This window comes from Camellia sinensis, chromosome 1, assembly GCF_055761805.1.
Source record: "Camellia sinensis isolate YWXY chromosome 1, ASM5576180v1, whole genome shotgun sequence".
Taxonomy (NCBI): Eukaryota; Viridiplantae; Streptophyta; class Magnoliopsida; order Ericales; family Theaceae; genus Camellia; species Camellia sinensis.
The window spans coordinates 128,635,156-128,707,244 of record NC_138961.1 but is presented as its reverse complement, the minus strand read 5'-3'; the positions used below and the strand labels follow the sequence as shown (position 1 = coordinate 128,707,244).

General features: G+C 37.6%; 3 protein-coding genes across 3 annotated transcripts; 1 reads left to right on the top strand and 2 right to left on the bottom strand.

Annotated features, from left to right (window-relative positions):
• Window positions 1-21,602: 21,602 nt before the first annotated feature.
• Window positions 21,603-25,497, bottom strand: LOC145797284 (rust resistance kinase Lr10-like). Its single transcript, XM_082884035.1, has 3 exons — window positions 24,671-25,497; window positions 22,926-22,955; window positions 21,603-22,846 (listed from the first exon to the last, which is right to left on the bottom strand). Exons 1-3 carry the CDS (start codon window positions 25,350-25,352, stop codon window positions 21,717-21,719), a joined length of 1,842 nt encoding a protein of 613 aa, XP_082740161.1. The 5' UTR covers window positions 25,353-25,497; the 3' UTR covers window positions 21,603-21,716.
• A 1,414-nt stretch (window positions 25,498-26,911) lies between these two features.
• LOC145797286 (LEAF RUST 10 DISEASE-RESISTANCE LOCUS RECEPTOR-LIKE PROTEIN KINASE-like 2.1) lies at window positions 26,912-39,232 on the top strand. The gene is made up of 4 exons (XM_082884040.1): window positions 26,912-27,804; window positions 31,537-31,560; window positions 37,714-37,743; window positions 37,980-39,232. The coding sequence occupies exons 1-4, from the start codon at window positions 27,030-27,032 to the stop codon at window positions 39,122-39,124; spliced, it is 1,974 nt and encodes a 657-aa protein (XP_082740166.1). The 5' UTR covers window positions 26,912-27,029; the 3' UTR covers window positions 39,125-39,232.
• Window positions 29,735-30,346, bottom strand: LOC114263462 (histone H1-II-like). Its single transcript, XM_082869634.1, has 2 exons — window positions 30,228-30,346; window positions 29,735-30,127 (listed from the first exon to the last, which is right to left on the bottom strand). Exons 1-2 carry the CDS (start codon window positions 30,294-30,296, stop codon window positions 29,735-29,737), a joined length of 462 nt encoding a protein of 153 aa, XP_082725760.1. The 5' UTR covers window positions 30,297-30,346.
• Window positions 39,233-72,089: the final 32,857 nt, after the last annotated feature.

Genomic DNA, 72,089 nt, shown 5'->3' with positions numbered 1-72,089 from the left:
ATTATGAATTTAATCAGTAGAGTAGTGTTTGGTTGAATAAGTTGTAAAATAGCTTTTTGCTGTATAATGTCCTTTTTGCCCTCTTTTTTTTTTCTTTTTCTTCATTTTATTTATTTATTTTTCTCTTCTTTATTTTTTTTTCTTCTTCTTCTCTTAATAGTTTTTTATTCTCTTCTTTCTTGTTCTTCTCTTCTCATATATTAATTATATTCATGTATTTATATTAATTGTGATTTCATTAATTAGTATCAATTATTAATTAATTATAATCAAGTTTTTCTCATTAAACAATCATTTTTTTTTTCATTACAAAACCCTAGCCGCCGGCCCCTTTCTTCTCTTCCATCCGTACACCGCCGACCCTCTTTCTTCTTCTCATTCCTCTCATCTATTTCAGACCGGCGACCAGCTAGTTCTACAAAACCTTAACTACCGGTCTACAAAACCCTCATTCTCATTCTCCTCTTCATCCCAATCGCGAAGCTCTCGTTTGCGAAACCCTAGCCGCTGATCTGAAACGACGTTGATGTAAAGGCGTTGATGCGCTAGCCGTCGATGTAGGTGGCGAGAGGCAACGAAGAGAGAGCGAATGCTAGAGATGATTTCCAGTTTCAGATCGCAATGGAAAGAGAGATGGAGAGAGAGAAAGAGAGATAGAGAGAGAGAAGAGAGAGCTCTCGTTCATGAAATCCTAGCCGCCGGTCTGAAACAGCGTTGAGAGAGAGAGAGAGAGAGAGAGAGAGCTCTGGTTCGTGTCTGTGTGTATTTTTGTGTGTGTGTGTGTGTGTGTGTGTGTGAGAGAGAGAGAGAGTGCAAGCTGAGAACAGTGTTAAGGAGCCAGAAATCGCCCTCGTCAAAATTTGCCCCTCGTCGAAAATCGCCTCTATCTCTGTCTCTCTCTTAAGTGAATAGTGTTGAGAACATGGCTTACATAGTGAGTTTTTGGTAATAGTTGAAACATCTGAGAGGCATTTAAGTCATTACACGCCTTAACAAATAGCTGCGCGCATAATCAGTTTTCAAAAGCACCTGGAAACCAACTTAACAGATTATTGCTTAAATAAATTAAGTTAAGCTATAATCCATCCCTCATAATTTTTACCAAACACTTCAACATGACTTGTTTAAAGCTATAAGCTGATTTAAGCTGCAAATAAGTTTTACCAAACACCCACTATGTCTAGCTTCTAGTAGCATTCCATGAGAATTAGTGCTGCTCTTTTACTTTCCAATAATTGGAGAAGCACTTTGGTTATTTTCTTAATCCTTTTTCTTAGTTTCTTTTGCCTGGTAGCTTCTTTACTTTTATGTGGTAGCTTTATTAGCATATTTAGATTCCATCTCTCTTATCATTTTGCTTACTATTAGTTTAGATGCACATCTCTCTCTCTCTCTCTCTCTCTCTCTCTCTGTTTTATGTAGAGCTTTCAATATCTTAACATCATATTTTCTTTATTTCATTATTCTTTCATGTTTTACATCCCCTTTTCATGCATAGTACTTGGCTCATTTTATCTCTCATTTCTTTATTTCTTATGTGATTAGGTATGCTACCTCATATCTTCAGATGGTTCATATATTATATGCTAGTAGCCAAGCCTTTAGTTTCATTCTAGTGCATGTATTGCATTATTTCTTTGCATATAGGATCATGCATGTTTTTTAACAATTTTTGCTTAGCTTGGTGCAGATGAGTACTAGGTGAACTTCTTTCATCTTTGCATCCCTATTGTGCATATTTTTCTTACTATGTTTAGGATTTTATCATGAGGCTATATGCTTATTAGATATATCTCTATGATTTGATGAAAGTTATTTCGCTTAAGTTAGGATGATCTTGATTTCTATGCATGTGGACTCATCTTCAAAATCTTTTCTGAAATGCATGAGATCAAAGCATTTCAAAGTAAGTGATTTAGTCTATACTTTCTTGCTTCACATAGTAATTTTAGTATTAATAATTGAAATATGGACATATATTGATAATGAATCTTATATTTAGAATTAGTAAAGGCAGATCTTTGATCTAGTGAGCGGGGATGCACAATTCATGACATTCTCCCTTCATACCTAAGTTCTGGAGTTGAGACTCTTTGGTTGTGAATGATAGTGGTCTTTGGCACGAGTCATGGGTTTTCTAGTTTTCTCAAAAGATTAGGTAACAACTCTAAGTATGGCGATGCAGTTCATTTTCGGCATTTCTTGTGATTAGTGGATTTTCTATAGATTTGTCAGATTTGAACTCTTATTCTATTTCACATTGTACTCGTGAAACCAGACCCGAGGGTTTGAACTGTCGAGCGCACTTGGACACCCCGTCCAAGAGATCCCACAAAAATATGTTTGGTATATATGTATTTTTAAAAACAAGTGACATGATTAGCAGTAGGTGGTTGTTGATAGTCGAAGATAGTAACCAAAAGTAGTTGTAGTCCATTGGAGGTGGTTAGTACCAATAGAAATTGATTGTTAGTGGCTAAAGGTGATTGCTGACAATTAAAAAAAATGGTTTGAGATGGTTGTTGATTACTGAAGATGGTGATCGAATGTGGTGGCTGATCAACAAAGGTGATGACTGAAGGTGTTTTTTCAACAAGATGTGGCAGTTACCAATGTGAGGTGGTTGCTAGAGAAGGTCTCCGGCGATAGTGGTCGGAGGTGGTGGTAGTAATGAGTAGCGAGTGACATCCATTTTTTTTTTCCTTTTAATCTTAAATAAGTGAAATCAAATTTTTTTTTGGTGGTTATAAAATTTTAATAAATTTTGTAAGCTATTTATAATTTTTAAAAAAAATAAAAAGTAGATACTAATGAGTGTTTTATTATAATTTTCAATTTTTTTACAAGTATAAATAGTAAATGAAAAATATAAAAGGAAATTGTTGAAAAATCCACTCTAACAATTGTGTAAGGTATTAGGTCCACTGGATATTTTTTTATTGATGAGAGATCCATATTTTGTCAAATAGTTTGGTGAGAAATCCTTTTGTTTATTTTGAAAGACACTTTGTTTCCAATTTTATCTCTTAATTCATCTGTTGACTTTTGCTGACTATCTATCCAATTTTTTTTTCCTATCTGTTCAAAATATTTTCCTATATGTTCAATTTTTTTCCTATCTATTCAATTTTTACCCTATCTGTTTAATTTTTTTTTAATATTTTCAATTCAAATTTCCCTCGTCAGTTTAAATATTTAATCCAAATAAAATTCTATCTATCCAAATTTATTATCTGTTCAAATTTTTTAACTATCTATTTAATTTTTTTCCCTTTATCTGTCAAATGTCTAACCAAATTTGATTATCTGTTCAATTTTTCCCCCTATCTATTCAAATATTTATTCTCTCTCCCTATCTGTTGCAATTTCTTTTGTTATCAACAAACAACAACAACAAAGAATCAACATATTCAATATATCATGTGAAAGTGCTTTGAATTCAATTTCCTATCTGTTTACTAAACATATTTTCCTTATCTGTTTAATTTTTGCTCTCTCTATCCACTTTTTTTCTCCTCTCTTCTCAATTCTCTGTTCTTAGTGCTTTGAATTTCTAGCCACTTGTTTATGACTCATCAAAAAAGAAGAAGAAGATTATGAGAAATCCAAGAACAAGATATGAAAGTCCAGGCCAAACACGAATCTAGACCAAACATGTAGCTAGACCAAAAAAATATTTTAGTCATTTTGTTATTTTTATTTTTAGGTGCATCTATGAAGAAATCTGAAGAAAAACAATTTCTAAGAAAAAAAAATGTGTTGGTTTATATGCAAAATGATTCAACAATCATATAGACATGCAAATAGTAAATTTTAATGCTCTAAATCACCATTCAATGCCAAATAAATAATCTCTGGAATCTCTTGTAGCACCTTCAAATAGAGAGAGAGAGAGATAAAAGTGAGAGAGAGAAATCACTATTCAATCTGACCATGGACTCCGGGACTAGGTCAACGACCATGATTTCGACATCGTCGTGGTTCTCGATCTAGATCTAGATTTGGATCTCGCGGTGGAGGGTGGTGGAGCAAAGATGGAGTAGGACTGTGAGAGGGAGAGTCGGTCTCCAACACAACAACTGATGTAGGCAGCGCCTGAGTTGGATTCACCGACTACCTCAAAGCGCCGGAGAGTCTCTCTGTCACGAACAGCTTCAGAAGGTGATGACGATGCGGCGGCCCACAGCGGCGGCGATCGCATAGGCTAGCCAGACCAGTGGCACGTCAGTGTGGTGTGACATCAGGTGGAGAGGGTCGAACCAGCTTCTACATCTCCGGCAGCCATGACTTTTTGATCTCCGACGACAGTGGCCTTAGAGAAGGAGAGAGAAATCATTGTGTGAAGAGATGAAAACCCTAGAGAAAGAGAGAGACATAGAGGGATAAGGAGAGAGAGAGAGAGAGACTTGGAAAATGAGGGGTAAGAAAGTGTATATGATATATATATATATATATATATATAATGTTTGAAATCCTTTTTTATAGAAATCATAAAAAAAGTGAGTTTTAATCATTATTGTGCGTATATATATACTAGCGGCCGGACACATGCAATACGTGTGCAATTTCTTTTAGAATTATAATATAAATTTTATATTATTTTTTCTAATAATATACATTTAAAGAGAGGGTAATTTATGCATAAATTGGGCCGAGATAAGTAAGCCTGTGGGATTGAGCTGACATAGGTGTAGTCATGGGCCAAGCCATGGACCAAAGTAATTATTTCAGAAGCTTTGGTCATGGTAGCTCGGTCATGGCTTGGTTATCAGAGTCTGGTCTAGCGGTCGCGGCTAAGGTACCCGCATGAGTTAAACCGAGTTGAAGATAGCTCGGCAGAGGCAACTCCAGAGACCCAGTTGGCTGAAATTGGCCTGTTCAGCACTGAGCTGAGTGAGCACAGCTATGCTTTGCGCCAACCGGAGTAAAAGTTACAGTTATCTCATTTTGATAAAAAGTGAGTAAGGAGTTATCAGGATAAGATTTATCCTTGGGTTTGAGACTCCTAGGAGGACTCTTATAAGGAGAGTTAGAATCCTACTAGGATTGTGCCAGGCAGAATCTATAAAAGCTCATAGCAAGACCTATGTACAGGTATTACAATTCTTACTCTCGAATACACTGAGCTTTTTGTCTATTGTCTATTCGCTGACTTAGGCATCAAAGAGGTATCCGGCACACATCTGCCGGCTAGCTCACGTTTGTGTTTTCAGGAAGTAAAGCGACGACGTTTGGAGGAGTGCAAACTTGATCAACAGGGTTATACGAGAAGATTATTTCGTGCTCGTACAATTGGCACCGTCTGTGGGAATTGCACAAAGAACAAAATCTTTTGATCGAGTTTTCCTCTCTAGTTGAAATCAATGGCGCACAATAAAGACTTGCCGCAATCTGTTATTGATGGGCAAACCCCGGAGGGGGTGGGAGACGCGAAGGTTTACCTTCTATCCCACCCATGGCAGAATTAGAACCCCAGCGATGGAACTCTTGGAGGGACACACGGGAGAGACGGGGCACCAGTCCCCGTCGCTCTCAAAGTGCTGAAAGACAGAGGTGGAGGTTGGATCCTCAAGTTCTGGAAGATCGCGTGAGGGAGCAAGACGAGTTAATAAGGAGGATGACGGCAGACATGGAGACAATGAAGCGCCAGATAAAGGAAAAAAGAGTGCCAACGGAAGTGGGGCGCGAAGGCAACACGCCCTCTTACCACTCGGAAGATCGTGGCAGACATGTCACGCCATTGCGAGCAGAAAGTAGGAGCCTTAGAACTGACGACACTCAATCAAAGACTTCCAGGACTCGTTACTCCAGGTCTGAGAGAACGAGGACTGAAATGTTGTATACAGAAGGAAGCAGCTATTGGCCCTCGCACACTCACCAAACGACATCTAGGCACACGGAGTTGCCTAGGTCAGCGGACCTGTGAACAGTGCTTGAAGAGAGGGCCCGATGGAAGGAGGACACCAGGGCTCGCGACCCTCGCAGAGTTTCAGCCCTACAGCGGTTGGCCCCTAGGACGCATGGGAGTGTCGAGGTAGGGATGCCAATGCCGCGCCTTGCTTACAAACCAGCAGATAAAGTATTAGCAAGGTTACAAAGCTCGTCGTTCGTTTCGGCAATTGAGAATGTACCACTACCCTCAGGCTTCCACTAGCCCAAATTCACCACTTATAAGGGGAAGTCAGACCCCTACATGCACTTAAGCCACTTTTGCTAGGTAATGGTTGTATACCGGCGGAAAGAGGCTCTAATGGTATCCTATTTCCATCAAGCCTTGGCGACCTAGGTCTAACCTGGTTCGAAAGACTGCCAGAAGGCAGCATAGCCTCATGGGCACAGTTGTCAGAAGTGTTTGTGACTAGATTCAGAACGAATACCAAGACGCCAGTGGAGATTGACCAGCTACTCTCCTTTGACATGGGCGAAAAGGAGACATTGAGGTCTTACAACAATCGATATTGGGAGACTTTCAACCTGATTGGAGATTGCCCTACAAATCTCACCATCGCACAATACAAACGGAGTTTACCAGTCGGTAATAAGTTGAGGGACTCAATGACAATGATGCCACCCCTTACGATGGAGGCCCTAATGGAGAGAGTGCATCAACATATCCGGATAGAGGAAGATAGCGCCCCTACTAAAGCGAAATCTGGCACAACAACAATGCCAGATAAAAAGATTGTAGCAAAAATCAACGCGGTAGAATAACCAAGCAAGAATGGACGAGGTAGGCGAGCGAACAGAGAGGACCCCCAAACAAGGAAATTAAGAGTCCGCACTGCCATTACCACAGTATTCAATAAGCATATCTACCAGATTCTAAGCGAGATATGCGATGAACCCTTCGTTTGGCGGCCAGCCATGTTGGGAGAAGCACAAAGAGGTTATGATGAGAGGTACCATTGCACCTTCCATGATGAGAAGGGGCACCGCACTGAAAATTGCATACCATTGAGGCAACATCTGGAGAAGTTAGTGGCTGCTGGACACCTGGACCAGTATATAGAAGGGGGAACACAGCCAGCTCCCCAGGATCTCAACAAACCAAGCGGGATGCCGGTCGACGGTCCACCCCAAGGCATATCAACGTTATACATGGGATCGTCGAACCTGAGCGGGTATGTGAGCTCAGAGGGATGATCAAAAAGGCTGAGCACTTGAGAGAGGTATTAAGTGCATAACCTACCGTCAAAAAGGGCAGAACAGAGGCTACGAACGTCATATCCTTTTCAGACAGGGATCTAGCAAGGCTACATTGCCCTTACAATGACGTACTGGTGGTCACTTTGCGCGTCAAGAATTTCGACATCAAACGGATTCTGATTGACCAAGGAAGCTCATGCGAGATAATGTACTACGGGACCTTCAAACAACTGAAATTGGAGGACAAGGACTTGGCACCTACGACATCTCCCCTCGTCGGTTTCAACTCAATGCCAGAATGGCCAGTGGGCAAGATAATCCTCCTAGTCAAGGCAGGAACCATGACAAAACAAGTGGAATTCTGGGTATTGAAGGTCCCTTCCGCTTACAACATAATCGTGGGAAGGGCATGGCTGCATGCCATGCGATTGGTGGTGTCAACCTACCATCAGGCATTACGGTTCCCTAATGAAACCGTCATGATTAAAGAAGTCTTAGAAGACCAAATCATATCGAAGCAGTGCTTCGTCTTGGTAAACGGCAGCCTACTGCGAAAGGGTTTGTACAGATGGTGGAGGAGCCAAGAGAGCAACGAACTATTTGCAGATGTCGACAAAACAGCAGAACAGAAGGCAGTGGAAGACTTGGTTGAGATAAGGATAGATAAAAAGAACCCAGAAAAGTTCTTTTTGCTCGGCTCGTCTTTGTCCAGCACTGAGAGAATAGAGGTCATGGAATTCTTAACCTCTAATATCGAAGTGTTTGCCTGGACACCATACGACATGCCTGGCATTGACCCAAATTTCATCTGCCATCAACTTAATGTTCACCCAACTACCAGGCCAATTATTCAACGAACTCGCCGATTGGCGCTCCACCATGCAGAGATAGTGGCAGAAGAAGTAGGAAACTTGCTGGAGGCAGGAGCCATTACAGAAGTACACTATCCCAGGTGGATCTCCAACACTGTAGTAGTGTCAAAGAAGAATGGCAAGTGGCGCGTTTGTGTGGACTACAAAACAGTCAGCAAAGCATGCCCAAAAGACAGTTTCCCCTACCACGGATAGACCAACTGGTGGACCTAATAGCAGGGCATAACCGACTTAGCTTCCTTGATGCGTATCGGGGTTACCATCAGATCGCTATGCATGAGCCTGACCACGAGGTCACGTCATATACAATGCCCAGAGGACTATACTGTTACAAGGTCATGCCCTTTGGCCTAAAGAACGTAGGGGTTACATTCCAACGGATGGTCACAAAAATGTTTGAACCATTGTTAGGCAAAACGATGGAGGCTTACATAGATGACATGGTGATCAAAAGCAAGGATGAGAAGGACCACCTTAGGGACCTAGATGAAATGTTTCAAATTTTAAAGTCCCATAAGTTGCGTCTAAACGCATCTAAGTGTGCATTCGGCGTAGGATCAGGCAAATTCCTAGGCTTTCAAGTGACCAACCGGGGTATAGAAGCTGATCCCTCTCAGATCAAAGTAATCCAAGATCTTGAGAGGCCCAACACAGTCAAAGAGGTACAACATCTCACTGGCCTACCAACTACGCTCAACCGGTTCATAAGTCGGTCGTCAGACAGATGTCGACCATTCTTCCAAGCACTGAAGGCCAAATTTGAATGGGATGATGAATGTGACCGCGCCCCAGAAAGCTTGAAAGACTACATGACCTCTCCTCTGTTGTTAGTAACCCCGGTACTAGGAGAAGAGCTCTTTTTGTACTTAGCAGTTTCATAGCATGCAGTCAGTGCAGTGTTGGTCAGAGCGAAAGAAATCCAACACCTGCCTATCTTTTATGTCAGCAAGACCTTGCTGGGCGCTGAAACAAGGTACCTACCATTAGAAAAACTGGCGTTAGCTTTGATGATGGCCTCAAGAAAGTTATCACACTATTTTCATGCCCACATCGTGATTGTCCTAACAGCTTTCCCATTAAAAGCCTTGTTTGAGAGGGCAGATTTTTCTAGACGAATCTTGAAATGGGCAGTGGAGTTGGGGCAATTTGTTATCAAGTTTCAACCCAAAACTGCAATAAAAGCCCAAGCTTTAGCAGACTTTGTGGCTGAGTTCACACCAGGAAGTCACCACATCTGCCCGATCGATTTGACCAATGCAACCAAAGTGAGGGGGGAAAGTGCCGCAGGAACTGCACAACCCCCAATACAAGATGCCTAGCTACATGGCAAGTCGTACAGGCTTGAGGACCAGAAGGAAGGAACAGACCATGCTATCCCCAGTAGGGACTCATCAAACAGTAAAGACTTAAGGCAGTCAGACAGTGAAGATCAAATCCCAACAGCAGACATGGACTTGGAAGAAAACACTAGTAACACCCATGATCCCAAGATATCATCCGATCCCTTTACTTGCTGGAAGCTATTCGTCGGAGAGATATGGAAACTCTTCGTGGATGGAGCATCCAATAGGCACGGTGCAAGACTTGGCATAGTCTTCATCTCACCAGATGGCCTAACAATTGAACAGACAGTCAATCTCGGCTTCCCAACATCCAACAATGAGGCGGAGTATGAAGCACTATTAGCAGGCTTAAAATCAGCACTCTTTATGAAGGCCACTGAGCTGATGGTTTACAGTGACTCCCAATTGGTAGTAAACCAGATTTCAGGCAGCTACGAGGCAAAAGATGAGAGGATGGCTAAGTACCAAGAGTTAGTCAGAAAGGAGATCATGAAGTTTGAAGTAATCCGGATAAAACAAATCGGCCGAGAAGAAAATAGTAGAGCAGACGAGTTGGCAGGTTTTGCTTCAATGGCAGATACATCTATCCCACACCCATTATTGATCGACTTCCTACCTAGACCAAGTATTGAGGAACCCGAAGCAGCTGAGACATGTTGTGCCAAACTAGGCCCATCCTGGATGGATCCCATTATAATATTTTTAAAAGATGACATCTTGCTTGAAGAAAAGAAAGAGGCCAACAAAATTAGAGCAAAATCACAATGATTTTGGCTCTCTCCATCACTGGCATTGTACAAAAAATCTTTCACAGGACCTTACCTGAAATGTGTCCATCCCAGCAAGGTCGAGGCATTTTTGTTCGAGATACACGAAGGCGTTTACGAAAGCCACCAAGGGGGAAGATCATTGGCTTACAAAGCAATTTTACAAGGATATTGGTGGCCATACATGCAAGCAGATTCAGAAAAATATGTCAAAAGGTGCAAGAAATGTCAGAAGTTCGCACACCAAATACATCAACCAGCCAGAGAGCTTCTACCATTAACTAGCCCGTGGCCTTTCGCAATGTGGGGCCTGGACATAATGGGACCACTTCCAACTGCACCTGGCAACAGAAAGTTCTTTCTTGCAGCAATACACTACTTCACAAAGTGGGTGGAGGCAGAAGCACTCGCATCAATAAAGGAGAAAGACGTTAAGAAGGTCGTCTGGCAGAACATCATAACTCGATTCAGCATACCCAAGGCTCTAATATCTGACAATGGTACGCAGTTCGATGGAAAAAATTTTAGGGGCTTTTGCGAGGAATACAAGATAAAATTCTACAACTCTACACCAGCATACCCTCAGGCGAATGGCCAGGCAGAAGCTTCGAACAAAGTTATCTTAGATGGTTTGAAGAAAATGTTGGAGAGAGCAAAAGGCAAGTGGGCAGAGGAACTTCCTCATGTTGTATGGGCTTACCGTACCACACCTCGGCGGTCAACTGGAGAAACACCTTTTTCCTTGGCCTATGGCATAGAGGCAGTAATCCCACTGGAAGTAGGCCTCCTCACTATTAGAAGTGAAAATTTTGACCCAAATTTAAATGAAGAAGCCATAACCTTGGAACTCAACCTTGCAGAAGAGAGAAGGGAAAGAGCACTAGTTCACACTGCCTCATATCAGCAGGAGTTATCCAGAAAATATAACAAAACAGTGCATCCGAGGCAATTCAAGATTGGAGATTGGGTACTGCGCAAAGTAATGGGCAACACTTTGGTACCTGGAGATGGCAAGTTAGGACCTAACTGGGAAGGACCATACAAAGTGGTCAGTTTAGCAAGAAAATGGGCATATCATTTGGAAGATAGAGATAGCAAGGCTATTCCTAGGCTGTGGAACACTGCCAATCTCAAACTATTTTATTTTTAGCTTTTCCTTAAAATACTTGTAATTTTTCCTTTTTCAAATAAAAGAAGCAGTTTTTTCAGCATAATTTTTTCTATTGTAAAAGTTGTTCTTAGTCATTGCCAGTAAAGGGCAATCAAGAAGTTTGACAGGATTGGCCAACATTTAGTTCTCTTTTTCAGCCAAGATAAGGATCTAGGCTGAAGAATGTTGGCAGGTTTGACTAACATTTAGCTCTCTTCAGCCGAGATAAGGATCTATGCTGAAGAAGGTTGGCAGGTTTGACCAATAGTTAGCTCTCTCCAGCTGAGATAAGGATCTAGGCTGAAGAAGATTCGCAGGTATGACCAACATTTTTCTCTTCTTCAGCCGAGATAAGGATCTAGGCTGAAAAAGGTTGGCAGGTATGACCAACATTTTTCTCTTCTTCAGCCGAGATAACGATCTAGGCCGAAGAAGGCTGGCAGGTATGACCAACATTTTCTCTTCTTCAACCGAGATAAGGATCTAGGCTGAAGAAGGTTAGCAGGTTTGACCAACATTTAGCTCTCTTCAGCCGAGATAAAGATCTAGGCTGAAGACAGTTGGCAGGTATGACCAACATTATACCAAGCCCTTGGACCGGGATAACTATCTCGGCCAAAGCAGGTTGGCAGGTTTGACCAACAGGTTTTTTGGATTCTTCAGCCGAGATACGTAACTCGGGCAAAAAAGGTTGGCAGGATCAGGTAAGGCCAAGCTAATTAGTTTGGCTAGATATGGAGTCAGAATGATGCAAAACATTGAAAATTTTGAAATACAATAACCGAACAAATAGTTGGGAAAATGACAGATTTCATTCCATTTCAAAACGCTCATTACAAAGGGAGGGGCTTGAGCCCGGTTATAATACCAAAAGAAAAAACAAAATCAAGCGAAAAGATCATCCAAATCAGCATCTAGATCAACCCGAGCTTCGCCACTCGGTAGGCCGGTTTCAGCAGGTTCTTCCTTAGGTAGGTAGGTCATTGGGGGCCCCTCAACCGTACTTGGCACCGGTGGCTCCACCCGAGCTGACTGAGCAGTCTAGAGACTGTGATCATTGGTAACAGGTGGGGCATTGCTTGGCTCTGGAGATTCTTCCTCCTCCTCCCCCTCTTGGAGCAACTTTTGTTGAATGGCATTGGCGTAGTCTGCCATGTAACTTGGAATGAAGTGAGGGGGAGGGTTCTGGAAGACCTCGGTTTCTTGACCATGACCGAGCTTCGTTGCAGCTGTCTTCCATCCGCATTTGAAAAATATGTTTTTCGTAGCTTCACACTGCAAGACATAGGTGGCCTCCCCTTCTTTATAGCCACGATCTTTAGCGTCCTCCATCTTCTTTTTTAGCTCGGCGATCTCAGCATATTTCTTCTTTTCGAGCATGGCCAGTTCGCGCAAGTAGCGATCTTTTTTTTTGGCCAGCGCCTTTTACTTGTCAACATCTACTACATTGCCCAATTCGGTAAGCCGTGCATTTTCGGATTGGAGCTCAGCAATCCTCTGCTTGGCCTCATTTAGCTCGGCTAACTTAGTGTTGGCGTCTACCACGGCTGATCGTGCTGTCTTGCGAAGCTTCAGTACGCGCTTATGGGCGACATGGTTTTTTTACAAGGCCTACAGAAATGAGAGGTAGTGATTATGTTAAAACTGAGCAAATAGACAGTTACAAATGGAAATAAGCATAGGAAAGAACTTACAAGCACCATCAATTTCGTTGCCGAGCAGAAGGCCTTCAGCTCGGTCAAATGGTCGTGGTGCTCCATGTCTTGCGGTAGACAGATACTCTTTGACAGATTGATGGCAAGGGTATGGTCCTTATCAGCAACCACCGAATCCGTGGTAGATGTAGCTTGGTTCTTGTAAGACATTGATGGCGTCCATTCCGAAGGGCTTGCTCAGTCGAAGTGCTTAGGCTCTGGGCTCGGCAGCGTCGCCTCAGGGAGCGTGGTGTCTTCCTCATCGACCAGACGTTGCGATTCAAACGATGCAGTGCGTGCACGTTTGCTCGATCGAGATGTGGATGCCCTGGCAGTTGGAAGGGCAACCATGGTTTCATGACATTGTCCTGACATCTCCAGCTCGATTTGCACTTCACCGGAGGTTTGCTTGGTGATAAGTGCTCGCACTGCCCTCTTTTTCGCTATTTCTTGTTCTTCAGTTAGGAGGATTAGGTTGATTTGGAAAAGAGTGGGATCTGGCTCTGGAAAGGCTCTAGAAGGAAGTCGGTGACTCTAGTCTTCCTCCTTCCACTGTATCGGTAGGTCGGTTCGAAGTTAAGCAGCTCAGCCCAACCTCGATGACGGTATCGGAGCGCGGCACGAAGAGCATCTTGGTTGGCATATTGGTATTGTGATTTTAGCTGGTTCAAGTTGCACAAAGAGAAAGGCAACGGTTAGCACGGTGAAAAATTATAACCTGAAACAGCAAAGAAAAAACAAAAAACTAAACCAAGGTACTCATACCGGTAGTCCCTTTATTCCAGTTAATATTGTAGCCCAGTATCTGCGCTTCCTGGTCTCAAAATTGCCAGAAACCCAGAAGAAGTCGTCGTCATTTATGTCTTTATCCGGTGTATTTTTTTATAATTTTCTTTCGGTCTCTTCTTACCCTTAAATAATACACCCAACCGTCATCATTTTGGCCGAGCGAAGATTGGTGGAATAGCTCGGCCAATCCGAGGTTGAGGCCGAGTCGGCGGTTTAGCTCGGCGATGCCATTTATTATCCTATAAGTATTTGTGGAGAGTTGGGTCGGGCAGAGCCTTGTTTGCCTAGGGAATTCACATATTAGAGGTTGAACGGGAAACCGAAGGCTGGCTTCAACAATCAATATCACGGTGAAAGGAACAAAGCTCGGTTTTTCCCAGGGCGTGGTATCTAGTTCGGCCTAAGAGAGGTGGACGTCATCGGGAATTTGGTAGTCCTTTCGGAACTCGGCTATGGCCCCAGGGGAGTCAACTAAGAACCGATATTTACCCATGATTAACTTAAAAGTTGTAAATGAAGTTCACAAGTTGCCTAGCTCGGCGCGACAAAGGCTTTGGTCGGGTCGGTTGAGCAAAGCCGCCTAGGGGCAAGGTGCAAAGGTGTGCCTGACCAACCTAGTCAAGCCTGCAAAGGGGAAATAAGAAGTGTCATGCCCAGACAACTGGACCGGGCTAAGTAAATAGTCAATTTACAGAAGAATAGTAAAAGCTTAGCTTGGCTACATCTAGGTGACGGGGAGCTCTCAGTTCAGTCATAAAGAAAGGCCAACTCAAGGCCTCTAGCTCGGTTGGAGGTTTGTATGAAAGGTTATAACCGATTTCTTAGTTCGGTCGTGTTCACGTCTAAAAGTTGCCTAAACAAATACCTAGTTCGGTTACAGCACGACTCCGGATTAAACATCATGTTTTTTTTAATCCAGTTGGTGTGCTTTTGAGCTTGAGTGTAAGGTTTTGGGTTTATGGTATTTTCTTAACACTCTAGTGTATATAAACACACATATATGGAGATTAAATACCAAAAATGAAGAAATAGATAAAAAGGAACAACAGAAAGAGGCATTAGCGACTTATGAGTGTGAAGGCATGAAAACAAAAACCAACCAGCAAGAAGGCCAACGAGGATGGAGGCGTGGGTATGGAGCTTAGAATGCAGAAATTCTCTGAAGAACGAAGATGAACAGCAAAAGGGTGACTGTTCGAAATAAAGGGATGGTATTTATATGAGAGGCAAAACGGCGGGCCTTTTTTAAAAAATTTTGGGTAAATGTGAAAACGGCTGGCATAATACAAGCCAGCTATCGGTGTGTGACATGTGTCTAATTAGGGACGTGGTAATAGGCTTTTCTGAAACATCGGGTCGTGCGACTGACGCAAGATCAGGAAACCGAAACAGATTCTGGCTCGGTTAAAAACGCTAGCTCGGTCAGAAGTTCATAATCTCAATCCTGCTTCATAAGATGGAATTAAGGGGCAATTGAGAGGGTAATTTATGTATAAATTGGACCAAGATAAGTAAGCCCGTAGGATTGAGCCGAGATAGGTGTAGTCATGGGCCGAGCCATGGACCAAAGTAATTATTTCAGAAGCTTTGGTCATGGTAGCTCGGTCATGGCTTGGTTATCAGAGTCTGGTCTAGCGGTCGCGGCTAAGGTACCCGCTTGAGTTAAACTGAGCTGAAGATAGCTCGGCAGAGGCAACTCCAGAGACATAGTTGGCTGAAATTGGCTTGTTCAGCACCGAGCTGAGTGAGCATGGCTATGCTTTGCGCCAACCGGAGTAAAAGTTACAGTTATCTCATTTTGATAAACAGTGAGTAAGGAGTTATCAGGATAAGATTTATCCTTGGGTTTAAGACTCCTAGGAGGAATCTTATAAGGAGAGTTAGAATCCTACTAGGATTGTGCCAGGCAGAATCTATAAAAGCTCACAGCAGGACCTATGTACAGGTATCACAATTCTTACTCTCGAATACACTAAGCTTTTTGTCTATTGTCTATTCGCTGACTTAGGCATCGGAGAGGTATCCGGCACACACCCGCTGGCTAGCTCACGTTTGTATTTTCAGGAAGTAAAGCGACGACGTTTGGATGAGTGCAAACTTGATCAACAGGATTATACGAGAAGGTTATTTCGTGCTCGTACAAATCATATGAGTAATTATGTACAATGTAACATTTAATATTAATGTATTTGATAAATAAAATATATGTACATTAAAATATGTACAAATCTTTAAAAAAATACAATATTTACTAATGTTAACTAAAGGTGAAACATAGGAATGGCAAGCTGATAGATTTCGAACATGAGTGCAAAAATTGACCACTATATATATATGCATACATGAATTGAAAATATGGGTGTTCTCTATTTTAGCGCCATTAGTTTCTTTCTCTCTGATTTGTGTGAGAGAATTCGAAGTCTAATAATTCTTTTAGCTTTCTTAGACGGAGTTCTATTTTTTTTTTTTTAATATCAAATGTTCTTCCATTGCTGAATTGCTTTATTGCTCTGTAACTCAGTAGTTAAATGAATTACAGGGGCATAGCCCAATGGTTGTGTTGATGCTCTGGATGTGTTGATGTACATAAAGAAAACTAACAATTTTAAAATAAAATCACAGCAATTATAAACACATAAACACAAATGTTGATATAAACAAAAAAATAATAATAATAATTTTTTTTTTAACTGGATAACACAATGAAACATTTCATTTTCTATAAATTTTTATAGAAAGTATAATTAATAGTATTACAAGAAAAAAATACAACACAAAATAATTGTTGTGATTATAAATCTAACACTCATACAGAATACTTACAGTCAAAGTAGATAATTGTCGATAAAAAGAATCACTCGAGAAGTTGTTTATTCTGAACAACACAAAATCATAAAGCAACTTGCAAAAAAATTAATAGCATTACACAAATAAAATAAAATAAAATAAAATAAAAAAGTTCACAATTATGGTTGATAAGCCTACCCACCATCTGTCAATTTACAATTACAATTTTTACTACTAAAAAAAAAAACAAATATTAACTCCACACCTGGGCCAAACAAAAAAAAGTGAATAGGAGAAATAAAATAAAAAAAAAGGAAAAATACCAAACATAAATATACAAAACTGGGGAACGAAAAAACAAAAAGAAGAAAAATCCAAACTGTTTAAGTATAAGTGTAAGCAATTGCAAACATTTTATGATTCACAATTTTGGGAAAAAAATTGAACCAAACAGGAAAGTATGATTACACAAAAAATATAAAAAAAAAATTCAAGACACTCATTTTATATGATTTTTTTAAGAGCATAGAATTTTATTTTAAATAACAAACACAGAAAAATTGCAATAGTGCAAACAAAAAAACAAACAAACCATTATTTTTTTGTGTGATGCAGTAATTGGAAAGCAAACTGGGGAGAAAAAAAAAAAGAATAGAAGCACTGTTTTTTTATGCTCATTGCTTACCGTATGTAGGTATGTAGTTCTTTTTGTGTGATGCAGTAATTGGAAAGCATCGACCCGGTGCGGAAGTTCAAAAAGCATGCAAAATACAGTGAAGATACAGGGAAGTTTCTGAATTTTTGTATGAAAAATACAGTGAAGTTGTACAGTGCTTTTCAGTGAAATCAAATGCAAAATGCAATTCAAGGAAGATGTTGTAACTGCTTCAGACGTGGAGAGTGGGAAGTGAGAAGTGGAATTTGTGTTTTAATTTATCATTTTACCTCGAATTAATACTGATGTAATTGTAAGAAGTTAAGGTCATTTTAGGAAAAATTGAGAAAAGTTTTTTAGGAGTGGCTTCATGACACCAAAATTGTTGTTCCCTTTTAATAATAGAATAGATATATATAAATCATTTTGAGAGACCTTAATATTTTAGAATGTGGAATTTGACAAAGAAAATTTAAATTTGGGACACTTAATATTTTAGTAAGTCTCATATATAAAATTTTAGTAAGTCTCATATATAAAATTTAAAATCTATTTAATCCCAAAACAAAATACTTGCACCAAGCTTCGTTTGGGAACAGGCTATTTGGAATGACTTGTATCTTTGGAACGACTTGGAATAAAGTAAAAAAAAAAACTTGTATCTTTTGAATGACTTTTTACTTTTTTATGAAAAGATGTACAAAAATTGGAGAGAAAATAAAATTTTTGAATTTTTGGTATAAGTTATAGACTTTTTGATTTTTTTAGTAATTTTTTGGTTTTTAAGCTAAAACTATTACTTCCCAAACGAGGCCAGTCCTACATATTTTTAATTTTTACCAAAAAAATCTCTCTCTCTCTCTCTCTCTCTCTCTCTCTCTCTTTTTTTAATAACTTTAAAAACGTTATTATATCCCACCACCGCTAGATTTCCGTCAAACGGCCACCGAAAACTCGCCGGAATATTCAACATCATCGAGAAGTCACCGGAGTATTGTTGGAAGTTCGCCAGAGTATTTTTAGAGTGTTCTGAACGTTGCTTGAAGTCACCGGAATGTCTAGAATGTTCATTAAACGTCAAAAATATCATCGGAGACTCACCGGAATATCCAAAATATTTCAAGGGAAAAAAATAAATGGAGAAATTATAGTGAAAAAATATAGCAAAATGTGCTAAATATTGATAAACTAAAAAAAAAAAAAGAAGAAAAAGTATACATTATTTTTTAATTTTTGTAGGATTTAAGAAAATAATCTCCAATATTGATCAAACTGAAAAGTAAGTTTTGAAACTGTAAAATGTTACAGTTTCAAAGTATGATTCTATTAAGCATTTATCCTTATTAATTAAATTGGAAAATATGTTATGCAATTGTAAAATTTTACAATTTTAAAGAATGTTATGAACTGTAAAATTTTACAGTTTTAAAGTACGACGCCAAAAAAATTGAATCTATAAAATTTTAGAGTTTTCATCGCCTGTAACTAAAACTTAAAAAGAACTTGCTTAGAATTTGAAATTTTTTCCCCATTAAAATAGGAAAATAGAAGTGTATAGCAGAGAAAAGGTAGAAAAATTGAGAAATCGAAGACGAGAAACAGATATAGAGAGAATATTATATTCCGACAACTATTTTTGGTTTAGATTTAGTCGGATCTCATATAGATCTACTCAGATCTGATGTAGATCTACTCATCTTCTTCACAGGAAACTCGTCTTTTTCGTTGTCAGTGAAGGTGAAGTAAGGAGTCGATGGTCGGTGGTTACCGGTGAACCCCAAGCAATGATGGTCATTGGTCACCGATGACTATATATTAGAAAGAGAAAGAGAAGAAGGCATGGTCGCCGGTCATTGGAAATCATGAAAAGAAAGAGGTAGAGAAGAATGAAAAAGAAAAATACATAGTGGACTTTTGAGAGTATTCAAAAGGTTATATGACTAAATAGATTTATCCTCTTTTAAAGAGGACTTCCAAGTAATTTGCCCTTTAAATTTAGATTTATGGACCAAGTGTCCTAAATATAAATACTATTATTTGTTTATATTTATAAAAATTAAACATAAAAAAAAAGTAAAGAAAAAAAAAAACTCGTTTCAAGATGGAATGTCATTTCTCATTTTGATTGATTAAGGTTTTGGAGCTCATAAAATATCAAGCAATTATAAAACAGATTAGTCAGAATTAGTGGGACTGAGTATTATATCTTAAATTAAAAGAAAAAAAAAATCATATATACTTTTGTATTTGATAAATTAAAAACAACTTAAAAAAGAGAGTCTTGTATATGATAAGATTTAAACTTTAATCTTCAAAATAATAAGCTATGTTTAGTTCAATAGTTGATAAGTTTTGAATTCTTAGGTGGGCTCCACAATAGCTCCCATTTTATTATTAGACCGAAGCACCAATTACCTCTCCATGTTATTTAGGGATATATGGTTAATTGAATATTAACAAAATTCTAAATGACACAAAATTTCAGGATTGCCGAGGAGCTCTTGCTATGCCATAACCGTAGGAGCAGGAGTACCAGCATTGATGTTGACCAAGGCCGGTTTAGCCTTCACGAAGCTTAAAATAAAATTTTATTGAGAGATTTTTTATATTTTGAATTTAAATATAAATAATATTTATTATTTTTAGTAAATTACATATCATGTAAAATTCATATGTCTCTTCCATTCTTATGACTAAAATTTGAAAATTATTTAGAATATTTAGCTATGAAAAAAAAAGAAAAAGAAATAGAAATTAAAAGTGTCGAAAGCTATCAAATAAATAAAACTTATAAATTTAAAGCGAAAACTAAGAATAGTTTGTAGATCATATTTTAAATTGATAGGAGCCTCTTTTAAAGTGAGTTTTCTTAAAATTATATATTATAAACTTTTTAAAATTTATGAAACCCTTTTCAATGTGAACCTTTATTTATAAAAAAAAAAAAAAAAGGAAGAAAGAAAGAAAAAAAAGTGTGCATATGACAAACATATACAAAATTGATGGATGTTTTTTACCAAAATTTTAAAACTTGTATTATGCACATGGGAGTATATCTTTTTTTTCTTTTTCTTATGTTGGTTTTGTGGAGGCCTTCAATAAAGTAGGCTTTATGAGAAACAATTGAATTATATTTAACTTATGATAATATAAGAAAATTTTGGGGCCTTTTTGCAATTGAGGCCTAAAGCCATTGCTTCATTTGCCATAGGCTTGAGTCGGCACTGATGTTGACAGTCGGGGTGTTATGTTTCATTTGTGGCAGGGTCGTCAAGTCCTACGACAGGAGACACAGTTCCATGGCCGAATTCACCTTTGCTCTACCCAAGCCTGATTTCAACACTTGCCCAATATGCTTGTCTGAATACAGGACCATGGAAACTCTCAGGAGCATACCTGAATGCCAGCATTACTTCCATGCAGATTGCATTGATGAATGGCTTTGCTTTGAATCCTACTTGTCCAGTTTGCTAAAACTCTCCTAAGTTCTAATTTTATTTTTTTGGTTCTCCATCTTTTGTATCTTAGATAAATGCACAGGCCACATGAAAAAGAAAAAGAAAAAAAAAAAAAAAAATCATACTTTGGCTTTGCAGTCATTCCCCCTAAAATGATCAAGAGCCTCAAACATGGTACTATGCGTTGTTCATTACTGATCTTGTTCTGTGAGTTGACTTTGTTCGCCTACCCACTAATTCAAAGTTCCTCCTGATCACTTGGCAAAGAAAAAAGAAGCGACAGTACACAAAACTCCTATTAAAGCAAGGTTTAGAGAGGGCAAGATGAACGCAACCTTATCTCAATTTTGGAAAGGCTATTTCCTGATCACTTGCGGAAAAGATAACAAGATTTATTGCCAAATGGGCATTGACTATTAAAACAATGGAGCTGCAGGAAACAGTAAGATGATGAATCCTTGTTTCTTTTTAAATTCTATAATACAATGGAGCTCGGGGGAGGTATGTGTAATTTACTCATTTTAGATTGTAAGCAATAAGATAGAAATTTTGATAATACCATATGGTTTGAATTACATAATGGGGATTTAATGCAAACATACATTTCAGAGCTTGCGTTTTAAGAAAATTGTAATGATTTAAAATGACTTGTTGGAGATTATTGCATTTGATGTTGAGCATTTGATGTTGAAATGAAGCAAGAAAAGAAAGAAGGAAAAGGAATTGTTAAGTGGCCAATCTAGCAGTAATTGTTAATATAGAAAAGTAGAATCTTATGGTTGCAAGCTGAGAGCCAAGTCACCCTAAAAAAATTGACCTTGAACAATCTTAATTAATTCATGTAGTTGCTGCATAATGATATGAAGTGCTTCCTAGCTATGATAAAAACCAGATTAAATGAACTAGCTCTTTGTTAACTGACTATGCCATAACCTTCCAAATGTGTTAATCAAATACTATATTTATGCATAAAAAAGGACCAGTCATTGATCGATGACAATGGAGAGATTTCTACTCCGATGAAACTATAATAAAACTGACATAGTTTAGCTTTGTTATTCAGATTCAATACTAATTTCAGATTCAACAATAATTTCTAACTCACTATTTACAGGCCTTACATCCACAGCTGCACTAGTTGCTGTTGGATTTGTGGAAGAAAATGGATTGGCGGGCATGATCAGAGTGTCCTCATCACCTTCTAGCATTTTAACCACAACATTCATGGAGGGTCGATCTATCGGGTACCACTGAATGCACCAAAGTCCCACAATCGCTAACTTCTTTGCAATCTTGGCATCCGCATCATCCCTCAGCTGGATTCCCAGCTCCTCCCCACGATGCAAACGATTGTAAATCCATTCAGGAAAGTACACTTGGTTGGTGTTCTGCACTGTCACATTAAAATCCTTTTTCTCTCCTACCATTTCAAGCAACAACATCCCAAAGCTATAGATATCTGATTTGTATGACACATTCCCAAAGTTCCTGGAGAATACTTCAGGTGCGATATAGCCAATGGTTCCCCTAGCAGTAGTCATGGATACAATACTTTGTTCCTTTGAGCACAACTTTGCTTGACCAAAATCTGAGATCTTCGGATTTAAGTTGTGGTCCAACAAGACATTATGGGGTTTAATATCGAAGTGAAGGATTCGTTGATCACACCCTTGGTGAAGATATTCAATTCCTTTGGCTATGCCTATAGCAATATCTTGCAACTTCTTCCAACCAAGTAAACCTTTCTCGTGATCGGATGACATGAACTTTTGCAGTGAATCATTTGGTAAGAATTCATAAATAAGAGCTCTTCTAAACCCATCAGCACAATATCCAACCAGGCGAACCACATTGATGTGGTGGATTCTACCTATTATTCCCACTTCGTTGATGAAATCTTCCCCCTTTCCCTTTGAACTGTTGAGGATTTTCACTGCAACATAAACATCATTGGAAAGCTGTCCCTTGTACACTGTTCCATAACCTCCTTGACCTACTTTGTCTATGAATTGATTTGTAATTTTTTTGATGTCTGCATAAGAATATCTTGATGGCTTGAGAGCCCTGTAATCCTCCAAAAAGCTGTCAATCTTTAATTGGTCCTCTCTCTTTATTTTCTTTGCTCTGTGGACACAATACAATGCAATGACAACTACAAGAAGAAGAAAAGAGCCTACAACCGCACCTGCAATTTATAACAACCAAATTAGGAAGGAAAATTCCATCTTCACTGCAAATATGGAAAGGCAGGTGGAGAGTTTTACCTGCAATCACTAGTCGCCTTTTCAATTCACCTGTAAAATATAGAGAAGACTTGTTAGCTTCTCAAGCATTTGGAATTCCCACAATATATCATATTATCTTTTCACTTGATATTTTAAGATCTCTTAACAATTTCTTTTGTCAACCCAACTGTAGAGGGCCATAATATTTTATTTTATTTCATTTTGATCAGAAAAAATACAAGCTTCAAAATTTAATAATAGAGAGATACAAAACTACCTTAGTGCTCTGTTTGTTTGGACGGATATATTTTCTACAGAAAATATTTTATGGAGAAAACATTTTTCTATATGTGGTGGTGTTGGTGGTGGTGGAGGTAGTGGCGTGGTGATGGTGGCCGTGGCAATGGTGTGGTGGTAGATGTGAGAGTGATGGTAGTAGTGTGGTGATGTTGGTAAGAGTTTAGTTCGGAAAATGTTTTTGCTTTTTAAAAATAAAAAATATTTTCTATCCAAATAAACTTACTTTGCACTAACCATGAAAAATATTTTCTCTTGAGTTTTCATTTTCTATTATATCGAATGTCAAAAAATACAAAAAATATTTTCAAAAAAATTATTTTCTGCCCAAAGAATCCCAGTATGGATCTTACGATCCTACGATTTTATGAATCGATCTGGATTGTGTAAAAAATCCTTTACAGGTAGGATCTTTTGATCCTAGTAATTGAATCTTACAGGATTGTGGAATCCTAAGCCAAATTTGACCTTATCCGATCCAATTTGTAAACTTGTTTTGTATTATATGGCCTATTTTATTGTAATTTTTATATTTTGTCTAAATACCAATTTATGTGGTCAAAATGAATTCAAAAAATTAAGTAGTATTGAATCAAATAGACTAAGAAAAATAATGTAAGAAATAAACATTTAAATATTGTAATAATTTAAGAAAACTAATTAGTGGGAAAGATAAATTTAGCTTTAGTGAGGCATAAGGAGGGCAACATGAATGCAACTTTACCCCCAATTTCAGGAGAGACTATTTTCGTGACTCGAACCTACTCCACTAAGGATGCTAACGACAAATCTTATCATTTAGTTAAACCGCTTTTTTGAGTTTTTAATTTATTTTCATATCCAATTTAGTTAAATAATTTTTTTTTTTGGAACAATAATACTTTTTCTTAATTTGTTATGCATTATTGTAGATTGCACAGTATTTTGTTATAGAATTCTTCTTCTTCACCTTCCCTTTTGGAGAAATGCAAAACTTTTACTATTGAGTTTTCTATTATATAATATTATATTTACATTTATATGGAGTATTATATTTTTCACAATATCTTCACTTTTTTTTAAGTAGAATATATGTTTATTTTCTATATACTTTTTAAAGAAATATTTATTGAAATTAAATTATTACGTAATTTGTCTTTTTTGATAGAATCTTATGACTCTCAATCTGATTTTACGATCCGATCCCATAAACATTTTCAATAATCTAATTTAAGATTCCGATTTTAACAAGTTCTGCATAAGTAACGCTGTCAACAAATATAAAACCAACCTAAGTAACCTTTTAATAAACTCATTGCTTACATTAAAAACATTAGCTTTGTTTCTCCTGTAAGTTCTTCACCTCGAAAACCAAATCAAACCACCAAAACAAACAAAAAATTCTAAAATATAGGTCCAAACCTACTGAAATGAATGCAAAAGAAGATACTGGAAGGCCTAATTGAATACGAAATTAAACTAGGGAAACCAAAGAAAAAGGTACCTACCTTCCTTTGGTGGTTTGAGGAAGCCAAAGCATTCAAAATTTTCATGTCCCGTGCTGTTACTGATCTTCAATCTACAATACTTGCCTTCTGCTTCACAGTTGCCACATATCTGTTTCGACCATTTCAATTGCAGATCGGATGTTCGATCAAATACCTCAGAAGGAACAGACGAAATATTATACAACTTTCTGCAAGATAATAAGGGGTAGTAGTAGATAAGTCCAAGATTGAAGATGAAAAAATCATTGTAAACAGCAATAACTTCACGACCCGGTTCCCCGGGAATGCAGGTCTTGTATTGGAATTGTTGCCCTTTTGCAGGGCAACTGAATAAGCTGAAATCATTGACGAAATTGGAGAATTGGAATGGAGAGGAAGACAAGTTGAGGTGTCGAAGCTGGCTAGGAAAACAACCATCTGGGTCTGCGATGTGAATGGATTGAGATGTGTAATTTATGTGGTTGATGAAAACTTTGACAGAAAATGGGAGGTCAAGGACCGTGTCGTTGTTTTGGGAGCAAGAAAGATCGAAGCCGGGATAGCCACAGTGTTGAGGCTGGCGGTTGTTTAGACGGAATGGGAATCGGATGGTTGGACCGTGGTCTGAGCATGTTGTTGGGGTGCACTCATCTTGTCCTGCTGAGAGTTTCAGGACCAAGAAGAGAATCAGGAAGATCACCATGCTCCCTTGGTTACTATCTTTGGAGTTTCATCTCTCTCTCTCTCTCTCTCTCTCTCTGTATATAGATGTTTCAATGTTTGGTGGTTTGGCCATTGTCCTTTATTCCTTCCTCTCAGCCATCAGCCTATTCAACTCATCAATACACAGTGGGTTGGTTGGTCCCTACCTATCTATTGGCATCCCATGTGAACGTGATGGCAAAATATCCATACAGAACAGATACATCATCAACTAGTAGTTTTTAATTGACTTTTGATCCTCTTTATTCTATGTGTATAACAAGTATTATTATTAATTTTTTTTTGGGTAGGACTATGTCTACAAATTTATTTCATTATATATCTAATAATTATAAAATATAAATATAAATTTATAATTATTTTAATTTAAGAAAAAGATTGTTATACTTACTATTAAATAATATAATAGAGTATCTCTATTTTATATATATATATATATATATATTTTAATTATTACATCCTTCAATTAAAATATATTTTTAATTTTTATTTTCTAAAATCTAGAATATGATAATTAATTCGAAGCTTACTGTTTTTGACTAATTGAGGGTTGACTGATGAGGCTTCATACCCATCATCCTATCTTTGACCAAAATTATTTGACTTTACTTTAATAGGACCCTCACATTTATGTTTCTTCTCAACTCCAATGCAAAGCTGTTTAGTTAAGATTGTTGGATACAAATCTATTTAGTTATATTTTTATTCGTTCTATTATATTTGTGAGTTATGAAAATTTAAATATGGATCTAACTCGAGTTATGTTTGTGTAGAGAAGTTTTTGTATTGATATTTCGTGTCGTGAGTATTTTTTGTTTGTCACTTCCGTGACTAAGTATATGGATTGAGTTGTTGTGCTGGAACAGTTCACCTATATGTGAACATCGCCTTTAATCACACCATTCGAGTGGTAAAATGACGGGAATAGGCCATGAAATCAATACCTCATACATCAAAAATCTCTACCACTAAAATAGGGAACATTAGCATCATATCACGATGAGACATTGAACCTATTTGCTGACAACGCAAACAAATTGTACACAATTGATGGGCATCTTTAAAAATAGTTGGCCAATAAAACTCACTTTGCAAAACCTTGGCGGCTGTTTTATACCCACTAAAATGACCGCCACATGCAGAAGAAGATTTTTGAGATGTGAGGGGTATGAGGGTATGTATTTGAATGAGTGAAATATTTTTACAAAAATAATTTTAGTATTATTTGTAAAGAGAGATTTTTGAAAGTATTTTACAACTTATAAGTGGGAATTTAAAAAAATAAAATATCTAAAATAATTGATGAAATACTAATTATAACATTCTATTTTAATTACTACATCCTTCAATTAAGAGCAGATTTTCTTTTTCAAACTTTAGAATGTGATAATTAATTTGAAGCTCATTGTTTTTGACTATCAAGCTCTGAGCTTCTGACTTATGAGACTTTCAATCAAAACAACACAATTGATGACTACAAAATTATAATAATATAATAATATCATGACCACTTATAATAGTGTTCATAATCAAGTTGATCTAACAAAAAGAGTCTAGCTTATTTACAGCTGACGGGGACAACGTATTCCCAAGGGATACATCATTTAATTCAACATATCTTACAGAGGAGAAAATTGGTGCAGAAGAGAAGGCTTCTATGTATTACAGAGCCCTTGTTGTTGTACTTCTCCTCCTGTTCTTCTCAACTTGCCATGGCAGAAATCAAAACCAGCAGCTCATCGGCAGTTCATGCGGAGACATCCATAACATCACCTTCCCCTTCCAATTGCAATCCGACACACAAATCTGCGGAGGAGTTAACAACAACTTCACTCTGTCCTGCGACAACAATCGCACAATCCTATCCTTATCCTCCGCAAAATACTACGTTCATTCCATCAACTACGACAACTCCACAATCCGCCTCATCGATATCGGCATACAAACCAACAACAACAACAACACCAACGTTTGTTCCTCTTTCCCTAATCATTCTTTAACCCCTTCCAACTTGACTTCCGGAGATCCCTATACTTCGACTGGTATATCCTTACTAGTGTTCTTGAATTGTGAAAATCCAGTGAAATCTCCTTATTACATTAACACAACTTCTTATTGCGACAATGGAATCGATTCCTCGTCACTGAAAGGCTTTTCTTACGTTGTGGCTGGACAAGTGAGTGTTTGGTATGTTGCCGATTCCTGCACTGTCCAGACCATTGCTGTTTCTTCCTCACCATTGCTGATTGGAACTGAAATTGCATCGAGTTTTTCACTCTCGGATGTTAACAAGGCGTTGGATTATGGGTTTGAGGTTTCGTGGGAGTTCAAAACCTGTAAAGGTTGCAAAAAACGGGCATCTTGCTTCGGCGATGCCGTGAATGTCGTTGCCGCTTGCTCCAGTGTCTGCTCTTTTCAGCCTTCCTTTCTAAGTGAGTAAAATTTTCTGATCCCTTTTGTTTTGATGAAAAATATATTTTATACTTAATGTTTAGGATGTACAAAATGTAAAAAAAAATTACCAAGAAATATTTTACACCGGAAATTGATTTGCAAACAGGAATTTTATACATTGGAATGATGTGTTGATGACAAATTTTTAATAAGTCTTTTGATTTTTTTTTAGATGGTACAAGTCTTTTGATTTTTGATTTGAAATGAATGTACATAAATTTCACTGGCATTTCTTTAGGAGCACACTATTGTGGTGAGTGTCCAAGAAAACCACTACTGGTTTTTTGAAATTTTATACGACAAGAGGGTTTGGACATAGATAAAGTTTTTGATGTTGGAAATTGGTATAGCTTGTTGCTTTTGTTTGTGATGCATAGTTTCTCTCATTGCAGTTCATGTGGAAGGTGTGAGCTTTACTCCCATTTTCCTTGTCTGTCAACTGTTTGATAAAATGCATCAATGGATGCTTACTGTTATTTTGTTCATTGAGTTGATTTTTGAAATTTTGGACCTTTTTTGAGGATACAATTTAAGAAAATTTTGACTTAATAAAGTTTTTGTTCAAAGTCTTTTTTCATGTAAATTATTTGAGAGTATTTTCTAATTTTTTTTTTTGAGCCAAACAGCGAAAAATTATAAATAAAAAAAAAAAAAGAAATTGATAAAGTTTTGTTCAAAGTCTTATACTAGGTCTAATTTTTTTATTTTGCTATTTTACTTATTACGTCTCAAATAAAAATATAATCGCATCCTAGATTATGCAAATTTAGATAGTAATTTTGTAAGTAAAAATACGAGGAGAGTAATGTGTAAGTGATATTTCGCTACAATTTGTTCGGTTTTATCTGGTATTATAGTTTTAGGTTTTTTGGTATACCCCCCCCCCCTTTTTTTCCTTTTCTTTCTTCTTCTTATTATAAATTGAATTTTACTAACAATTTTAGTAGTTATATATCGCTACAAGAATTAACACTTTTGTCGACCAAAAAATTAGTCGCTAAAAGCCCATTTTTAGTCGGCAAAAATCATCCGCGACCAATTTTTTTGGTCGCTACTTTGGTCGCCAATTGAGGGTCGGCAAAAGTAATTCGCGACCAAAATTTTGGTTGGTCGGGAAAAGTTGGATTTGCCGACTAAATTGTTGGTCGCTAAATATATCATTACTGCGACTAATCCATTTTGTCGCTAAAACATTTTGGTCGCGAAAAGTGATATTTTGCCGACCATATATCTTAGTCGCCAATTGTCACATTTCACGACCAAACAGATGAGTCACCAAATGTCGAGGAATCGCCGACTAACAATTTAGTCGCCAAAAAATAAGAAATTAACGACCAATTATTTTAGTCGCAAAAGTGTAGAATTTGCCGACTAATTTTTTAGTCGCCAAATCTCTTTTTTTTTTTGTTTTTTTTGTTTTTTGTTTTTGAGAACAATCAGTTTTTGTTTATAAAACTTCAATCCAATATTAAGCAGAAAAGGAAGAAAGGGTATTCCATGGTATTCCATTCTATCCAATAAACATGTCATGAAATATAAACATGGTATTCCAATAAACATATCCAGTCGACTAATTTTTCAATAAACATATTCCAACAAACATATAAAACGTATTCCAATAAACATATTCCAATAAACATATCCAGTCAGCATATCCAATAAACATGGTATTCCATGGTATTCCAGTCGACTAATTTTTTGTATGCCTGAATAGAAAATTTCATGAAATATATATATATATATATTTGAGGTACTTTTGAGCTCAGATTAAACACAATATATATGCAGAAAGTTAGACTTACAAGCAAATTAGAAGAAACGTAGATCTAACAGTCGGATTACTATTATTACATTCCATATTCCTACTACATATGTATTACTTGAAATCACCATTAAACATCATCGTTATCAAGCCCTAACCTTGACCGACTTGGATGAGTTCCTCTTCGCAGGGGTCAAAACTTTCTTCTTCTTCTTCAGAGCCTCTGGAGTTTTGACTTGGCTTAGCCTCTTCGTCTTCTCTCTGTTCTTCACAATTGCTTTGTCTGGTTTCTCGAATTCTTTGATAGAAGCAGCAGCAGCAGTAGCAACCAATTTCACGTTCTCGGATGCAGACACCTCATACGAGTTTTTGATTTTGACAAGTTTCTCCGATTTCACAAACTTCTTCAATTGAATCGACAACATTTTCTTGAAATTTGGGGGAAGTAGAGAGCTGTACTTTTCTTCCATGAATTTCGCGATCGCTGGCTGGCTTGAACCTGTGCGATCCTTCAATGACGATATTGCTTCGCTTATCATCTGCATCAAACAACAACAACAAAAATTTAAAAAATGTTTTAACTGTAGATCCACAAGAACTAAAAGTAGGGAGAGAGAGAGAGAGAGAGAAAGAGAGGACCTGTAAGTAAGGAGGATGGAGAGTTGGAGATGGATTGGTGGTGGTGGTGATTTTGCCTGAGATAGCCATAGATTAGTAGCTTAGTTTTGCCAATTCTTTGGAAGAAGTCTTTTGTTTTGGGATTGATAGAGGAAGTGGAGTCTCGCACTCTGTTTATGAAGACTTTTAAGTTTGAAATTTCAATTTCAAAATTTATGTTTTGGTGCGAATTTTTTTTCATGTTTCCAATAATCCAACTGCCTGAATGATTTCAATCCTAAATCATTTGATTGGATTAGTCTTTGCCTAGTTGAAAAGCACAAATACAGATTTTATTTTATTTTTAAACAATAAAAATATTTTTTATTTGGTTGCTGAAAATAAGTTTTTGGTGACCAAAATTTTGGTCGCCAAAGATAAAAAATAATTTTTTATTTTTCATTCGGCGACTAAATAATTTTAGTAGCCGAAACTTAATATACGGCGACTAAAATATTTTTTGTCGCTAAAAATAAATATTTGGCGACCAAACTTTTGGTTGCCAATTCCACAACCAACTTATTTTTAATCTTCCACGACCAACTTATTTTTTGGTTGCCAAAATATGACCTTCCGCGACCAAATTTGTAGTTAGTCGCCAAAACCATACCACTTTCTGCGACCAACTCATTTTTTAGTCGCCAAAATATGACTTTCTGCGACCAACTCATATTTGGTCGTCAAAAATAATAATTATTCGCGACTAATTAATATTTGGTCGTCAAAAGTTAACTTTTACCTGCTAACTTTATATTGATCGCGGAAAGTGGTTGCTAAAAGTGCAGTTTCTTGTAGTGTATGGAAGCCAACTTTATTTATTTTTTTATTTTTTTATGTGAATGTATAAAAAGCCCCATATTAAAGCTTCGCTTGTAGCTTTAAAAACTGAGGGTTGACCCTATCACAATGCAATATTGAACTTTTTCACTTGTTGAACAATAAGTGCTAATTTACAAATGTCAGCTTGACTATTTTAGTAGTTATCTGAATTAGTAGCTATAAATTCTTTTACCTTTTCACTTGTTGAACAATAAGTGCTAATTTACAAATGTCAGCTTGACTATTTTAGTAGTTATCTGAATTAGTAGCTATAAATTCTTTTAATGCAAATTGATGGAGATGCCATCAGGATAGAGCAAGAAGGCTGATAGTGCACGTTATTTCATTTTAATGATTGAAAAGATAATGTTGTGAAAATTAAATAAGGATGTGGTCTGCTTGACATCTTTAATTCTCACTAGTTTTTGCAAATTTTGGTTGACTAACATAATTTTTTTGCCAAAAATTGCAGGCAAGTTGTGGAGCTTCATCTCAAGTGAGTATTCTTTCTTTGATTTTTAATCCTCTCAATTGTTTGCAAGACTATTGTTTGGTACAACTTATTTGTGATAGGGGTGTTCATGAATCAGATTGGTCCAGTTTTAAAGTAAATCATCGAATCGGTCCCTAGGATTCTTTGAAAATTGAAACAGTAATCGAATGGTTAAATCTATATAACAAGTATGGTTCGATTCTACAATTCTAAACATTTTAATAACAAAAAATTTATACTACTATATAAGCAAAAGGGTCAGGCTTGCCTCTAGTCCATAAAGTGGACATGACGGTACTGTTAGGCTTGTGGGTCCCATCATAGGTCCTATTGCGATAATCCAAACCGTTCAATGTGTAGAACTCGTCGAGTACTTTATCCTTGTAAAAAATCACGTTGATTGGATATCGACAGCTACTTGATTGGATTAGATTTTTGTATCAATTTATTTTGAAAATTATATTTACCATTGACAGGAATCTGATTCGATCAAGTAGTTATCAATATCTAATCAACGTGATTTTTTATAGAGTTAAAGTACTCAACGAGTTCTACACATTGAACGGTTCGGATTATCAAAACAAGACCCGTGGTGGGCTTCCACGAGCCCAACAGCACGCTCCAGTCCAATCTTGGACTGGAGAGAAGCCTGGCCCTAAGCAAAAACATTGTTAGGCCTTTGAGATTGAAACTCCCAACCCTTTTTTCTCAAATTTTTAAAATTTTAAATTATCAAGAATCTCAAATATCATTGTCTCCTTGTTTGGGAAGTTAGGTTTAGGTTTTTTTTTTTTTTTTTAGAAAGGTGGTTTAGGTTAAAATAGCCAATAAAGATAAAATATGCTAAAATAACCAATAAGACAAAATGTCACATTCAAACAATAATCATTGCACTTTTTCTCTCACAATCGTCAAATCAACTATACAAAAAAGCCGACTATCATTCTAAATATAACTTTTTTAGTCATGCTAAAATAACCAAAAAGTCAAAAAGCCAACTAAAATAGCCAAGTTTCCAAACGATAATGATTGGTTAAAAATTATTGTTTTTCTCTTTAGTTTAAATTCTTAATTTGTTCCTTAAATTAATATCATTAAGGTTTGTTCCTTAAATTATGTTACTATATTTGCAATGTGATACAATATTTATAGAAACTTGTATTGTTCTAATCAATATTATCAAAATTGTTAGAATTACTCTTATTGATGTTTGAGATCAATAAAAAAGTAAATCTATAAACCAAAACATATTATTTTGGAGCTAAAAATCTCATACTACAAATTATAAATTTTAAATTTATAAAATGGATATATATATATAGGTTAATCCATTGTTTTGGAGTCCATAAAAAAAAAAAATCTATAAACCGAAACATGTTACTTTGGAGCTAAAAAACTTATACTAATAATGATAAATTTTAAATGTATAAAGTAGATTAAAAAATATATATATAGGTTAGTCCATGCAACTAATTATTTTAAAAATAATAAGTATCCATGATTTATGATTTTAAAATTTTAATTATTCATGTTTTAATATATTTTTTTCCCTATGTTAGAATTTCTTTGATGCCTCCAGTATTTTTTTTTATTTATTTATATATCTACGTTGTTTTTTTTTTTTTTGGGGGGGGTGTTAGGGATGGCAATCTGAAACCGACCCGATGGGGACCCGACCCCCCGATCCCGAATATAACTGTTATTCCCCGAAAAATATCCCCGACGGGCCGGGGATGGTGATAAAAAAAAAAATCCTCGATGATATTCGGGCCGGGGACGGGGATACATATTTCAGTCCCGGCCCGCCCCGCCCCCGGCCCCGAGCCCCGCCCCGTTTGTTCCCCCGAATGATATATATATTATATATATTATATATCCCTGATGAGTCATCCCTATCTTTTATTCATTTAGGTATATATACTTTTTTTATTCTCATCTCCATCTACTCTTTCTCTCATTCATTGATGTAGATCTACTCTCTCTCTTCATTCCTCACATCTCTCTTCCTCTCCACCGTCTCTGGTCTCTCTTCCTTCTTCACCATCTCTCACCTCCACCTCCTCCTCCACTAATACTCCCACCACTCCCCTCCTCCCTCCTCCTCCTTCTCCTCCACGGATCACATCGCCATCGTCTCTCTCTCCTTCACTCACGGGATCCTCCTCCTCCACGGATCACATCGCCATCGTCTCTCTCTCCCTCACTCACGGGATCGTGGTTCGATCTGAAACTTTTTTTCACTTAGATTGTGGTTCGATCATTTCTTCTTCTTCACCATCTTTCATCCGTACACAGGACCAGGATTGTGGTTGGTTCGATTTGGACAGACCGTGGTTCGATCTGAAGCTACCGATTTGGATCGTGGTTCGATCTGAAGCTACCAATCTCTCTCTCTCGTTGATGAACAAATTTTTTTGAAGCTGAAGCTGCAGAAGCTCTCTCTCTCTCTCTCTCTCTCTCTCTCTCTCTCTTGTTGATGAATAATTTTTTTTTTTTTTAAGTTATATATATACATCTGTTGTTGTGTTGGGTTGTTGTTTGTTCATTTGTTGTTTTTGGCTCATCATTTTTTTTTTTTTGGTTCATCTGTTGTAATGTTGTGGTTGTTGATTTGTTGGGGTGGTTGTTGTTTGTTGTGGACGCTGTTTTTGTACGGGGATTTTTCGGGGTTGGGGATCCCCGATCCCCATTAGGGGGCGGGGCCGGGGAGGGTGATTGGTTCCCCGCCGGGGATCGGGGACGGGGACGGGGACTTTTGTGCCTTCGGGGATCGGGGACGGGGAGGGTGATCCCTGCCCCCGCCCCGCCCCACCTCGTCCCCATTCTTAGGGGGGGTGGAAGGGGGCTTTGTTATTTATTTATAGTTCTATCTTTATTTTCTGTTGTCTAATATATATATATATATATATTTTCAAATAATCTGAACGCCAAGAAGGACGTGGAAAGTAGTGATGTCCTATTAATTTTGGCATGCAATATATGTATACTTGAATGAAGTGACGTTCTCACAAATATACATAAGTTATCTCACAAAATCGCATAAATTCTCACAAATATATATAAATCGTGATTTCTCAATTTTTTATGGATTAATTTATGTATGTTTGTGAAAACTTAAACAATTTTGTGTGAAAACTTAAACGATTTTGTGTGCCAAACGATTTTGTTCGCATGATGCAAGTCCTTTATGTGTGCCAAAGTTACTAAAAAAAACGGTTTTCATCTATAATGTAATTATTTTCTTACTGTATTGCCGATTTGCAATTTTTTCTTTAAAGATACATATGGTGGTGTTTGGGAAGTTTGTGTGCTGGGTTTTTTTTTGATTTTTTACACAAAAAGACAAACTTTTTACAGAATAAAAAAAAAACACATCCAAACAAAATATCACATCCAACCCCATTATCATTTCACTTTTTCTCTCACAAACATCACATACAATCATAAAAAAATCCAACTATCTCCTCAAACACTAAAAAAATTTTATCCAATAATATCCTACATCTAAAAAAACCTATATAAAAACCCACTTCCCAAACACCCACATATACTTACTATGAGATACATAAAAATTTAGGATACATTATAAATACAGCTTAAAATATTAATTGCCCCTATAGTTTTAGAAATTACATCATGCATCTTAAAATTTCTAATTGCACAACAAATAATCCCTTAAACAACCATTAAGTCAAATAATAATTTTTAATGATGTCAACAATATATTTCAATTAATAGCTCTGATAATTTGATTGTTGTATAAGAAGATAGTTAGGAATTTTATTTTTTTGTATTGTGTCTCTCAAGCAAGGGCCTCACTAAAGGATGCCATGAATACATTTTCCAAAAGGACATTCATTCATAGATAAACAAAATAAGATCTCAAAATTTCATTCTTGAACAAGTCAAATACATTTGAACATATCTTTATAGAGATATTACTCACAATGGACTTGAACAAACATTAGGCTTTGGGTGACCAACCAACACAAAACACATAACAAATACACATTGAAGCACAATATTCAAACAAGCATTCTATCTTAATTCAATTTCGTAAATGGGTTTCTAGCTTGTTCCTTCTTTAATGAAACGTAAACAAAGCCTATGAATGCTTAAAAGGACATGGAAGTGAAAATATGCAAATGAAAGTGTATTAAAAAAGGTGCTGAAAACAGGCCCGAGCAGTGTGGTCAGCCTGCAAAAGTTCTGGATGCCTGAAATCTAGGCTCGATGGTCACTTGAGCCAAGTGTAATGAAAACTGAGTTCACTCGAGCAGACTCTTGGTTGCTCGAGCGGTCTGCAAAATTCTGCAAAACTACTGGATAATCACAAAGTGTGCTCGAGTGGTAACTTCATCGCTCGAGCAATGAGGTCGAATTCTGGGTTTTCAAAATAGAATTTCGAGTTTCAAAACATAAGTCTATAAGTCATAGGTTTGCATGGCTGGTCCAAACACAAGAAAACACTCTGAAAAACATGGTTATAGAACCAATTTGAAACTATAGATTCAAAACTCCATGAATTTAACAAATTTGAACTCAAATACTTGTTGCATGTATGGAATTGTTTTCAAACTCTTTCCGAAACTTTCAAAACATGAAATTAAACATTTAAAACTTGTAATTCTTTGATGCATGTAAAATTCAACTCCCAAACTCAACAAGAATATCAAAACTCATGCTCATAATAGTAAAACACGGTGGAAATATGCATGCATGACCATTCTAAGCCAGTTTTCATTATCTTTAAGCTAATTCCTTCAAATTCCTTTTATAATCTTAATTCTTATCATGAATACACTTCTTAGTTGAGTTAAGTACAAGAATTAGAGGTTAAATACATACCTAGAGCTTGAATTTGAAGAATTCTAACACAAATCTTGAGCTCTCCTACAATTCTCTTCACAATTCCTCCTCACTCACTCTAGAACTAGCTCTCTTCTTCTCACTCTAAAATTTGAGCACTGTATTGATTATAATGAACTAAATTCTATTCTCTTATAACATATATATATATATATATATATATATCAAAGATTAGCTTATGTTGATTAAGTAAGCTTAAGACTAATTAATCCCACTTAATTCTAATTGATTTTGCCTAATTAATTTTAATTTTAATTAAATTTGAATTAAACTTCCAAAAAGGCTCTAAATATTCAAATTATCCTATTCAACTTGTCGATTTTGGTTTTTGAATTCATTTAGGCCTTCAATTTCTAATTCGAAACAAGTATTCTAATAGATATTCCATAACTCAGACAGATATAAACAAATTAAGCTCATAGCGCACACATTTAAACACTCAAATTTCACATAATAATATAAATGCAATAATGATATGCATGTTGGGGTCGTTACAAATATTGAAGTTACTAGACATCATCGTATATTTCATTGATCACACTGGTCATTTTTAGATGTGGTATCCCATAGCTTTTTTACCGTAGGCTCTGTATGTGTGGTCATTTGATTGAACATGTCGTCTTCTTGGTAGACTCCACATGTCATTTACTTGTAAAGTATTTAAATTTTAGAGTCTTATCATCCCATTCAATTTGAAATTTATTATAAATTTGGTTGAAATTTATGTGCTAGCACTTTTACTCATAGCTTATGAGGTATAAATAATTTAAATAAACGAAAAAAGCTGATTACCTGGAAGAAAGAGAATGGATGGTTTTATTTTCTGTTTTTTGGATCAACTTTTAACTTAGAAAAGATGTACAAATAGGTCCATAAGTGGTAGAGAAAACATTTTACGAAGGGTCTTAAATTCATATCTGGCCAAGTTCTACTCTCTAAATATTGGCATAACTCCCTCCTGGAATGTGTTTTCTTTGCCATTGAATGTGATTCGCCCATGTTTTGTCAAAAATTCTATTCAAATATTTGTTTGACAAAACAAAAACTTCTTATATTTGTCTCATTGTCATGCTAGTGGTTCCGACATAAGATGTTCAAAGTGATTGGAAAATAGTTGCATTTGTCATTGCTATCTAAAGATGCCTTCAATCACTTGATAGAATGATTGATATAACTTATTGAATGCTTTGCTATGTTTACTTGCTCTTGTTATCACCTTTTTATTTTTTTTCTTCTTTTTAACTGCCTTAGTCACATTTCTGAATTTCTTGTTCATTTTTCTTGCAGCTTCATTCTTGCCCTGGCTGATTGTCTTAGGTACGACTTGCTATATTTAGTATTCGTAGTTATGACATGTTAGATTTAGTATTTGTTCTATTTAGTGAACACTGGAAACGTTATCTTGTAATACAAAGGAAATGTCCCTTAATACAAAAGAAGATAGTATAAAATGAAATGCAGCAGTATCAAAGAAAACTTGAACATAATTTCTTGCAATAATGGAAGGATAAAAGAACATTATCTTATTACTTCTTCTTTGTCTACCTACACAGGAGCAATATTCATCCTAGCAACAAGGATTTTATGTGGGCCATGTGTGTTTGGATTTTTAATCTATAAGTTTAGGAGAAGGCATTTATCAATGTTTGATAGCATTGAAGGTTTCCTACGAAGTCAAAATAATCTCTTGCCTATTAGGTACTCATACTCAGATATCAAGAAAATGACTGAAGGTTTTAGGGACAAGTTAGGGGAAGGAGGCTATGGTTCTGTATATAAAGGAAAGCTTCGAAGTGGCACTCTTGTGGCAGTTAAGATGTTGAGTAAGCCTAAAGCTGATGGGCAAGAATTCATCAATGAAGTTGCCACCATAGGAAGGATTCATCATGTCAATGTGGTTCAGCTAATTGGATTTTGTGCCGAGAGATCTAAGCGTGCTCTTGTTTATGACTTCATGCCTAATGGGTCTCTCGAGAAGTACATCTTTTATGGGAAAGAAAAATCTTCCTTAAGTTGTAAGCAAATGTATGAAATCTCTCTTGGAGTGGCACGTGGGATTGATTATTTGCATCGAGGTTGTGATATGCAGATCCTACACTTTGATATAAAGCCTCACAACATTCTCCTTGATGAGAATTTCACTCCAAAAGTTTCTGACTTTGGGCTTGCGAAATTGTATCCAACAGATGATAGTATTGTACCTCTCACTACAGCAAGAGGAACCATGGGTTACATGGCCCCAGAGTTGTTTTACAAAAATATTGGAGGTGTTTCATATAAAGCTGATATTTATAGTTTCGGAATGTTGTTGATGGAAATAGCAGGCAAGAGACGGAATTGGAATGCATCAGCTAATTCAAGCCAAATTTTTTTCCCTTCCTGGGTTTATGACCAATTATCAGATGGAAAGCATATAGAAATGGAAGAGACGACGGAGGAGGAGAGGGGGATGGTAAAGAAGATGATGGTAGTAGCTTTATGGTGCATACAAATGAAGCCTAGCAACCGGCCTGCCATGAACAAAGTCGTAGAGATCCTCCAAGGAAGTATTGAATTCCTTCAGATGCCTCCCAAACCTTTTATATATTCACAGGCGATGCCGACTGAGAATCATGGAAATGACATAGACCCTGCACAATTGCCCATTCTATCAGGCGCTTGTATGGATTCCTTAACAATAGATGTAAGTGCACGTTAAGTACATTGCACCAAACAATATTTATTCAGGGGCAATGTTGACACTCTCGTATACTATGTTACACGGACTGTTCAAAATAAATCAAATACCCATGTTGGACATTCGACACTCGGACAAGGGTCAGATATTTTTTAATGGATACTTCTTATATAATTGCATATAACACTATTAATATATATACTCCTTATATTTTTTTTAAATGTCTTTTTGACACTATAAGTTACATATAGTACTATTTTATCTCATATACTTGATTAAAAATATAAAAATATAACAATTTTTTTTGCTGAGTCTGTGTGTCCTTAAATTTATGGTTTGGTGACTTCGACATCTAGATACATACCAGCACCCGACGCTCATATCCGAATCCATGTAATATAGCTCGTATATCAAATTCTGTGTTTTAGCTCTCACTAGTTTTCAATCAACATACTCTGCCAAACAAATCAAGTGACTTTGATTGAACGGTTCCAGGTGTGCTTTTGAGTGGCATTGGATTACTTAACTTGATGGGTCTCATTTCGAATGTGTATGCCTAAGTATAGGAATATAGGCCTTGTTTGATTGTCAAAATGTAAAATGAAGGATATAATATACCTTATACGCAATGAATATGATATATGGATTGGATAATATGTCACATGCTCATGGTTGTTGAGTTCAGGATATAGTACTGGATATTTTTTTTTTTATCTGTGTTTGTTTGGCAAAAAGAATTATGGGATATAAGCAAGTAACATATATTAATGTCTATTTTGTCCCTATTCCTATCAACAGACAATATATATGTATGTCCATTACATCCAATCATTTACCAATATATATTAAATAAAAATAATCAATTAAGCAATAACATAATAAAAAAAATTAAATAATAATATAAATTTGTTTAAAATATTTAAGAAAAATAATTTAGAATCAATTAAGTTTTAACATTTTTAAAATTATTTTTCTAAATTTAATTGTGTATTATAAATTCTTACAAATAAAAAATACATATTATAGTTTAATTGGCAAATTTTAAAAAATAAAATAAAATACATATCATAGTTTATTTGGCCCACTTATTTATTTAATTCTTAAATTGGTAAATATTTTTTCAATTAGAACTTTGAAAATTCAAAACCTTTTAAATTAGTATAATTATAAATATATTTTTTATATTTAAAATTAAAAAAATTAAATTAAAACTTTGAATCTCAAAACGGAAATAACGTTTTTGTTTATATAAATATATATTGTTTATATAAAAAATTCAGCTGTAAAAATTTAAAAATAAAATTCATAAATATAATTTTTTCGGTCATACACAATTAAATTTCTCATGGTAAAGTTCATATATACACAATCAGATTTTCCATTGTAAAAGGGTAAAATTGTATTTTTAGTTTTTATCCCATCTGATGGGATATGATATAATAGGGGGAGTGGGTATTGCATATCCACCCATTTTGGAAAATATACAATCCAATTGTATATTTTATATCCTCTTTTAAAAAAAATTACAAATACAAAATATATGGAGTCCACAGTATTTAATTTCCAATCTAGCCTTTTATATCTCCCAAAATGAAACAAGGCCATAAGGCTTATGGGTAGCTTGTCTATTAACTGAATTCGTTTTGTTTTCTTGTGTGGCCTGCTGGGGATAGATTATTACTTGTGGGGTTTAGATCATGAAGCATTCCTGTCGTTTGTTCAAGAAAGTTTTGCCACTCATTGAAAGAAAAAAATATGGGAACACTTTAGGTTTTTACTTCCCCCCAAATGGTGGCAACCAAAAATAAGAAGCCCCAACTTGTAAAAGGACGTAAGTTCATAGTTGCGATTCCAATATTCTATCCTTCAAAATAAAATTTCAATGAAAAAAAATTAAACGAAGTTTGGATATAGCACAATTTGGAATGTTTAACTACCTAAGGACACATGCCTAATTCCCATAAAAATTAAAAAAAGAACACATACCTAATTTTTAAGTAGCCAAGTGATGAACCATATATTGCTGGCTGTTGTTTTTAATGCTATTGAGAGGCCATGAGAGCATTTCTGAATTAATTAGCATTCAACAAACTATAAGAAAACAAAGCTCCACACATGACATTGGAGTTTTATTTATTTCTTATATTAATTGTACATTACACCCATCTTTTATAAATAATTCAAAGTTCTCCATATCTATTGTAGACCTACCAAAACAAAGCAAATATTCACTACAGAACGACCATTGATGTTATGCAGCTTCTGGCATCAAAAAGACAACAAATCAGATTCAAAAATAACTTCTAACTCGCTGTTTAATGGTCTTCCACTCATTTTTCCCCTTGTCGTCATTGGATTTGTAGAGTCAAATGGATTGTAAGGCATGGTCAGACTACGTGCATCTCCTACCAACATTTGCACCACAACTTTCATCAATGGTTGGTCTGCAGGATACCAATGTACACACGACAGTCTGATAATAGTTTTTTTTTTTTTTTTTTTTTTTTTTTTTTAAACAATCAGTGCATCTCTATCTTCGTCAATCTAGATTTCTAGATCTTCTCCATGATCCAAACGGTTGTAAACCCATTCAGGGAAGTACACTGCACTTGTGTTTTGTGTTACCTTATTGTTCCTCACTCCAACCATTTCTAGCAGTAGCATTCTAAAACTGTAGACATCTGATTTGCGTGACACCTTTCTGAAATTTCAAGAGAGCACTTTGGGTGCAATATAGCTGACTGTGGCCCCGTTGCAGCAGTCATGGATACAACACTTTGTTCCTTTGAACACAACTTTGTTAGGCCAAAATCAGAGATCTTTGGATTAAAATTCTGGTCCAACAAGATGTTGTGAGGTTTAATGTTGAAGTGAAGTATTCATTGATTGCAACCTTTCGGTGAAGATAGTCAATTCCTTTAGCCATGCCAAGAGCAATATCTTGCAGCTTCTCCCAACCTAGTGAATTCTTTTTGTTTAGATGATATGAACTTTTCTAGGGAATGGTTTGGTAAGAATTCGTAAACAAGAGCTCTTTTAAATCCATCCGCATAATATCCGACCGAACGTACAACATTGATGTAGTGGATTGTACCTATTGTTCCCACTTCATTGGTGAACTCATCCCCATTTCGCTTGACATTGTTGAGGATTTTGACTGCGACATGAACATCATTGGATAGATTTCCCCTGTACATTGTTCCATAGGCACCTTGCTCTATTTTTCTTGGTAATGTTCTTTATGTCGGCATAAGAATATCTTGCAGACTTGAGAGCTCTGTCATCCAAAATCTTTCAGTCTTTGCTTGATTCTCTCTCTTTATTATTATTAATCTAAGGACACAATGTAATTGCAATAATGACCACAACAGGAAGAAACAAGCCTCGGAGCATATCTACAATTTAAAACAGTCAAACTAAGAAAATGTTGTTCCCACATTAAAAACATAAACAAGGTGGATGAATAACTTCAGCAACAAATGCTAGGTTATTTTATTTTATTTTATTTTATTTTTTAAAAACCTATAAACATTCGGTTGGGAAATAAATTGTTAAATTACACTTTTTTTTATTATTTTTTTTATCAATTTCATTTTTATTTGGGGAATAATTGAAAATCAATGGTATTATACCTTTGTTCCCAGAGGTATTGAGTTTAAATGTTGGAGTATGTCTTTATTTTCTTTTGTTTGTATGTAAACTATTCTTGATGTATTAATTAAAAGGAAAGTAGTATTTTTATAGACATTTTATTCATAATTTTTTACCATAATAATGTGATAGTGGTATTCATCACTATTTTGTTTTAAAATGACAAGAATAAAGGTTGAGACCCCCTTTGGGGGTCACCCCCTTGACCCTTTTTAGTTTTGATTGGTCAACTTTTCCTTTTTTTTTTCATTTTTTTTTCTTCTCACCCAATCCCCAACCTCCATGTGTGTGAGGGGGTTGTGGGGGTGGGTGTTTTAAAGGGGTCTAAATCAATGCCCAAATGGCAAATCCAATGTAGCTACATCAATCTATATAATTTATGTATATTTTTATTTATTTATATCATTACTCTAATTAAAATTCTTACATGCTGTATATGATGAGAAGCCCAGTCAGAAATAGGGGTGGGCATTAGCCCAGTTGGGTTGCACTATCAATTAAGAGACTTTGTGTGTTACCAAGTTCAGCGCGGCCCAAGTATTTGTTAGGATCAAACACACCCAGAAATATATCTCACACACACAGGGAACACAATATTTACGTGGTTCGGCCCAATGCCTACATCCACGGACAGAAATGAGAAGTTTTCACTAAAATGGAGCAAAATACAAAATACAGAGGAGGAGATGAAACTCACTCAACTCACAGCTCTCACTCTCTAATTTCTGATCTGTATCTCATCCTCTCCCTCCCGTCTCTATTTATACACAAAGGAGTAGGTGGGAGAGCCTTCATTCTTGACTTGGGTAGCCTCCATTCTTGACCTTTGCTATGGTTGGTGGCCACCAAGCTTGACTTGGTTGGTTGTCTTCCTTTGTTGACATGAGGATCACCCCTTTCACATGGGGTGACCTTCAACAATCACCCCCTCAGCCCATGTGAGGTGATCCACAACAAAACCTGCTGCCAAGGTATCAAGCACCCCCTGATTGGATGCCCTGCACCCCCTGCTCGGGATACCCTTGCATTACCGTGCAGCTTCTTGCATGATGAAACACGGGAGCAACTAGAAAACTTCAGAGTTTGACACATCAACATCTTCAATTTTCCTTGCTCGGAGCTTATTTCTGAACAACCAGCCTTTGCTTTCTGCACTTCAGAACAACTTCCCAGCGTTCTCATACGCCCGTTGTCTGTGCTGCAATCCCTGATGTTCGGTTCTGTCTCACTTGTACGTCCGTACTGATGTTTGACAGTTAGCCCTTCTGCCAAGACAACTTCCATCGGTCTGTACAAGGTATCACTATGCAACTCCGTGCATAGTGCTCGCACCCCCTTATTGGAGTGCATTGCAAAGCTCACTTTGCGACTTGAGATTGCATCCCTCCCTTCCATGCATCTTTTGAGAGGTTGCAAAATGTCTCTAACACGGAAGCAAAAGAAACTCTCTTCTTTACTGGCATAGTCTCTACAGATTTGGTTTCTTTGCTCTGAACTTTCTTCAAGATAGGCTTCACTGGCTCAGATCTGTGCACCTTTGAACTGCCTCCTTGCGTTCCCGTGCACCGTTTTCGCCATTCCTGATGAAAGCCTTGCTCAATCATACGCTTTGGTTGCGTATGTTCTCTCTTTGTACCCTTTGACTGGCATTTGACAACACTCATCTTTGTCAAAGCTTCTCCTTCCAGTCTATACAGTTTGTTGCACAATTTGCCTTGCAACATTTCTCTATCACCTTTGCGTACATGAAGAACCCCGCCACTAGATGAGAAACAATTTCCTTTTAGATCTAGCATACTTAGGGAGATTAGATTCCTCCGTACTCCTGGCACATGTCGGACCTCAGATAAAATTACTTTTCTTCCATCCTTAGTAAGGAATCGCACTGTCCCTATGCCGACAACTCTATTCACTGTGTTGTTGGCCATCCGGATAGTGCTACCGCTGACTCTTCGATAAGTGGAGAAAAGCTTCTTATCCGCACATATGTGGAACGTACACCCTGAATCCAAAATCCAGCCGGGTGTCTCCAACTCTGACGAGATTGTAAGCAACACCTCTTCATCGTCAGAGGAATGCACTGCAACTGCTGTAGTTGAGGGACCTCCGTGTCCCTTAGCCTTCTCTTTGGCTTGTCTGTCCGCCTTTTTCTCTGGGCAATCTCTTATTACGTGATCCTCTTGATCACAGTAAAAACACCTCCTCGTGTTGTCCTGTCTGAACTGTGAACGCCCTCTGCTTTTACTTCTTCCTCTACCTCTGCCCCTTTCTCTATCTCTGCCTCTACTTTCTGTGACAAGGGCATGGGACTGCTCTCCTTCCATCTCTTTCTTCCTTGCCTCCTCGTTGAATAAGGCGTCTGTGACCATTCCCATGGTCAGCTTCCCTTCGGGTGCAGAATTACTGAGAGAAACCACCAACGTCTCCCAGCTATCTGGTAAGGAACTGAGTAATAATAATGCTTGCATCTCATCCTCCAACTCCATTTTGATTGATGCAAGCTGGTTCACAAGGCTGTGGAATTCACTGGTGTGTTCAGCAACAGACACACCATTCTTCAGCTTCAAGTTTATAAGCCTTCTCATTATCAAGGCTTTGTTCCGTGCGGTCTTGGACTGGTACATGCCCTCCAATTTCATCCATAGGGCATAGGCGTCTGTCTCTTGGGCAACATGGTGGAACACACTGTGGTCAATCCACTGTCTGATTTGACCGACAGTCTTCCGGTTGGTTTTTATCCAGTCCACATCCTTTTCTCCATCTGGTTTGACCCCCTTTAGCGCTATAGGGTCAAACAAATCTCTACAATACAGGACGTCCTCCATCCGCGGCTTCCATATCGCATAATTAGAAGCGTTCAACCGAATCATCGGCCCTGAAGCTGATGTGGATTCCTCCATCATCCAGAAAGTAATCTCTGTTTGAAAAACAGGCTTTGCTGTGAAGTCCGGACTGCTCAAATTAGCCGGAAAAACACTTCGGATTGCCAAAAAATAAAAACTGCGAATTTTTGAAAAACTTATTTGCAAAATCTGACCGTACGGATGTGTCCGAAATATTCCAAATAGTTTGAAAACACTATTGGCTCACCCAAATCGGACCTCAAATGGCTTAGATCAAGCCAAAACAATTTTAACGGTTCAGATCGGCAGAATCTGGTGCGCCTGAGAAGCACCGGATTTTTCTCTGTTCGGCTGGCGTCTGGCTGACGTGAGCGGCTCAGTCAGCGGCTCGGTCAGCGGCTCGGGCTCGGTCAACGCGGCTCCGGCTCGAGCGGCTTGGTGCGCGCGCGTGCGGCGCGTGTCGCGCGTGAGATCACGCGTCGTCTACCTCTGAAAGCGCGTGAGGCGCGTGCATGCGCGTGAACTCACGCGTCTCCTACCTCTGAAAGCGCGTGCGGCGCGTGACGCGACTGGGATTCACGCGCCAACTTCTAGGGGCGCGTGAGAGCGCGTCTGGCCTCTGTTGGGTGTCTGTTTTATGTTTCTGGACTCCTCTCGTCGAGCCCTTGCTCCTGGTATGCTCAAAATCTGATTTCGAGCAATACGATTTCTGGGCAGTTTCGGAACAACACTCTGTTTTTCCGCAAAACGCACAACACCGGCTCTGATACCACTTGTTAGGATCAAACACACCCAGAAATATATCTCACACACACAGGGAACACAATATTTACGTGGTTCGGCCCAATGCCTACATCCACGGACAGAAATGAGAAGTTTTCACTAAAATGGAGCAAAATACAAAATACAGAGGAGGAGATGAAACTCACTCAACTCACAGCTCTCACTCTCTAATTTCTGATCTGTATCTCATCCTCTCCCTCCCGTCTCTATTTATACACAAAGGAGTAGGTGGGAGAGCCTTCATTCTTGACTTGGGTAGCCTCCATTCTTGACCTTTGCTATGGTTGGTGGCCACCAAGCTTGACTTGGTTGGTTGTCTTCCTTTGTTGACATGAGGATCACCCCTTTCACATGGGGTGACCTTCAACAGTATTGAGCTGATGTGGTCAGCCCAAGCACGGAGCTTCTATATGCACATCACAAAATTTCTTAATATCATCTACCAAACAAAATCAATAGTTCGGATTTCAACTATCGAACAATGTCGAGATTGTTCATTTGCGGTCGAGATTTGGGACGCGGGGATAGAGACAATTTGGCATGGGGGTTCGTGGTTTGGATTTTCTTAGTTGGGTTCAACCTCAATCCACCAATGTCGTTGAGGTTGATCTTGGCTTATTTTTTATGGTCTTTTGGCATATTTGGTTGGCTAGGAATCGGTTTGTGTTTAAACCAGGAGCGTTCTAATCCTATCGATGTGATGAACTGAGCATGTTCTAATCTTCGAGAGAATCACGAAATGCATCACAGGTTCATGGGCCACCTGCTGCTCGGGTGGTTTGCCGCTGGCGGATGCCTAGTTTGGGAGTGCATAAACTTAACGTCAATGGTGCTATTTTTAAAGCAGACATGACAGCAGGTATGGGGGTTGTTGCTCGAGATCATTTGGGTAGTGTAATTGGAGCGTTGTCTGAACAGGTTCAGGGGATTGTTGATCTAACATACATTGAAGTCATGGCAGCGGATAGAGCAATAAGATTTGCGGCGGAGTTGGGTCTTCTCGATATTCATCTGGAAGGAGATGCGTTGGAAGTGATTAATGAAATCAACAAAGCTGAGTTCTCTCTTTCGGCAATTAGGCATATATCTCAGGCGATTTCGGCGGCTGGAGCATCCTTTTGATTTTCTGTTATGCAGTTGATATCCGAACGTAAAAAATTGGTATTAGTTGAGAAAAGTAATGGTGCACAAATAGAAGATTCCCCCATGCCTAGTCCTAAAGACAATGTAAAATTTCCAAGTCTACTTGCTTAGCCCTATGAACATGCGATATTTATAAATAAATAATTTTTATTTTAAGAAGCAAGGAAATTGATTCCATCTACAACAGAAGCCTTACGGATAGAAACACAAAATAACATATCATTTGCATGAAAGAGAAATGAGAAAAAAGGAAAAAAACAACAGCAATAACTGTCACCGTGCAAAGGGAAAGGGGCAACAAAAAAGAGAAACAAAGTTAGCTTAAGTTACTTCCTGAAAATTGGGTAAAAAATTAAACATAATGTAATATTTGATGGACATTTAGGAATCCAAAGACTAAGTGGGTGTTTGAGAAGTTGTTGTTTTAGTTTTAGGCTATTTTAGGGTGTTAAAATTTTTGTGTTTGGGAAGATAGTTGAATTTTTTTGTTATTGGATGTGATGTTTGTGAGATAAAAAGTGAAATGATTATGGATTTGATGTGACATTTTGTTTTATTGACTATTTTAGCCTATTTTGTCTTTTAGTACTATTTTAGCCAAAAAAATAAAAAAAAGTTGCTTCCCAAACACCCCCTAAGGATAATGAGAGAAGTTAATTTTGAGACTGTAGAAGGCAATTTTTTTATTGAGCAACAAGTTGTCAATTTATATAGCATAATGAAAACTGAATTGTAGAAAAAAACAGATACATGTTGAGCATAATAGCTAAATGCCTAAAAAATAGCACGAAGAAATGGTCATAATCCTAACAAATAAAACTGATTTAGAAATCCTAAAGAATAGCAACAAATAAAACTGATTCAGCTTCATGGGTCATTCTAGTCAACACTCCTCCTTGACTCTGGAGTTGCATACACCAAGTTTCTGCCTCAAGAATTCATAGCTAATCTTTGGAAGTGCGTTTGTTAGGATGCCAGCACTTCGATTTTCTGTTTTGTAGTAGATCAGTTACATTTCTCCTTCCCTATGTATCTCTTTTAGAAGATAAAACTTTATCTTGAAGTGTTTTGTTTTGCCGTGTAACACTGGATTATTAGCAATTGAAATCGCAGCTTGGTTGTCCACAAATATTTGTGCGCCTTCTTGTTGTCCCATATGCAAATTTGTCATGAGTTTCTTGATCCAAAGGGTTTGATTCATAGTAGTATAGTAGCAGCTACATATTCTGCTTTTGCTGTGGATTGAGCTATGATTTCTTGCTTCTTAGAACACCATGAAAAAAAAATCAAGAACCAAAGCTAAAACAGTAACCTGAGGTGCTTCTCATATCATCAATATATATATCCAGCCCAATCACTATTAGAATAACCATGGAGACTGAAGTTTTTAACTTGATTGAACCTTATTCCATAATCAATTGTGCCCTTAACATATCTAAGTATTCTTTTTGCTGCTTGAAAATGAATTTCACTAGCACAAATGCATATACATTGATAGCAAACTCACTGCATGCATGATATCTGGCCTGGTTGTAGTTAAATACATTAGATAGACTATTAAGCTCCTGTACAGGTCTTCATCCACCTTTTTAGCTCCATCTTCTCTGCAAAACACTACTAGAAAACAGGGCTTTTGAGTCAGCAGCGTGCCGTCGCAAATAGCGTATTTGTCGACGCAAAAAATTTTTGCGACGGCGTTTCGACGGCAACTCAAGGGACGAAAATGGTGGGGTCGCAAAAAGTTTTTGAGTCGGCAATCTGCCGACGCAAAAGGTTTTAATTTTTTGAGACGGTAGATTGCCGACTCAAAAAGTGGTTAAATATTTTAAAAAATTTAACTCATAATTTTCTCATTGAGGCTCCCAAGTTTCGAACACACACCATTTGGACAATTTGACCCGAGGTCACCGCACTAAATCCACTTCACCACCATACCTCTTTCAGATATTAAACGAGATATATATTATTTATAGTATATACACTCAATATTAATATAAAAGTATATGTATAAATAAATATATTTATTAAATATAATCAAGTAAATATATATATATATATATCTTGGCTATAAATTTTTTTTTTTTGCCACGACATCAGTTGCTGACACAAAAAGGTCTAATTTTTTGCGTCGGCACAAATTTGCCGACGCAAAAGGTCTATGCCGACTCAAAAGGTCTATCTTTTGCGTCGGTAAATTCAACCGACTCAAATAATGCTATCAAATATTAATTTTTTGTGTCGGCCAACGGTGCCGACGCTAAAGGTTTGGTATTTGAGTCGGTAACTCTGTGTCGTCTCAAAAAGGCTACCTTTTGCGACAGTAAAATTTGCCAACTCAAAAAACCGACTCAAAAGATAGCCTTTTTTTAGTAGTGAAACTTCCCCTTTTCATTCATTGGAGTCGCAATTGGCTTGCACTCTTCCATGCTGAATTTCTTGAGGAATTCCTTTGCATATATATGCTGGCATAGAAATATTTCATTTTGCTTTTGATGTACCTACGTACCAAGGAATAATGTCATCCTCCTAAGGTCCGTCATTTCAAAGACATCTTTCATTTCTTCTTTAAACTTGTCAATCAACTCCTTACTACTTCCTGTAACAAGTAGATCATCAACATACAAAAATACCACAAGAATTTCATCATCAACCTTCTTGATATATAAAGTAGATTCACTAAGACTTTTTTCAAAGCCTAAGTTCACTAAGTGTGAATCAATTCTACTATACCAGGACCTTGGTGCCTATTTTAAATCATATAGGGCTTTTTTCAGTCGATATACCTTCTCCTCTTGTCCTTGAAAAACAAACCCTTCAGGTTGCTCCACAAAAATTTCTTCCTCCAGGCATCCATTCAAAAAAGCTAACTTGACATCCATTTGATATATAACTCAATCTTTTTGTGCAGCAAGAGCGAGCAACATCCTTATGGTATCCAACCTGGCAACTGGGGCAAAAGTTTCAGAAAAGTCTACCCCAAACATCTGGGCATATCCCTTGACAACAAGTCTTGCTTTGCACTCGTTTACAAAACCTTCAGGATTGAGCTTGGTCTTGTAAACCCACTTGACTCCTATAGCTTTCTTGTGTTTAGGTCTATCTACTAACTCCCATGTTTTCTAAAGCTCCTCCTTCATTGCAGCTATCCACTTTTGGTCAGTTGTAGCTTCTTCATACCTTGCAGGCTCCATTACAGCAACATTACACCTCTGATAAATGTCAGAGAGTGATCTGGTTCCTCTAACAGGTTCATCATCCACATCATCATTCTTCTTCTGAACCTTAAGCTTCTTGTCATTCTCCCAACTCCAGTTATCTAACTCAAGAAATTGGACATCCCTGGTGACAATTACTTTGTTGCTTTATGGTAAGTAGATCATGTAGGCCTTTGAAATTGAGCTATAGCCTACAAAAATTCCAGATTCTGCTTTCTTGTCCAACTTGTCTCTCTTAACTTGAGAGATGTAAGAGAAACATACGCAACCAAATGTCTTCAAATTAAGCAACTTTGGTTTGTAGCCAAACCATGCTTCAAATGGAGTCTTTTTCTGCAAAGCTTTTGTTGACAATCTGTTTAGTAGAAAAATTGTTGTATTTACAGCCTCGGCCATTTCTTTGGCAGCCCTTTGTCATGAAGCAAGCACCTTGTTATCTCCATAATTGTTCGATTTTTCCTCTTCACAACACCATTTTGTTGAGGAGTGTAAGGGCTGTCAACTGATGTTCGATGCCTGGATCTTCACAAAACCTGTTAAATTTTTCAAAGTTATATTCAATTCCATTATCAGACCTGATCACCTGCATTTTGCATCCGCTTTGAGTTTCAACCCAAGCTTTAAACTTCCCGAATATGTCAGCAACCTCAAATTAAAGCTTCATAAAATAAATCCATCACATTCTTGAGTAATCATCAATGAAAGCAATATAATATTTACTACCATTCAATGATGGTGTTTCCATTGGTCCTCCCACATATGTGTGTATTAATCATAGCCTCTGTGTAGCCCTCAAAGCCTTGTTTTGTGGAAAAGGAAGACTGGTTTGCTTCCCATACTAACAGGCAGTACATTTAGGAGGCTCCTCCTCTAATTCAGGCAAGCCTTTCACTAGATTGTTCTTCTTTATGAAAAGTAGAGCGGCCAAAGAACTGTATTGCTATCTTCTTTATGTACAGCAGCCTGCTCCTCTTTCATCAAATCCAAGGCAAAGCTTTTGCATTTCATTTGAACTTCGAACACCTCTATGCCTTTTGTATCTTTAATCACACAATTTTTGTCTTCAAACATCACTTATAGCCTTTTTCCAATAACTGAATAATACTCAAAAGGTTTTCATTAATTTTAGGAACATATAAAACATCATAAATTAATTTCAGACCTGTGTGGCCTTCAATTGTTGCTGTTCCTTTTCCTTTTACTGCAATGTGTGCTTCATTTTCAATTCTGACTTTAGAAATAGCAGTCTTGTCAAGCTATCTAAAGAGCTCTCGATCATAAGTCATGTGGTTTGTACAACCACTATTTATAAGCCAGCTTTCAGTGGAGTTGTTGGTGGCAAGCATGATACCACAAACAACTACTCCTCTTGAGGTTGATCCTCAATAGGCTTAGCTTCTCCTTGTTGTTGTTGAGTCTTGCATATCCTTTCCATGTGCCCTAACTGACCACACTTGTGACATCTTGCATATCCTTTAGATAGTTGATTGTCAAGCTATCTAAAGAGCTCTCGATAATAAGTCATGTGGTTTGTACAACCACTATTTACAAGCCAGCTTTCAGTGGAGTTGTTGGTGGCAAGCATGATACCACAAACAACTGCTCCTCTTGAGGTTGATCCTCAATAGCCTTAGCTTCTCCTTGTTGTTGTTGAGTCTTGCATATCCTTTCCATGTGCCCTAACTGACCACACTTGTGGCATCTTGCATCTGGCCTCTACCAACACTTATTCTATGAATGATTGGTTTTTTTGCAGTAAGGGCAAGGTGGAAAGACTTGAGTGTTGCTGTTTTGGCTATTTTTGTTGTTGCTTGCATAACCTCCAGGCTTGTTGTTTTTGTTCTGCCTTTTTTTTTTTTTTTTTTTTTTTTTTTTTTTTTGTTATGTGATTTGGCTTGAAAAGCACCCTCCACAAATCCTTCTTGCCTCATAAGCCTCCTTTGTTCTTGTGCCTGCAGTGCGTTCAACAATTTTGCCAAGGTGATGCTTGACAGATCTTTTGAGTTTTCCAAAGATGAAATTGTAGCCTCAAACTTTTCAGGAATTGTGACTAGGACCTCTTGAACAATTCTAGAATCAGAAAAATTAGTACCAAGGAGTCATACCTTGTTGACAATGCCAAAAAGTCTGTCAGAATATTCCTTGATTGTTTCTGATTCTTTTATCTTTTGCATCTCAAATTCTCGGATCAAATTCAACACTTGCATCCCTTTTATCCTTTCATTTCCATCGTATTCTTGCTTCAAAAAATCCCAAATTTCCTTGGCTGTTTTTAGCGTCATTATTCTAGTAAAAATGGTGGATGAGACTGCTACAAACAAGGTTGCTCTTGCTTTTGATTTTCTTTGCTTCCTCTCCTTTTGATTTTTGATGTATACAAGAGTTGGATTGTCTGGCAGAGGTGGAACTTCATATATTTTTTCAGCAGCTTCCCATAGATCATTAACATCAAGATAGGTTTCCATTCTAACAGCCCACATCTGATAATTTGTTCCATCAAACACTAAAGGTACAATTGCAGTGAATGAATTTTCTGAATTCATTCCGGATAGGTTTTTGGAGTGATAGATGATAAGTGCCTAGAAATTATGTTTGAGCTCTCTCACAGGTTCCTCGAGATTGTTGTTCTGATACCAATTTGATGGATATTTAGGAAACCAAAAACTAAGGATAATGAGAGAAGCTATTTTTGAGACTGCAGAAGGCAATTTTTTTTTATTAAGCAACAAGCTGTCTATTTATACAACATAATGAAAACTGAATTGCAGAAAAAACTGTAACATGTTGAGCGTAACAACTAAATGCCTACAAAATAGCTTGAAAAAATGGTCATAATCCTAAGAAATAAAACTAATTCAGCAATCCTAAAGAATAGCAACAAATAAAACTGATTCAGCTTCATGGGTCATGCCAATCAACAATATTTCAAACTATAAAAATTCTTGGAAGACTGGAATACTCTAAAAGACTTTATATAAAAAAATAATTTTCTAATACTCTTATATGAATAATACATTTAAAATTATAGAATTTTTTCATTAGTAGAGTAGGCTAAAAATCTAAATCTCAAGTCCAGCTAAAAAATTAAACAAACCTAAAATGCTAGTCTAACTCGGTTTTTGAGTTGAAATATCTATCATAAACCTATGTCCATCCCTAGTCGCAAATGAGACAGTGCTTACAAAATAAATGAGATGTGAGGTCTGTCTTTAGAAATAAATGAATAAGGTTACACTCTCCGAACCTAACTAGTTAAACATTCCAATAATTTGTGATCTAATATGATATTAAAGAGAGGAAAAGAGAGGGTGATGGAGGGTGGAATCCTGTGCTAAGAAAAAGATGGGTGGGCAAGCAGCACAGTGCATCAATGGGTGTTGGTTTAGTTACCATTTTTGTTGATGATATACCAGAAAAGATGGATCCAAAAGGTTTGTTCACTCTATTCAATAAGTTCGGAGTTATAAAGGATGTTTTTATTCCAATGAAAAGAAGGAAAGCGACAATGTCAAGATTCAGGTTTGTTCAGTCAATTGTTCAATAGCAGCTAGTATCGCAATACAAAAAGCTGATGTGATTTGGTGTGACGATAAGAGACTTAAATTAAAGTATGCAGAGGAGGTTCAGTGAAGACTGCTTGGATTCTGTTTTGTCGGCCGCCAACCTTTGTGCTTCCGGAGGAGGTTTCAGAATGAGTCAAGTGGTCGAGTTTTGTGAACCAAGTTTAAGAATTTGTTTTTGTTTTTGTTTTTTTTTAAATCTGAACAAGTTTCTGGTTACCTGTATACTGGGCTAAGTCCCACTTTTGTTTTATCTGTATATGAGGGTGACGTACGACTAATGTAATTATGACGTCACATGTGTGTATATTAAGTTTTAAATTATCTGTCCCATGTATATCTGCACAGCTCAATGGACTATGTATGTTTTATATATCTACTTCTACTAGCCCCTTAATTATATGCTATTCTGCACAGAGGCCTTTGGTAATCCGAGGATTACTAGCCGGTTACGACGCTAAACCTATAGGGGCGGGTTTGGTCATGACAAAGGGTCAAAACCCAAGAGAAATAGGTCATTTGACCCACTTAGACTAGATGGGCCATGAGCGAAGTCCAAGGAAACTTGCTGACGTGCTACTTTCCAAGGTCCAGTTGTTGAGGCAGACCCCTCCTTAGTGCTGCCACTTGCCAAGGGAAGCGAAGTGGTGGCAACTCTAACCTCTGCAACTACTTTCTAAGGCACAATAACCTTCGTGATAGGCCTCTTCCATACAAGATAATGTACAGACACTTAGCGTTGATAGCAAGCACCAAGGCACTAATAATTAAGGGTTGATAGCAGGTCCGAAAGCACCTATAGCTTGGCGTTGATAGCAAGCTCCAATGCTTACTAGTTAGAGTTGATAGCACGTATCAAGGATAACAGTATACCACAGTGACCACATGAAGATGGGAGTAGGGTAGCTCAAAAGTAAAAGACTCCCTTTCCATATACCTAGGTTAAGGACTTGCCTTGGTTGCACAGGTAGGACCAAGAAAGCCTCATTGGGCTTTGTATGAGGCATATCCCTAGGTGTAGCCTGAGCGTTGTGAAGCTGAGAAGTTTGTTGTTAGGTGGCTAAGGTGGAGTCGTCGCTAAGGTAAACACTACTATGGCTGATAGCAGGTCATAATTCTTGAGACTACATGTTTTGGGAAACTGAACTAAGAAGGTAGGTGTCACGGCAACTAGGGCACCTACTGAGGTTCGTACCAAAAAGGTATATGTTGAGGCTCGTGCCAAACGGATAGAATAGTGACACCAGCTAAGGTTTTGTGCCAAGCAGGTAGTACATGTCAAGGAACACATGTCTACTAAGGCTTGGTGGTCTAGGATGGAATATCCTGCGACACGTGTCGCTGCACTGTTTGGCCACTTAGTATTGTAGACACCCCATTTTTGACTATCCGTAAGACTCGGGCGCTTTTTCTTGCATGCTTGATAATGAAGTTACATTGTGTGTGATTCGAATGATCAACAAAGGACTCCCAGGTCGGGCTTTGAAATAGTCCCAACACCTTCATATTTACCTTGTTTATCCTTTAGAGGTCCCTTTTTGAACATTGTGCCACCCTAAACTAAGCTGGAAGTAGAGAAACAGGAGAGTACCTTGGGGCCCGGCCCGGTCGTGCCTCATTGAGAGATAGCCGTGCCTTGGTAGCGATAAACACTATTTTGGGTGGGAGCCCACCAGCTATCTATTTTTGAAGATATTTTCGACCTATTTTGCTCAAATTCTATAAATACGAGGTTATATCTCTGTTTTGAGAGCTAAACAATTTCCGAAGAGCCTATACACTCACTTGAGAGCTCCTTCTTCATGTGCAAGCCATCTTTGAGCAAGCTTGCCATCTTTGAGTCCTAGTTATACACCATACACACCCTTAAACCTTAACCTTGGGGTCTTGGTTGAACCTTGAGAATCATAATTCAACCTTGAGAGTGTGTTAGGATTGAGTTTGCTTAACAATCAAAGCTTACTCCATTTAAGAGGTATAAGCTTGTAACTTTTGTTTCTTGCTTTCGTTTCATTTCATCTCTAGCTATTTCTTGCGTTCTTGAGATGTGTTGAATCCATGTCAAGTGTTAAAACTTGGGTTTGAATAAGCTACTAAAGGTGGTGAGGATTAACACCCTTACTTGTACCTACTTTCATAGCTCAACCCTTTGTTTTTTTACAATTCTTTTCTTTGACTTTTAAACTGATTTTCAGAGTTCAAAAAAGGGCTAAAAACATGGTTCGAAGTCCCAAAATGGGGGGGGGGGGAGGGTTTAGCCACATCTCCTTATTCTAGTTTACTAGTTTAGTATCTTTTTGCTATTATCTACCTTTTTGTGCTCCTTAGCATAGGTTTTTAGCCACTGTTTTTAGCATATTAGGGGTTGTTTTAGGGCTGTTGTAATTTATTTAATTAGTGCATGCTTTGAACATATAGCTTGTTGTGTTGTAAGTCTTTATGCCTAGCTTGTTGTGTTGTGTTACCAATGCTTTGATAGCTTTCCTTGGTTTAATTTTCATGTTGAAGAGTCTCATTCTAATAATTGATCTTGCAATCATTTCTGTAACCTCCCTCTTTTCTTTTTTTTCTTTTGTTTGAGAGTTATTTCAAAAGATTAATGGTTGTTCAAGGCATGGGAAAAAGTCCTATGCTCAATGGCTTAATCTCTATGGAGATTCATCGTCAAGGCATAGGCTCTCTTTCATACTGAGAATCGTTTCTCGTTTGACGTTCCTTCTTGTTTAGTGGACTTAACCATCACCTTGGACAAATTGATTAAGAATGGAAAGGACTAAATAAAACGGACTTAAAATCAATGAAACCGACGTAAAAAAAATGAGTTAGATTGCTTGGGTTCGGCCAGATGTTATGCCAAATCCATCGTGTCAAGAGTCGTCACACATTAATTCATGATGTTTTAATGAATCTTGAAGTGGCTCTGTCTCCCTCTTTGAGTTCACTTCATGATAGCAGGGAGGAGTGGTTATTCATAGAATTTATTGATTTTGTCCGATTGGCTCCAAAATCATCAAGCGATTAAGCTGCTTATTGATGGTTTTGGAACCAACTTCGTTCTTCTCTTGAACCTCTCCATGATAGAGAAGAGTAGAAGGGACAAACAGAGTTCAGAAACACTTTGTCTGCACTGTTTTCACTTTAGAGCACAAAAATAGTGTTTTGCATGAAATTAGGGCACGTCCAGTTGTTCTTGGACCCGGTCGGGCCTCATGATGGGCCGGCCGAGCTCCAATGTTTGGTAAACAATGTGTTTTTGCAGAAACAGAGGGCAGTGGCTGAAGGTGAAACAGGGCAGATTCCCAAGTAGGTAGACAAAGTGGCTTCTGGAACCTATCTTCTTTGATGTGCATGCATTGCTTTAATTCATTATTGTAATCGTTGGTGTAATTAATTAGTTATCATTGTAATTAGTGTTGTTGTAGTAATGGTTCATTAGGTAGTTGTTTATTACTCATTATTAGCCTTTGTTGTAATAACTTAGCTAGTTAGTTATTTATTCATTCATTTGGTTTTGTAATAGTTAGTTTAATTCGGACATTCGGACATTCATTCGGACCCTCTTGTGCAAGGGCAAAACATCTAATAATGGTATATGTCTTCCAACCTCTATTTCTTTTTCCCTTTTATTTACCTGCTTATGATGGTAGCATAGAGCATCATATTTACTTAACATTCTCATGTTTGCATACACTCATTTCATGTACATTTGGGTTTGGCTCATCATACTAACCAATGTCAATTTCAGTTTCATTGCTTGAAAACATGACTTATCACATGTCTTGAATTGGATCATACACCATGCTCATAGCTGAGCCTATAAAAAATGCATAAATGTGTGCGTTGCATTAGTCACATTGAATTGTTTAGGAGCATACATGTTTTCTAATTAGTTTGCTTTGTTTGACTTTCCTTGGAGTACTAGATGAGCATTTTATTGCTTTAGCATGTTTCATATATGTGATTGTTGCCATGTTAAGCATGATTCCATGAAGCTAAGTGCTTAAGTGATATCTGTTTGAATGCCGGTAGATGGAGGCTAATTGCTAAAATTGGGATAAATTGATTAATGTACGAACTAACCTTTTCAAGTGACGAGTATCAAAAATAATTTTTAGACAAACATGAAATCAAGTATTCCAACTTTTCCAAAATTAGTCTATACTTGTGTGCATCACATAGTAAATTAACTTAATAATCGGAACAAGAGCATATAATGTAAATAAAAATCACATCATGATTAGTAGAGGCCAATCTTTGATCAGGCTCACTTTATGACCTTCCCCTCTTGTACCTAAGTTCCGGAGCCGAGACAATCTTGGTGATGATAGACACGTGGCCTTTGGCACGAGTCATGGGTTTCCTAAATTTTTCAAAAATATTTAGGTGGCGACTTTGTAATCTAGCAAAGTAGTCTATTTTTGGCATTTTTTATTCAAAATTGATTTTCCAAAAGATTTGCCGGATTTGGTCTCTTTTGTGGTTATCTATTTCACATTGCACTTGTGGGATTAGATTCAGAACCATGGGAGTTCGAACTGTAGGGCTATCGTATCCAAAAGGAGCACGCAAAGCAAGCTACAAGTGTATTCTGGTATCAAGGAAAAGCCTATAAATAGGGCCTAATTCCCAAGGTTCAAGGAGGACATTTTGGGGATTGGGAGGATACGCTGTCCATTTGATTGCACTGCCATTTTCCTTTATTTCAACTATTTGCTCCACCCTTACCTGGTTACTCACTCTCCGACTAACCCAAATTATTGACTCATTAACATAGTTTTGCCTTTTCAAGTGATATTCTTATTACTGTTCATTTTGGACTCCCTACATTCTAGTGACTCCACTGGGGAGGCAGCTTTGTCGATGGTTAATAGTCGCAGTGGTTTATATACTACACCGGAAAGAATGTCAGAAAATGAGGTTCATCAATAGCTTCAGTAGCAAGGGTCTTCCAACGGAAGAGCAGGACATGTCGAAGACCATGACCACAGCATCGTCATTGAAGTAGTCTAGTCTCTACAAGACACATAGAGAGAGATTCTAGTCGCCTTACAGACCCTCACTGAGGCCATTTTGGGCATGGTGGCCAAACTAGCGCAAGCTCCTCTAGTGCAAGTCCCTCCGTCTGTAGCATTTCCTAACCCAGCGGTAAACCAGTGCCCTGAGAACCAGGCTTTGATCCAGGCGCCAAACTCTCTGGTGATGCCACTAGTTTAGCTACTCAAGGACAAACTGGCCCTTATCAGCCCAATTACTTTGTTACCATAGCCGATGTCTAAGCTATGCTCGAACAAGAGCGTAGCAAGAAGCAATTACCGTTGTCACTAGACCTAGATGTTAAGCCTCTATACCCGCCTGAGATTCTGGTTATGCCCTTGAGTTTCTGGTTATGCCTCTATACCCGCATGAGATTCTGGTTATGCCCTGAGAACCAGGCTTTGATCCAGGCGCCAAACTCTCTGGCGATGCCACTAGTTTAGCTACTCAAGGACAAACTGGCCCTTATCAGCCCAATTACTTTGTTACCATAGTCGATGTCTAAGCTATGCTCGAACAAGAGCGTAGCAAGAAGCAATTACCGTTGTCACTAGACCTAGATGTTAAGCCTCTATACCCGCATGAGATTCTGGTTATGCCCTATCTGGTCGGATATACAACACCTAAATTTGTGAAGTTTGATAGAAAGGAAGGCAATATGACGGAGCTTGTGGTACGGTTCATCGAAACCCTTGGTATCCATGGCACCAACCATTCTTTACGCCTGCGAGAGTTTTCCAAGTCACTCACTGAAAGGGCTTACAGTTGGTATGTGAACCTAGTGCCTAACTCGATCAAGAATTAGGAAGAGATGATGAACAAGTTCCACACCAACTTCTTCCAAGTCTAAGAGAAGGTTACCACACTCACACTTTGCCAAGATACTGAGAAAGAGGGTGAAGACATCTTGGATTATGTCAAACGATTCCAGGACAAGGCAATCGACTGCCATGAGCTAGGGGACAAGGTCCACTAAGTCAGCATCTGTGTGTAAGAAGCCTTATGCGACTATAAGTTGTTCCTAGTAAACCATGGACTACCTACCTTCTTAGCTCTAATTGAGGCGGCCAGAAATCTCAGTGGCACAGGCCCACTACCCAGGCCTTGTGAAGGTCATCGGTACTCCTGCAGTAGCAGAGTTTTGACGGTAACCTCGCTGGGAGGGAGTCGCTCGCGAGGAGAGACGTCTACGTCTCAAAAAAGGAAGAGTTATGAAGAAAAAAATTTCTTACCCTTGCAGTATTGAGAACGTTAAATCTTTGGTCAAGGAATGGGTAGTTGATGGAGAACTTGTTTTATCACTAATTGATACCTTGCCAAGCAAAAAAGAGAGGGAGAGCCGAGACTACTGTGTTTACCATCGGGCCATCACACACCAGATGGGGGATTGTTGGACTTTGAAAAATATCTCTAAAAGGCAAGTCGCGGCGAACGAGTTGAAATTTAAGGATGAGGGCAATCGTACGTAAGATAGGACCTTTATCCCGATCATAAGCAAAAAATGGAATAATGTAAGCATGATTGGATACCTTGTGCCTATGTGCGATCAAGTGCACATGGCGTCTTATTATGATGAGCTAGACGAGATAGCGGTGGGGCAACTTCATGAGGTAGAACTTGTAGCAATAATGGCCACGGAGGATACTATGCACACTCCTTACAAAACTTTGTTAAACTCCGTAACTTCTTTGGCAACTGGGATTGAGCTAGGTTGTAAGGAACTAAAGCTCTCATGAATATCTCTGAAGTATACCACACCTAGAGCATTGAGGCCAAAGAGTGTACACCTTGACTGGTTCAAGAAGACCATAGCTCTATCACATTCTCATAGGCCAACTGTGTGTATCCATACCCACATAATCACCCTTTGTTCGTCACAACTTATGTGAATGATGTAGAGTTTAAGCGCACCTTCCTTGATGGAGGTGCATCAATCAACATTATGACCACCTACACCTTCGCAAAGGCAGGAATGCCAGAACCTCAGATGGTCTGTCAGCCTATCACTATTATAGATTTTGGTGGGAAGAAGAAAGTTACTAAAGGGCACGTCATGGTAGATTTGGCAGTGAGAGAAAGCCGCATCGCAACAAAGTTCCATGTAACTGAGGCAGAGACAAACTACCATATGACATTGGGTAAGGCTTGGATACATTGGTATGCGATTGTTCCATTAAGTTACCATCAATGTGTAAAAACAATGCTCGGTAAGAAAACTGTGACTATAAATGCCTTAGAAAAGCCGTTTGGAGTAGAGAAGGCACAGTACTTTGATGCAATATTTTTCATTGAACTGTCGACTAAAGAAGCCCCTAAGACTGGTAAAGTCGTTGGGATAAAGTTTCTGAGGTGGAAGGGCATTCGAGACGAGGAGGCAGAATCCACAAGTAGCAAACACAAAAGGAGCACCAAGTCTTCTAGCCCTTCAGCTAAAATCGTTTAAGTCTGTGAGGGCGGCAAGATAGTCTATTATTTTTGATGGAGGATGGCCTCGAGGGTAGTAAGTTTGGCGACGCTACAGATGAATGGATGGTTAAGGTGCCTAATACATACAAGATGGGCCTAAGCCATAACAAGAAATACTCAGTGAGGTCAACCTTAGAGACTCGCTAAAATAGAGTAGACTTGTGTTCATCAGTGGCATGATGGTTCTTGCGGCTAAAGCGGGACTGATATCTCTCTTAAAATGTTATAGTGATGTCTTCGCTTGGACGTATGATGAGATGCCAGGACTTGACCCATTCCTTGTCATGCATCACCTCGGCACATTTCCTAACTTTGAGCCAATAAAGTTGCATGCTAGGAAGTATCACTCTGATCTTGAAGGAAAAAAAAATCAAAGAAGTAGAGAAATTGCAGAATGCCAAGTTCATTGAGCCATATTGTACCAGACATGGCTAGCGAACATCGTGCCTGTAAAGAAAAAGAATGGCTAGATAAGAATTTGCATCGAGTTTTGTGACCTGAATATAGCATACCCAAAGGATGAGTTTCCTCTGCCTTATGTAGAAACCATTGTTGACTCTACAGCGTTACACCAAATGTTTTCTTTTATGGATGTGTTCAGCGGTCACAATCAAATCAAGATGGCCAAAGAAGATGCTGAGAAGACAGCTTTTAGGACACCCCTTGGAATTTTTTTTCTATACAGGGACTTTCTTCGGTTTGAAGAACGCAGGGGCAACCTACCAGTGAGCAATGACTGTAGTGTTTCATGACATGTTGCATCGCGAAGTAGAGGTTTATGTAGATGGCTTAGTGGTGAAGTCTAGCAAGGCCAATAGACACCTCATTGACTTAGAAAAATTCTTTAGCACTGCCAAAAGTTATTTCTGAAGATGAATCCTCTCAAGTGTGCATTCAGAGCTTCTGCAGGAAAATTCCGCGGCTTCTTGGTTCATTAGCGAGGGAGGCAGACAGAGATAAAATAAGGTGAATCATGGAAATGCCTCCGCTTTACTTCCAAAAGGCCCTGAAGAAATTCCCAGGCAAAGTGTCTTATTTAAGGTGGTTCATCTCAACTCCTGCCAAAATCGTTTTTCCCTTCAGAGTGTTATTGAAAGGAAATCATAAGTTCGAGTGGTTCCCAAAACACAATCAAGCTTTTGAGGCAATAAAGAAAGCACTTACTTCTCCGCACACCACGATCGTGCCACAACCTGGGAAGCTCCTTCTATTGCATCCCACCTCCCCACCTAGGTTCATCAGCGCCCTACTTGTCCAAAATATTGATGGTGCTGAAAAGCCCGTCTACTACATCAATAGAATAATAAACGACGTAGAATTACGCTACGCTCCAATTGAAAGACACTGATTGGCTTTGATTTTCATAGCACAAAGGCTACGACGTTATTTTTTGGCACACCTGATCTAGGATGTGACCATGAGTGACCCCGTCTAGTACTTGCTGAGCAAGCTAGCAGTGACAGGGAGAATGACAAGATGGCTGTTCGCATTAGCAGAATATGACATTGTGTGCATCACCCTAAAAGCCATCAAGAGCTAGGCACTCCTAGACCTACTAGTGTAGTTCCCATCTGGCGAACATGAACTCGCTAAGGTAGTTTTACCTGGCAAGGTTTATGCCTTGGCAGCAGAAACTGAAGCTTACTGGGAGTTAAAGTTTGACGGGGCATTTGGGGCTGGCAAAGGTGGTGCGAGAATCATGCTAACTTGCCAAGGTGGGAAGGAGATACACTTGTCCTACAAACTTGATTTTGAATGTTCAAATAATGAGGTTGAGTGTGAGGCGCTAATGTTAGGGCTAATTGCCATACAGAAACAGGGCCTCTGAAAACTGAAGACTTGGGAAAACTCCAAATTAGTCGTCAAACAAGCATTTGGTGACTTCGCTCTGAAAGCGCCGTTCTTAGCACTGTACCAAAGCATAGTCCAAAAGTTGTTGACTCAATTTGATGATGTTCAAATTCAACACAACCTCGAATGCAGAACAATTTTGCCGATGCCCTGGCTGCATTGGGGGCAAAGGTCGATATTCCTAAGGATAGAATAACCATTATTATCGAGAAAAGAACAACACCTCCAGTAATGGCGGAGGGATATACAGAGTGAAATTCTAAAAGGTGGAAAGAAGACATAATGCAGTAGTTGAGAATATGCAAAAGAGGCAAAAGCCCAGCAGAACTAGCACTTTTCCTACTCTTCAAAGGAGAGTTGTATTTTCGAGGGCTGAACAACTTACTGGCAAGATGTGTCGGCAAGTAAGAGGTAATTTATAGAATTAAGTAGATCTATGCTAAGGCATATGGAAATAGAGATATCATCTTGTACTGACACATACAGAGGTAAGGCTATTACTGGCAAGAAATAGAAAAAGAGAACGCCGACTTACAGAAGCAATGTGTGAACTGTCAAGCTTATCCAAAGGAAGAAGAAGCCTATTTCCTGAGCAGTAATGGAGACAACCATACATTGATTGGCTAGAGAAGAGTGTACTCCCTAAACACTCCCTGGATGTTATCAAAGTCAAGAGGTAGGCGCTCCGCTTCTTCCTTGACCAAGGGAAGTTGTACCGAAGAAGTTTAAATGGGGCACCACTGACATGTTTGTCCAAAGACGTCTAAAGACGAAGCAAACAAAGTATTAAGGGAAGCTAGGGGTGGTTGCAGATCGGTTGTAGCCACGGAAGGATTGTAAGATTAGAGAAAATCAATCCGCATTAGTGTGCCAATCCGGCGGATGTGGATTGAGCGGATTGATGGATGGATGCGAATTGATTTGGCGGTTTAAAATTTTATAAATTTTCAACATAATTCAACTTGTGCACTTCTTCAAAGAAAAAAAAAGTATTACAATCAATAACTTAAAAAAGTATTACAATCACTGCCTGCATCATCCAAAGAAAGAAAGTTTGATACTTTAGAATATTACAATCACTACATGCCTCATCCACATATTACAATCATAGCATGCCTCATCCACATAAAGTATTACAATATGTGGTTTTTAAAAATAAAAACAATTCGAACCACCAAAACCATGAACAAAGCAATAGTAGAGATTGTATGCCTCTATATTATTACATCTATATCTATTTTTGAAAACAAAAATCAACCAGCATATATCATCTTTTTTATTTATTATTTTTAGTGTTAGATTTAAAAACAAAAAAATATAAATAAATAATACATTTATTTTTTTCATTTCAAAAAATATATTCAACTTGAAAACTCTTTTTCAACAGAATATATTCAACATAATATTTAAACTCCTTTTCAATTGAAAACACAAACAGAATATTCAAACAAATTGAAAACACAAAGTCTTACAAATTACTAGGGGTGCTCGCGGTTTGGAGGTTTGGTTGTGGCCAAATGAACCTCAAATCTGCCATCCGTCCAAAACTAGGCGGATTGGAAACAATCAATCCATAACCGTCCGCTCGTCATCATGCATCCGTCCAAAATGCGGCAGATTGGTTCGGTTTGGTCAGTTTGGGTGGATCGGTATATCCGCTGCTCACCCCTAAGGGAAGCTCATAAAGTGGACCATCAGGGAGACCAACGATTGTACGAACACTTTCTTCACCTCAACTACTACTGGTCGACGGTGGAAGAAGATTCAAAAATCTATGTCAAAAAATGCCAGTCTTGCCAGAAATTTGGAAACTAGTGCATGCATCTGTAGTTGAGTTGCACAATGTTAAGACGTTGTATCCATTTCATACTTAGGGGTTTGACCTAATCGGACCAATTGCATAATAGTCCAAGGGTTATCGATGGATATTAGCGGCCACTGAAATCAGTAGTAAGTGGGTAGAGATCATACCAATGAGAAGAGTAGATGGAGCGGGAGTCATCAATTTCATTTGAAAAAAATATCATATGCAGATTTGGCATACAAAGAGTAATATTTTCTACTATTGGAACTCCCTTTGTGAATTGGAATATGGGAAGGCTGCTGGTACTTACCATATCAAGCATCATAAGTCCACTCCTTACTATCCCCAAGGGAATGGGTAGACCGAAGCAACCAATAACACCCTGATACGAATCCTGAGTAAGTTAATGGATCAAGCTAGGGAAAGTTGGGGAACTTAGTTTGAACAGATTCCTATAGCACTCTAGCATACAAAATGTCGAAGAGGAAGCCGATGCAAACAACTCCATTCTCTTTCATGTATGGATCAGAAGTAGTACTACCAATTGAACTAGTAGTGCCCTCAGCAAGAATGGCTATGAGAGCACATTTGGTCCCAGATTCAAGAGAAATTGGCCTATAGGCAGCCGAAGAAAGAAGGGACAAAGCCTTACGGGTTATGGAAAAGTACCACCAGTTTATAGTCTGTGGCTACAACCAGGCAGTTCAAAGTAGAGAATTTAAGGAAAGGGACTTGGTCTGGAACACAGTGAATGCAGTCATGACGGGGAAACCAATTCCTAAGTTTGCACCAAAGTGAGAAGGACCTTATGAAGTATCTGAGACAAATAGTAGTGGAAACTACAAGTTGGTGAGGGTCAACGACGGATTCAGAACTGGTCTTGTAAATGCTAAGTATGTAAAGGTATGGGTCTCAGGACTCCAGCATGACACTATTACATTAGTGTTGGTCTAAAGTTTGCGTATAGAGAGGTCACGAGAGACAATGATAGGATTGAAGAGCTGTACTGCCATTAAACACTGTTTAAAAGTAGGGTTGATGATGATATCATCGACCCAATGAGACCATTACAGTAATAGATGTAAGAATGAGAGAAATCTCCACGCTCAACACAAAAGCATAGTACTGAGGCGGGGTTCACCATGTTTTCCTCCTCTAGAGGAACCTTAGAGAACGGGAGCAAAGGCTTCTCAAGAACAGGTGCAACAGGAACAAAGGCTTCCGCATTTACAAGGGGCCCTCCTCAATTCAGTCTGGGGTGGGACAAGTCTGTTGGATAGAGGTCTGTTAGCAATGGATGTAGTTGAAAAAGAAAAGGATGCTTTGCTGAAAAAAAAAAGGGGATATGAAAGAGAAAAACTTAGGGAGAAAAGGAGTTGGATGAAAAGTGGGGATCAAATGGGTCCCAAGAGTCCAATTTATAAAGAGCCAACCACTATCACGAGTCCTATTTACAAAAGTTGGCGCAACTTTCTTGTCGAAGCGACGCGACCCCAGACCTACAAGGTGATGTCATACACGTGTAGAAAAAGGACAGTCTTTCCACGTGCGCACGGGCAAATGTAGAGCGATAGAATTTAAATGGTTACCCTAATCATGGGGGGCGACTTTATTAGGCAAATTAGTATCATTAAACGGATAAGGGTCAAAACCCAAGAGAAATGGGCCAATCAAAGGATCAAACCAGATCCAACTCGCTTGGACTAGATGTGCCATGAGCGAAGTCCAAAGAAACTTGTTAAGGTGCTACTTGCCAAGGTCCAGTTCCTGAGGAAGAAGATGCCTCAGCACCGCCATTTTTATTATGGTGCTGCCTTTGTCATTTGACAAGGGAAGGGGAGCCGTGGCAACTCCAACCTCTGCAACTATTTTCTAAGAATGTGGCTCCTCTCAATTTTAATTTTTTTGGGTGGCTAGCTTGGAGAGGTTGACTTAAGACATAACGTTGGTACCCTCTTGTATTCTATAGATTGGAGTTGTAGCCCGTCAATCATGTTCTATTACATTGTCCAACGATTTGGAGGGTTTGGTTTGGGATCTTACAGTGGTGGGAGTTGAGTTGGGCAATCCCTGGGTCTGTGGAGGGGCTTCTGTTGTGGTGGGCAAGGTAAACCTTAAAAAGGAGCTTCGTGTTTGGAAGATTGTACCTCTTGTGTTGATGTGCTCCATATGGAGGTTGAGAAATGATACTATATTTATTGGTGGTCAACCTGACTTTGTTGATTCAGGGGAAATTGTGAAATCAAGAGTTGCTTTTTAGAAAAATGATTGGGAGCTCTAACAAATGAGCTCTAATGGGAGTGGATTCCATTGTGATGTAATGTTCTGGCCTTGGTGTTATTTTTTATTCCGTGCCGCATCATTAGAACTCAATTAGAGCTCCAAAATTAGAGGGTTGTATCGTTGCTCTTACAACAGTGATTGGTAGCTTTAAATTTGGAGCACTAAACTAGCTCTAATGAGCTAGAAAATAAATAAATAAATAATAATAATAATAATAATAATAATAATAATAATAATAATAATAATAATAATAATAATAATAATAATAATAATAATAATAAAAACAGAAGGCCAAACATCTCATCATGTGAGACCCACACGTACATTAGAGATATTAGAGCTCTTGGTTTAGAGGTCTAAAACATTTCAGTTGTTTATATAATGTTATTTATTAATATAATATGTGTTATAAAAAAAAGAGTGGCTTTTTCTTCCAAGGGTAGTCTATGAAAGCTACAGTACTCAGTGCACGACTTTGTCTACAATTTAAAACAAGTCAGACTCTGCTTGAAGGGATGATGTAGGTGTGACTGCTATCTTAAGGTTGTGTTTGTGTAAGTGCCCTTTTGGTGTTTTCTTTTCTTTTGTTGCTTTGATTGGTTTCTCACAAACTCAGTGGTGTGTTAACATATGATTGTGTTGATTTTGCAGTGCCAACCTAGTTGGGTTCATGGAGTTTGGCTATGACTTTTTTTCACCCGCCTTTATTGATGTTTAACTCTTGTATTGCACGAGTTTCTATTTCATCAATAAAGATTCCTTTTGTTCATAAAAAATAAAAAATAAAAATATGATAATAAAGTTCTAGCTTGAAGAAATATTGAATTTAAATGTCATGAAATCGAAAATTTACGTTCTGTTTGTTTTGGTAAAAATTGTATGTTTTTTTTATATTTTTTGTGATTGATTTGATTGAAAAGGAAAATCAATAATAATAAAAAAAATTTGTAATCAACAAAAAATAAATCAATTTGAGCAAAAAATATTTTCTACCTTTCAAATAAAAAATGTTTTTATGTACTAAAATCTTATTAATATCACAAAATTACTACTATCATTATCACCACCACCACCATCATTACTATCATAGGCACTACCACCACACCACCACTAATTCAATAACCAACACATTAATTCAAAGATCACAACCAAACATACCAAAACGTTTTGGGTTGAAACAAAGTGCTAAATAAAATAGGATTCAAATCCTCTTTAGTTAAATGGATGAAATGGAGATATGCATTTGGTGATGAATGATTGTAAAAGAATCGCAAATTCAAAAACAGTTAAAAGGATATGTTAAAGTTCAAATTAACACAATAATTATAAATTGTTGATTTTTAATTTTAATGATGTGTTACATATTTGGAGAAATCTATAATGTGCATTGCTGAAAGGGGCACATCATGAAAAATTATGTTTTTTTATTGTTAAAGTTACTAATGTTTGTGGTATGTTATGTCACTTTGAGGTAAAAGTTACACAAAATATCATTGTACTCTTTGATTTGTCATTTGAAAATCGATCTCACCTTTGTTTTTTTAATAATATGAATTTATACTTCAACTATTCGATTTTGCATCAATTTTGTAGCTTATAATCAAACATAAATTGCTGATGTGGCACCCAAATTTTATTTGAAATTTCATTTTACCCTCAAACTATACCCAAAATATCAATTAGACTCCTAAATAGGGTTTAATTGATATTTTTTAGATGGTGAGTGGTAAAATGAAGTTTCAAACAAAATTTCAGTGCCACGTTAGTAAGTTCCTTTTGATTATAAACGACAACAAACGGTGTGGTAAAATTGATCCAAAATCAAATAGTTCAGGTATAAAATTGAAATTATTAAAAGAATGGGAGTTAAATTGATTTTTGAGTGATAGTTTTGGGGACAAAATGATATTTCCTCTAAAAGTTTTGAATGATAAATTTATGGTGTGTACAAATAAATTGAAAATTACAAATTATTGTGGTTTTGTTATATATGTTTTGGTTATATTATGAATGATAATCCAACTATTACGAATCATTTGTATTGAGAAATGTTCCAAATCATTTTGGTGAATTTTTTTTATGACTTATAGTATTTGTTATGGAATGTTATGTTATTCATGTTATAGTAGAGTGCACACGATATGTGATTTCTAGATGGCGACCTCCTAGGCTGGGTTGTGTTAAGATTAACTTCGATGGTGCTTTAAATAATTGGGTACGTCTACTTACAATACCATTTTATCTCCTTACAATCTTCTTCTTCTTCTTTATTTATTTATTTATTTTTTATTTTTTATTACAATCTTATCTTATCCTTATCTAAAATGACCAATACATCCTCAACACCCTAACCCTAATTTCTTAATCCACCCCTCATTCACCCCCATGTCAACAAGCCACCACTACTACCTCTCTCGCTAGCGACACTATCCATTGTCATTGGCACCGTTTCCAACCCCCTTTCTATCCCACCCAAACTCCCACTCCCACTCCTCATCCTTATATTCTTTTTCTTTATCTTCTCTCTCTTTCTATATTTCTCTAGTTCATGGTGGATGTAGTTGGGTCATGTAGTAGAGGCGATTAGGTTACGATGGAAGGTCGCACGACGGAGAGGAGTGGTTCACGGTGGTCACAGTGGAAGAGATAGGTCATGGCGAAGTTCAGGTAGAGCAGTAAAAGAGATTCAAATGTTAGTCGAAGACGTGAATTGAAGGTTGCGATGATTACAAGTGGTGAGGACTGTGGCTGGTCGCAAAGTCAGATAAGTCGTGGTGTTTGGTCGTGGCAGTTAAAAGGGGGAGACGATGGTGAAGGGTGGTGTAGCTCGACTTTCCGCGCTCCTTTCGGAAGGCGAATAGCCCTACAGTTCGGACTCCACTTGTGGTTCTGAATCTGATTTCACAAGTGCAATGTGAAATAATGAAAGTAGAAAAAGAGTCAAAATCCGGCAAATCTTTTTGAAAAATCAATGTTTGAATCAAATGCCAAAAATGGATTGCTTTGCCAGATTACAGAGTCGCCACCTAAATATTTTTGGAAGATTTAGGAAACCCGAGACTTTTGCCAAAGGCCATTAGTCCGTCATCACCAAAGTGTTTCGGCTCAGAAACTTAGGTACGAAAGGGAAAGGTCATGAATTGAGCACCCCACTTGCCCGATCAAAGATCGACCTTTACTAATCATGATGTGATTTTTATTTACGTTATATGCTCTTGTTTTGATTTATTAGCTATTATTACTATGTGATGCACACAAGTATAAACTAATTTGCAAGAATTGGAACATTTGATTTAATGTTTGATTTTGAAAAGAGTTTATGAATTTACCACTTGAAAAGTGGGCTTTAAAACGGACATTAATCAAACTATCCCATTCAAGCAACTAGCCTTCATCCACGGGCATTCAAACAATTATATCATTTAAGCAATTAGCCTCATGGAAGTATGCTTTGACATGGTAACATAAACATTCGATGCAAGAAGCTAAAACAATAAACGCTCACCTAGTACTCCAAGGCAAGCCAATCAAAGCAAAATAATTAGAAAATATGCATGTTCCTAAACAATGCAATATGACTAAATGCAACGCACATGTTTATATAATTTTAATAGGCTCGGCTATGAACATGGCATATGATTCCATTCAAGACATGTGATGAATCACGTATTCAAGCAATGAATTTAAACATTCGGTTAGTATGATGAGCTGAACCTTGGGTGCATGCAAGACAATGAATGTAAAGCATAAGAATGCTAAGTTGAAAAATGATGTTCTATACTAACCATTGTAAGCAAATAAGTAAAAGGGAGAAAGACGTGGTGTTGGAAGACATACAATTTATTACATATTTGCCCTTGTGCAAGAGGGTGTGAATCAATGTCTGAAAGTCCGAATTAAGGTAATTATTACAAATTCGAATGAATGAATAAGTAACTAACTGCTAAGCTATAATTAACCAACTAGCTAATTTATTACAACAAAATAAACTAACCATCTAATAATTACGACAATCAATAATTAATTACAACAATAATAATTGATAATTAATCATCAAACAAACAAGGATGCACAAGGATGCACAATGCTTGCATGCGTAGTGTCCAGAAACTACTCTGTCTCCCCAAACCATTCTATTTCACCTTCAGCCACTGCCCTCTGCTTCTGCAAAAACATACTACTGACCAAACGCAAAATTCTATTTTATGCTCTGAAGTGAAAACAGTGCAGATAGAGTGTTTTGGACTCTGTTTGTCCCTCTTACCCTTCTCTGTCATGGAAAGCCTCAAGAGAAGGGTAAAGTCATTTCCGAATTCATTAATAAGCAAATTGATTCCTTGATGTGTTAGGGCA

Bases quoted from the DNA above. Each gene is read 5' to 3' on its own strand.
- LOC145797286 (XM_082884040.1), top strand. From the start codon at position 27,030: ATGTATTACAGAGCCCTTGTTGTTGTACTTCTCCTCCTGTTCTTCTCA. The intron at 27,805-31,536 runs GTGAGTAAAATT...CAAAAATTGCAG, and splicing joins TTTTCAGCCTTCCTTTCTAA to GCAAGTTGTGGAGCTTCATC. The intron at 37,744-37,979 runs GTACGACTTGCT...CTACCTACACAG, and splicing joins GCCCTGGCTGATTGTCTTAG to GAGCAATATTCATCCTAGCA.
- LOC145797284 (XM_082884035.1), bottom strand. From the start codon at position 25,352: ATGGTGATCTTCCTGATTCTCTTCTTGGTCCTGAAACTCTCAGCAGGA. The intron at 22,956-24,670 runs GTAGGTACCTTT...TATATTTTACAG, and splicing joins CCTCAAACCACCAAAGGAAG to GTGAATTGAAAAGGCGACTA. The intron at 22,847-22,925 runs GTAAAACTCTCC...TATAAATTGCAG, and splicing joins AAGGCGACTAGTGATTGCAG to GTGCGGTTGTAGGCTCTTTT.
- LOC114263462 (XM_082869634.1), bottom strand. From the start codon at position 30,296: ATGGCTATCTCAGGCAAAATCACCACCACCACCAATCCATCTCCAACT. The intron at 30,128-30,227 runs GTCCTCTCTTTC...TGTTTGATGCAG, and splicing joins TCCATCCTCCTTACTTACAG to ATGATAAGCGAAGCAATATC.